This window comes from Spinacia oleracea, chromosome 5, assembly GCF_020520425.1.
Source record: "Spinacia oleracea cultivar Varoflay chromosome 5, BTI_SOV_V1, whole genome shotgun sequence".
Taxonomy (NCBI): domain Eukaryota; kingdom Viridiplantae; phylum Streptophyta; class Magnoliopsida; order Caryophyllales; family Amaranthaceae; genus Spinacia; species Spinacia oleracea.
The window spans coordinates 59,250,578-59,322,666 of record NC_079491.1 but is presented as its reverse complement, the minus strand read 5'-3'; the positions used below and the strand labels follow the sequence as shown (position 1 = coordinate 59,322,666).

Sequence of the window (72,089 nt, the reverse complement as noted above, 5' to 3'; positions counted from 1 at the left end):
TTTCTTATGACTAGTTTTGTGGCTAAAGCCTAACCCTTCTGTTCTTTTGGATTGAGCATTCTCGATCCACTTCGGAGGAACCTTAGGTGGTTGTTTCTGGGCCCTGGCCATGGCTAGTTTCCTTTCTAGTTTCTCTTTCTGTTCCTTTGTGGTAATCAGGTCTTTGTTTAATCTTTCTAGGTCGACATTAAAATTTCCCATGTTGATCTCTAAGGATTTTGTGGGGTCTAGACTTAGATTGAACATTTTATATTGACTGAGTTCCACTTGTAGAAGGATGTTTTCATTCCTAATTTTCTCGAATGACTCGGTGATGGAAGTATTCCTATCTAGCAATTCAAAGAACCTATTTTGGACATCTGATCTAACACTGTTAAGGTAGTTCAAGTGATCTTTGCTAAATTCCAAAGCTCTATCACTCTGTCCTTTTAGTACACTTAATTAGCTTTTTATAATCTTCTAGAGTTTCTAGCAACAGTTCAATTAATTTTGACTTTGAAAAACAGTGAAGAGTTGAGGAACTTGCTTCGTCTGATGGAACTCGTCCAGTTCCATCCGTTCTTGCCATGAGACAAAGATTGGCAGTTTCTTCACTAGGTTGTTCCTCTTCATCTTCTGAGTCTGTTGCTTCACCCCACGCAGCTATCATGGCCTTTTTGAAGTTTGGTTTGTTAAAGGTGGATTTATTGAAGCGTTCCTTAGACTGATTCTTTCCTTTCCCTTTGACCTTGTCATTTTCCCACTGAGGGTATTCACGAATTTGATGGGCTGCTTCTCCACATTTGAAGCAGCCTTGTTCATCTTTGGAATTTGTATTCTTCTTTACAAAGTTCCTTCCTTTCTGATTTCCTGGTTTGTAGTTCCTGTAGAGTCTTATCATCCTCCTGACCAACATGGAAGCTTCTTCTTCATCTGGTTCAGACTCTTCGAGTTCCTCAGCCTTAAGTGCCAGTCCTTGGTTTCTGGAACTCTCAGGAACAGCAGCCCCAAGATGGAGTTCATGGGTCATTAAGGAACCAGCAAGTTGTTCAATGTTGAACTTTGTAAAGTCCTTGGTCTCGAACAGTGCAGTGACCTTTGTTCTCCAACGATCATCTTGTGGCATGCTCCTTAGTATCTTCCTCACCTGTTCATCGGTGGGGATAATTCTACCAAGAGAAACTAATTCATTTGTTATGTTAGTAAATTGAGTGAACATCTCTTGAATAGTTTCTTTTGGAAGCATTTCAAATCTTTCGTATTTAGACATTAAAAGATCAATTTTGGAACGCTTAACTTCATTAGTTCCTTCGTGGGTTACTTGAAGTAATTCCCAAATCTGTTTTGCGTTCTTGCACCCCATGACCCTATTGTGTTCATGGGGTCCAAGCCCACAATGTAAGATTTTAACTGCCATAACATTTATCTCATATTTTTCAAAGTCTTCTTTGGCAAATTCAGACATTGGTTTAGGAACTACCTCATTTTCTGCATTGGTTTTTGTTACCTCAAAATCTCCAACTTCTATTACACGCCACACTTGGTAGTTTTCAGCTTTGATGAATATCTCCATCCTGTTCTTCCAGCATGAGTAAAACTTGCCATTGAACATAGGTGGCCTTTGCGTGGAGTAGACTTCTTCCAGTTTCTCTTGTGAGTTCATACTATCAGGAACTTGACTCAAACAGGGTTTCCTGTGGTTTTAGTGAGTACTGGCTCTGATACCAATTGATAGTCTTATAGGAACACGCACAAGAGGGGGGTGAATTGTATTCCGAACTTGAGTGAGTTTCTTTGCGAACTTAAAGCAATTTAAGGAACAGAAAAATACGGAAGCAAAAGTTAATCAATTTGAGGAAACTTCTTGACACTAATCAAGAAGAGAAAACCTCAAAACTCTTTTATATTAAAATAATTCCTCGATTACAATAATATAACAACACGAGTTCCTCTATAACTCGAGTTCCTCACAGTAATCAACTCTGATTACATTCTCTTCTGTTTCTCTTTTTCTCGACTTAACTCAAAGTCTCTACAAGATTACTCAATCCTCTCTCACTTAGATTACAATTTGTTTTTGAAGACTCTAGATAATAATAAAACTTTTTGATATTTATGGAACTTAGGAACTTGAATTTTGCTAGGATACAAATCGTTTTATAAACTCTTTTAAAGATGTTTTGAAAGTAAGAAAGCTTGTGGAATATTTGTGTGTTTTAATCAGAAAACAAACAACCCTTTTATAGAGATAATCCTTAGGGTTAGTTCCCTTCAAATCTCAACTACCCACGATCCTGCATTACTTGGTCTCCACGATCCACAACTTGTGGAGAAAGGGAAAACCGCTTCCCCTGTAACTCCTTATAGCAAATCGTGGGCTTGGACTCTTTCAACGTACAAAAGATTAGATAACAGTTTGTTTAATTAAATCAAATATGTAGGAGAAATTTTAGGAAGTTTAAAATTGATTTGATTTTAAAAGATAAAATCAGATTTTATTTAGTAAAATAAAAACGATAAACATTTATGTAGTTTTATTTCCTTAAAACTTGCTGCCAAATAATTTGATAAAATCTTATTTATATTCTAGTTAATATCCTATAGTTCCATAATATATCTTTTAGCTAATATTATTATTTTACACAAAATCTAAGAGTACTTAACTACCTAGCTTCGTGTTATCCTTTTACGGGAGCTACGACTCAGCAGCTGCAGTGGTTCCTACTCTAGAACAGGTGAGTTCCTTTAAAGGAACAGAGGAACTCAGCATATGGGAACTTCTCCAATATGGGTGATCTTGTGTGCACCATAGTTCCTCTGATATGTGTCAGCTTTGTTGCTCCAGCTCTGCGTATTCCACCTCGGGAACTTCAGCAGCCATCTCTAGTTCCTCTCTGGAACTTGAACACTTTACTGTAGACATAAAGGAACTTTAGTCAGGAAGTTTGCTATTTGTCATCAACCAAAATTAGGGTCAACAGGCGGGATAATTTGCTTTTGAATTTGCCACGTGTCATCATCTGGGTGAGTGCTTCATCTTGACCGTCCACGTGTTTGACCATATGCCTTTTCAACTGACATTTAATGACGTCTCTTCTGCTTCCGTTCCTTGACTTGTATATATTATCATTTCCTTACGGATTTTGCCGGTTTTTATTTCCCTTTTCGAAAGAGTTCTCTCTAAATTTTCTCGCTTCTCTCTCTTTTGCCTACCAAACTCGTCGTTGTTGCTCGTTCGGGTGGTATTTTATTCATTTCGTGTGGGATTCTTTGTGGTTGTTCTGCAATCCTTTCCACCTCTCTTCTGTGTAATAACGAGGTACAAATTCTTCCCCTATCTTTCAAATTTTTCCTTTTGCTTGCTTATTTTCCCTTAAATATGCCTGATAGTGATGATAATACGAATAGATTTAATGGGGCTGGGTATGATGATTGTGGGTTGTCTTCTGGTGAGTCGTCTCCTTTAGTCGATTCTGGTGGTGTTTCTGAGGGGGATTATATTGGGTTAGCTACGAGTTCCGAGCCCACCGTTCAGCCCCAATGCCCTAGTGGACCCTCTGTCGGCTGGGGTTTGATTAGGACTCCTTCTCTTCCCTTTTCCCAATTTATGAATGCGCGTAGACGTTCTGGTTCGGTTGCGCCTCTGACTGCTGCCGAACGTCAGTCGAAGCAGCTTCATGACCTGCGGGCTAGGATGGAAAGAGAATTGCGGCATGATTCGCACAATGTCCCTGTAATCCCCCGTAATTTTATTTATATATTTTAACGTATATTTAATATATTTAATATATATTTAAATATAATTTACGGGTTTTAGAAATGAATATGTAATTAAAATATAATTATTTTATTTCATTTGGAATACTTTTAATGATTTACGAAATCAAAATGCATTTCCGGATTTTACGTCAAAACGAATTCGAATTACGAAATCACGTTCGATTGAAATTAGAAATTTGGATTCTAACAACTTAAATCCTACTCCTAGCCCAACTGGGAAAAGCCCAAACCAAAAAAAAAACCCAAACCAATACTCCCTTTCTCTTTTCTAACGCACGTGAAAACCAACTACACCCAAAAACCCTTCCATCCTCCTTCAACTTCACGTATACCTGTGAGGGGGTCGAAAAAGCACGAGGCTAATGCATGACCTCGTACCTCGTGGGCGTGACGTTGTCAGTTCAAGTGTAGTTAGATTTCCTGTGAGTTTACACCCAATTGACTAGTAACATAGGAGTCGCCATTCAGTTTTTAACGACAATGAGAAAAACTGACCAAAACCCGGTTATCGTGAAATAAAGGGAGTGCAATTATGTTCGACCACGACGGCCATAGGTTCCCTTGTGATCCCTGGTGTGGGGATCGCTCAACGTACACCCGCAGGGCAGAGATTGAGAGTTCGGGGGACTGTAACTACCGAGAGGAGTGCTCATCGATAACTCCAGAGTCAGGTTATCCTTACTAGCTCAGCATAAATAATTGAAGGGACATGCGTTAAACTATTCTGAATTGATTTTAGCAATATGCAACACATAATACTAAATCGATCGTGATTATCTTATTTAGATTGATTTAAGGTACCTAGCATGATAGTTCAATTGTCCAAGGTATTATCGTTATTAGGCGTGGTAGATCAATCAAATTAATAGTTTAACAATTTTATAAAAGGGTGGTGAAAGCGATTAAATCATGCGAAGGGACACATTACAACGCACCCTTGAGAGGTGCGTCACGGTTCTCAGAAAACTAACCACTTGGCTTTGCTATTTCTCCTTTTATTTAACGAATATCGGGTTTCTGAGCAGTGTTCCATTATTTAGGCTTAATTCATCAGCTACAAGGGACAGGATACGTTCTGTTCGACTTTTGGGTCGATTGCGGCAGAACACGGGATCAATTTCGCAGCGTGAGGCTTAGGCTTAGGGTTGGAGTCAATACACAGATTATGAATTGTGTGTTCTGTTGTGTTTTTCACGTCGGCTTTAGGGGTCTATTTATAGGAAAAAGTGGCGTAGAAAGATAGATTTTCAGGAATATGAATACGAAACGGATTAGGAAAAGAATCCGTCCCAGTTATTTTCGGCGCCCAGCACTGGGCGTCAAAGATTTCGGCGCCCAGGGCTGGGTGTTAAAAATAGGATCTGGGCAGAATTCTTTGTCAGATTGGATCTAGAGTACGGAGTCCATTAAGAGACTTAATCCGAGTTATTTGGTGCGTATCAATTTACGACGGAATGCGTCTCGGCCCTTTACGAACTCTAGGTTCGTTATGAGTTTAATTAATACGTTAACTCTTTTATCGAATTGCGATAGGAATAGAATTCCTTTTACAATTTCTATCTCTTTTAGGATTTATGTTGGAGTGCAACACCTAATTCTGAGAGGTTTCTATCTTTTTATTCTTACTACTTTTAGCAATTACCTTTTACGGAAGCTACTATTTTTAGCAGGTTTCTATAAATGGAAGCTTTGGCTGAAATGAATGGGTGATTTGAGATTCGTTATTTTATAGGAGATGCGTTGCCAAGTGGAGATTTATGTTCTCATCATCGAACCTTCCCTTTTGGGAATGGGGACAAAAGTAGGTGTCTACAGTTAGCCCCCACTTTGACTGAGTCTTGGAGTAAGACCATGGTCAAAGTATTAGACGGAGTGCGTCATACAAGCCATGGTGTATGTGACCTGTTTTGCGAGGGTCTCACGAGCCCCCGAGTGATAACATTTGACTTAAGGGTCATCACTTGAAATGTTAACACATTCCTCACGTGTCATTGGAATTGGTTAAGTATAGAAACTCCCTCACTTTATGATTGGAAGTATCTACATATGTATAGAAACTCCCTCACTTTGTCATTGGAAGTATCTACAAACGTTTTCGAAATCAAAGCTATAAAGTGTAATCAGGCCTGGCCAAGCCCGATCACGAGGTAAAAATGTTTTTAAAGATTCTCTTTTTTAGGGTTAGCTAAACGAGAAAACCCCCTTGTTTTTGTAGGACGTAAAACGAAGGAAAATCCAGCACATCGCTCTTTTTTGGAAAAACGGAAAACCAATCCTTTGATTTTGGGAAAAGGGAAACCATCTTTTGATTTTTGGAAAAAGATAAACCACCTTTGATTTTTGGAAAAAGATAAACCACCTTTTGATTTTTGGAAAAAGATAAACTACCTTTTGATTTTTGGAAAAAGATAAACCACCTTTTGATTTTTGGAAAAAGATAAACCATCCTTTGATTTTTGGAAAAGGATAAACCGGGAAAAGTTATTGCTGCAACAAGTAAGGACCTGTGCGGTTACTGGCGTAGACCCCGCCCGCTGAAGGTGGGCGAGCCTGTCCTGCTGAGGGTGGACGCCCCGTCCGATAGAAGTGGACGAATCTGTTTTGATATTTTGAAAATAAGGACCTACGCGGTTTGTGACGTAGACCCCGCCGGCTGAAGATGGCGAGCCTGTTTTTTGAAGATTTTATTTTATTATTATCTTTTTTGTTTTCGAAAACTGAGGACCTGCACGTTTTAGTGACACAGACCCCGCCCGCTGAAGGTGGGCGAACCTGGATTTGTTTCTTTTTTTTTGATTTGGGACTCGCATGGTTCTGACGCGATCCTGCCTGATCGAGGTAGGCCAGAATCTATTTCATTTATCCTTGGGATTTCTTTTGAGAAATTTATATTCATTCTTGTAAGAGCGAGTTCTCTCGAGAAATGCTCGGGTTTAGGTGCAACCTGAATGTGGGTTGACAACGTGTCTAAATGGACCATCGTTTAATGGCCGTTTGCCTTTCATGGTTTCGAACAAGTCTTTGCGGCCCATAGGATGTATGTCACCGTTTAGAACTGGCTTAGTTGTGCCATTACTTGGGTCCTTGCGAAATGACTGGTGGGACCATATGCGAATGTTAACGGAGACCTTTGCCTTGAGGTCGAGTCCGTTTTTGAATTTGTCCAAGCACGGGACGCAGCCTGGAAGCGTTGTTTCAAACTTGCATCGTGTATTTTCTTTCTTTCGAGCCCCCAAGAATTCGTACTTGATGATTGCTCTTTGCCAAGAAAAGTGTGTATTTTATAACGTCCTTGATCGTGTTTGGGATCGTGCTCGTAAGTGCGAGCGACCTTGGTAGTGGTATGCTACTTTGATGAAATCGTGGAGTGCGACTTCATTTTCCGGGCGACAAAGTTTGCTTCATTTTTCAATGATTAGTACATCGAGCTTACTTCGGCCCGGATTGATCTTTTTGACAAATAAACGCTTTTAATTTGAGAAACCAACGATGTAATGATTTTTTGTTTCGGAGAATGACCTTGATTATTATATGTTTTTTTTATTGCTTTGAAAAATGTACACATATTTTTTGAGACGAGTCTAAGTTTCGACATTTGCTTTCACTATTTGGGCTCTAAAAGTGCTTTGGGCTTGATCTTGATTACAACAGGGCCCCGTGTTTACTAACACGGTTTTAGGTATTTTCCTGGTTCGCGTTTTGGAAGAGTTGGGCCTTGGGCTGCATTTTCATCGCCCAGGGCCAGGCGTTAGATATTTCGGCGCCCAGCCTCGGGCGCTGAAAATGCTACCTTAGCCGCCCTTTTTGTATTACGAGATTTCTCAACGCGTTTCCGAATGGGATCAGGATGATTTTGTGTATATATAGGGGGTTAAGTACGCTTTTCTTTTTCACCACTACCAACTTCTTCTCTCCTAGAATTATCTAGCTTTATTTTTCTACTCTTTCCATGTAGATTCCTCCTTTCTCCCTCCAACGAGTTGTTAGGCGCTGGCTTAGGGCCCTTAATTCCACAGAAAAGGTTTTGTTGAAAGGATACCACTTAGAGGCACTTTTAGGCTTACAACAAATTAACATTGATTATAACTTTCTGTATGCCGCCCTAACCTTTTGGGATTCTGATCACCATGTTTTTGTTTTTCGGGGCAATGAGGTATGCCCTTTGCCAGATGAATTTGCCGCAATCCTGGGTTATCCTACCAATGCTACTCCTGCTACCCCTGGCACTGTTGAAGAGGGTAAAACAACTATAGGGGCTTTCCTAGGACTAGATGATGACACGCTTGCTAAGATCATTGTGGGTGATAAGGTTAATTTGGCGAAGCTTACAAAACATCACTTTAGGCCTAGTAAAAATATGACTGAACAGAAATTGAATATTCGGGCACTTGTATTCTGCTTGTTGAACCACTATTTACTGTCGAATAACAATGGTGAGTTTGGCGACATAAGGTTGATTCCCCTGATCAGTCAGATGGAGAGTTGCTATTCTATTATGCCGTTGATTGTCGCTGAGACCTTGTTGGGTGCGGATGAGTTAAAGAAGGATGCCAAGTCTGAACATTTTAAGGGGAGCCCCCTATTGCTGTAGGTAATTGATCGTTTATTTGCGCGCATATAATTATTTTTTTCTTTTCGTTTGCCTCTGCCTGGAGCTGATTTTCAGCGCCTAGGGCTGGGCGTCGGAATTTCTGGCGCCTGGTCCTGGGCGTTGAAAATGCGTCCCAGGCCTTATTATTTTTCTGATCGTACCCGTTTTTTTTTTTGCAGACTGGGCTCATGGAACGACTTAGGCTTCTAGAAGCTCCTGCCGATCCTAAACATTATCGCCCTATAGCTTTAGGCAACCGAAAGTATTTGCACCAAGGCCAGGACGAGGCCGAATGGGCCTCCTATTTTACTCATGGAATATGCTCTATTAAGTGGGTGGTACCGTGGTGGGGTTTGACTAATATGACGGGGGGTTCCGAGACGGTAGTTCATGTTTCTTTGTTGGGATTATCTCGGCCTGTTTACATCTTTCCTTACCGAGTCATGCGACAATACGGCTTAAGGCAAACTATCCCATTTGCTGATACGGTACCACCTAAAGTAGCGGTTTTTTCACTAGCACGGGTTCAAGCGTGGGCTAAGTATTATGGTGGCCTCTCGCGTTGGACCGTGACTACAGATGGTTTTGTGGGTCTTTCCGAGAATTATAAGCTGTGGATGAGTTCCGATGATAAGGCTGTGAGAACTAAGGCTCAAAATGAAGAGTCGGCTGAACTTTTGATACCTCGAGGTAGGGCTAAGTATGAAAACCGTAATCTTGCTAACCCTCGCAAAAATGGCATTAAGACTGTGAAAGCTCGTCCTGATCGAAAGCGAAAGGAAATTCCTCCCCGTTCCAGTTCTAGGCCTAAAAAGGTACCTAACATGAAGGGGCCTGCTGTTCCCAAAAGAAATGGAAGCTCTCACGGAGATCGTCGCCGGAATAATATATGGGTTAGGAAAGTTCAGCCCCCGGTAAAACCAGTGGCTAATCCAACTGATGTTGATAATCCTTCTCCTCCCATTATTTGTGCCCTTGAGGCTGAGCGGGCTATAGCTGTTCAAACTGAAAATGTTTCTGAGGCCTTGGCATCCTTGGAAGTTAGTGTCAAGGAGCCTGTTCTTATGGAGATCGACATAGGGGTAGCGCAGAAGCCTGTGGGGGTGGATCCTGCGAACATTGCCCTCTACAACACTCTATTTGATGATCCGGAAGAACTTGAGTAGTGTAGTTCTTACTAGGGTGTAGATGCCCTTTATTTATTTCAGTTGTGTTTGTATTTTTTCATTCCTTAGCACTTTTGTTTTCCTTCTTATTATTTTTAAATATTAATAAAGGCGTGATTTTATTTTTCTGGTTTCTTTGCTTTCTTGTTCTCGCTTTGCTTCTCTTTTTTATTCACTCATTTCCAACACTTATGCACATTATATATTTTTTGATTGGACCAAATCCATAAATGGGATTGCCTACGTATCCTTGTTAAATAACTTTAACTTAGAATCAGGTCGCGCGTAGTTCTAGCTAGAATGAATTTTAGGATGCCGGATTCGATAAGTATGTTCTGAGATGGAAACATATTATTTGAAACGGTAGAATAGGCGATGTTTATTTTGATCTGCTGCTTTGCCGTAAGTCGAAATTTGCTTTATGATTTTTTTTTGAGTACATGGATTTTGCGCATCGTTTTTTCATGTTTTTGTGGTATGTATATGTTGTACCCCCCAAGTGTTTGTTATTTTCCGTGTATGTGCGGATAAAATGACGAGCACTTCTGGGTAAACTTCGGCAAGCAGAGCGTTTCAACGCCCAGAATGGGGCGTTAATGATTTCGGCGCCCAGCTCTGGGCGCTGAAAATATATTTCTTGGGTGATTTTTGGGCGCGTTGCTTCTTTTCTTTCACATGTTTCTTGCTTTTATTTCTTTTTTGTTCTTACTTTTCATTCGTCTTTTGACACTATTTCGGAAGCTTTTTAGACTGTTAGCGTGAGATGCATTTTCGTTCGGATTAATTTTATCTATTCGTGACTCAAAACGGCTTTGAAAACGAAGTTAGGGTGCGAAAGATGTGAAGATATTTGTGTAGGGTTTTTGGGTGGGTTGAGGTGCGTGTTGTTAATGGTGGGAATGATGGGTTCATGTTTTATGAACTTTTTTTGTTGAGCAACATTTGCATTGTTTGATTTTTTTTGATTTTTTTGGGTTGCATGGGTTGAATGTTATGATTGCACAGATTGACTTTTATGTCTTGGAGGTACGGTTTATTTTGTGGATTTCGAGAATTGGTTTTGATGTCCCGATTCAAGACCGAGTGGGCCTTGCTATTGGGCCTAAAGTGGGCCGCTTCCTTATATTTTTTTGATTTTGTTTTTGCAAATATGATTAGTGCTTGTTTAGTGTTAGAGCTATTTTTTAGGAGAAATCTTACGCCTTTATTAATTTGGAAAGTAAGGAAAACACACTGAAAATAAATTAACCTATATTCTAAAGGGTCTTAGGACCATCTCTAGAGTTTTATTATTTCTATCATCTAAAGAACTGCTAGGCGTTTTGCTAAAGTGCTCTCTATGGCTCAAGCCTTGGGTTTAGTCTCGTAGAACTTTGGTCCTTCGCATGTACTCATCTTGAATTCTATTCCCTTTGCATTGACCCACTGATATGTCTTCACCCATCCGTTTTCGGTCTCTTCTGGTGGTGATGTAGGAGTGATTAACTGGGTTGGATTGAAACCTTCATCTTTTAGGGCTAGGGTGGTTATTACAGTCTCGTCCTCCATAGGCCTCGATTCGTTAAACAATGTCCATAGAGCTTGGTTGTCTAATATTTCAGCTGTTTCAGTCTTGGTGAGGTGGGGTGCCTCATCCATAGTATGACAGTCATGGAAAATCTCAAATCCGGGTTTTAGCAGGCCATTCTGAACAAAGGGTTCAGGGAAGTCGCAGCATGGGTGTTCTTCTCCTTCTCGGACAAACATACCGTTAAGGGTTCTTTGGTATGGGGAAAGAAGGGTGGTTTGTTTTGTCTTGGCTGGCTTAAGGCGTAGCCTAGACAAGTGGTCAGCAATATCTTCCTCCGTTGGTGTATAGCCTAGACCAAAGGGAGTAGTTTTGTTGGGTGGGGGATGGAGCATATTGTTCTTCTTCCTTATGCCCAATGGAGTTCCCGGGAAATAGCCTTATGCTAGCAACATCTTAGGGATGACCCGGGACGCTCGCGGATCTAGAAATGCTAAATTGTAGTCCTCAATGACTTGGATGACTTCATCCACTTGAAAACCGTAAAGGTCTTCTGCAGCATTGGTCGTTCCGACCATAGTACAACTGACGTCGAGAGGAGGGGCGTGTATTTCTAGAATTACCCCGTTATGGTTAAGTTTAACCATCTGGTGCAAGGTAGAAGCCACACCTCCTAAGTCATAGAGCCAAGGGCGCCCTAAGAGGAGGTTGAAAGTGGGCTTGATGTCAATTATCTGAAACTCCGTGGTGCGTGTCACAGGCCCGGTTTGTATTGTGAGGTTGATTTTTCCCAACACAGGCCTTCGAGAGTTATCATAGGCTCGAACCCCTTGCGTGGAGGTTTGGAAGTCATCATTTCCTAGCCACAAGCAATGGGCGGTTCGCAATGGGCAAACATTTACCGCCGAACCGTTATCTACGAGTGCTAGGGGGATGTTTTGTCCTTTGCATCCAACCACTAGATAGAGAGCCTTATTGTGGGCGCCTCCTTCTTTAGGTAAGTCTTTGTCAGTAAAAACTATTGCTTTTTCCTCAACATCTCTCGTGACGTGGCTAACCAACGAGTCAGGTGTGATGTCCTTAGGGACTGAGATGAGGTCAAGTGAGCGAATAAGTTTTTCACGATGTTCCTTTGAAGTGCACATGAGATCCCAGATGGTAATCTCGGCTTTGGTTCTTTTTAGTTGCTTCAAGAGAGGATTTTCGATGACTTCTGCGACGGTGGTGTGCCGCACGTTTTCAGGAGTCTATCTGACTGGGATGTCGTCCACGGGAGGTGGGCGAATATCCTGTTGGTATACCCTTCCGGACCGAGTGAGATTGTCAACTTCGGGCTCTTGAGGGTTGGTGTCAATGGGAGCATGCCCGGGCCAAGTTTCAATAAAGAGGTCCTGGCCCGATACTTGGGACAGGTAGATATCTTCAGCAGCATCATCCCACACACCGCACACTTCTCTCTCGATTTGATCCGTAGGAACCATGGCGAGTGGTGCACCTTCGGGAGTAATATACACCGTAGGGTCAAAGTTCATATTTTCTGGTTGATCGAGAGAGATCTGACAAGAGCCGAGTGGGCTCTTGTTGTTGTTGAATTTGCCAACGTTAGGGAGAGGTATTATTTCATCCTCTATCATATCCTGGATCGTGTTTTTTAGATTCCAGCAGTTTTCAGTATCATTCCCATTTCCTTGATGGAACTCGCAGCGGGCGCCCTCGACCCAATATTTATTTTTGAATGGAGGGTCGGGGGTAGGGCCTATAGGCCTTAGTTCTCCTTGTTTGGTTAGTCTTTGGAAGGCTTGTACTAGAGTCGACCCGAGTGGGGCAAACTTTCGGTCTCGGGTCCACCTTCCGGGGCTCCTTCGGGTTGGGGTTTCTTCTACGGTGTGGACCTCTTGGGCTTGAGGCGTGTGGCCCCTGTCGTAGGTATTACTTTTGTATGCAGGCTTGCTTTGTACTGTTTTTGTGAGGTCATCCTCAATCTTTATTCCCACATCGTAAACCCTCTTGAAGGTATCAAGGCCCAAGTATCTAAGATGTTGTTTATAAGCTGGGTCTAGGTTGTCAATGAATTTTTGGACCAATTCAGTTTCAGGAGGCCTATTGATTAGTTGGGCCGCTTGGTCCCTCCATCTAGCAAAGTAGGTCGTGAAACCTTCATTTTTCTTTTGGAAGAGGACTTCCAGCTCGCGCATGGTGACTTGAAAATCCATGTTCGGCGAGTATTGCTTGATGAAGACATTGACAAAGTCCTCCCAAGTGGGGAAGAGCTTAGGGTCCTGGTGGTAGTACCATTTGAGGGGCACAGGTTCCAAGGACAAAGGAAAGGCAGGCAGATACATGGACTTGTCCACACCTTTCAAGTTCATGGCATTTACAAAGCTCAAGAGATGATCACGGGGATTGTCCATGGCTTTGAACTTTGGTAAGTCGGATGAACTAAACTTTTCCGGTAGTTTGCCGGGAAAAGGTTCAGGATCGAGGGAGAAATACTTGCTCCCCATAGTTTGCTGCAGAACCATTTTTTCGATCTTCTTCTCGTTATCGAGGTCATGTTTGGCTTGCGCAGCAGCTAAGGATTCGTTTTCCATTTTCAATTGATTCATAAGTAGGGTCATTTGGGCCATTTGGTCCCGCAGCTCTTCCATGGACATGTTTGAGAGTGCGAATCGAGGTTGGGGAATCGGAGATCCTTGAAAGGGGGAGTGACGAATGGAGCTTGGAGTTGCTAAACCTTGTGTTGGTGATGTATCTTCGAGACGTACTAACCTTTGATTTTCAGATCGACGCCAAGTGGCAGAACTAGCCCTATGCATAAGACAAGCTAAAGTTTAGGCCCAAAGTTAAGCATTACTTAGTCTAGACTTTTGACTCTTCCTATCGGTTTTCTATTCTCACTCTTGTTGGTATATTTTGGCTTTTCTTTTGGTCATTCTTTAGATTCTCGAAACACTTGCCCGCGTGACATTCAAAGTTACATTAATTGGCATGCTTGGTTTTGGTGCCGAACATTGTCGTCATAGGAGGCCTAATGACGGCGCGAGGAGTTATTTATTTTATAAGCCATTTTTAGAATTGAGTGCCTTTTCCATACGCCCTCGTAGCAAATTTGTTATGAATTTTTTTTTATTGCCACGTATATTTTGTGCGCGGGCACCGAGGGTGCGGTGCCTGGCCAAAAGGCCAAGCAGCAACTTCAACGCCCACCAGGGGCAATGAAATAATTGGCGCCCAGCCAGGGGCGCTGAAAATGCGTCCCTGACTGGTACTCGTATTCTGTTCGTCTATTTTTTCGTACATGCGACTTAATTTTGCGTGCTTGCCTAATAACGTCCTTTACGCGTTGTGCAGCGTTTGTGGGATCCGTTACAGGCCATCCTAGGCGTCGCTTATTTTTGTGGCGATCGCCCGGGTTTGCGGAACACGTATTTAGGTATAACTCTTTGGCCAATTGGTGTTTATGAATGTTTAGGCAACTTTTAGGGTCGTTGGTTTTCTAGCGTTATTTGTCACACACAATCACAATATAATCACATAATTCGCTACACATAACTAACATTACAACATGAAGCAAAAAATAATGTCACGTAGTTTATGATAGGCTTCTATGGGTAATATTTGCGCCTGGCTTGGTACCGCTTCTATCGAAGATCCAACACATGCCCTGGTCGAGGTAGTGCATTCAACAGACGAATTTCGTCCCAAGAGGCCAATCACGATGTAAGCCAAGGGGGCATGCACCAATGAGAGGGACCTTATTGGGCGAGCGATTGGGTTTGGGACGGGTGTACTACTAGCGACAAGTGCCGAGTGGACAACATTCGAAGCGTATGCACCCCCCGGTTGGCGATGGGTATCCTTTGTCCCAACTCCCGAGATGAAACATGCCAAGGGAGCTGAGATTCGTTATGCGGTTCTGTCCGTTCACATTAATATGTTGATTTTCAGGTCGTCCCAACTTGAAAAGGAAATAAACGCGGAGTAGGATCGTTTAACCCTTCGGCTATTTTGATTACCTACGAGCACGAGTATTTCATTAACGTTCCCCAGTGGAGTCGCCACTGTGAGGGGGTCGAAAAAGCACGAGGCTAATGCATGACCTCGTCCCTCGTGGGCGTGACGTTGTCAGATCAAGTGTAGTTAGATTTCCTGTGAGTTTACACCCAATCGACTAGTAACATAGGAGTCGTCATTCAGTTTTTAACGACAATGAGAAAAACTGACAAAACCCGGTTATCGTGACATAAAGGGAGTGCAATTATGTTCGACCACGACGGTCATAGGTTCCCTTGTGATCCCTGGTGTGGGGATTGAAGGAAATAATGCCCTTGGTCCAAGTATGAATATAATATTAAGTCTAATAAATGCGGTTCAGTATTAATTAACCAGTTAATAATTCAGTGAGATCAAGTGAGCTGAATGCCTAGCTAGAGGCCGCTTCAGTTCAAGTGGAATTAATGATATTAATCCACAGCTTACTCTTGACTGAACCCGTAGGGTCACACAAATAGTACGTAAACGGATCAAGTATTTAATGGCATTAAATACTCCATCTATGGATATTCAGAATCGACGGATCTTGGTTTCAGTGGGAGCTGAGATCGTCACAAGCAAGAAATGAATACTCCGGAAACAATGATATTGCCGGAAACGGAAATATGGATCGTATCGGAAATATAAATATTATCCAAGTAGTAGATGTTGCCGGAAACGGAAACATGGTACGTACCGGAAAATATTATTGGAAATGGAAATATTACCGGAATCGGAAATATTGCCGGAAACGGAAATATTGTCAGAATCGGAAATATTATCGGAATCGGAAAATAATTCCGGAAACGGAAATATTAATTATTTGTTCGAAACGGAAATTAATTCCGGAATCGGAAAAATTAAATATTGTTCGTAACGGAAATAAATTCCGGAACCGGGAATTTAATCGGAAGCGCATCGTACGAATTAGCATCGGACGAGGCTTGCTAGACGAAGGCCCAGCACGAAGCTAGGCCCGCGCCCAGCAAGCCGAGCGCCCAACATGGAGCTGCCACAGCCTCGCTAGGCCCAGCGCAAGGCCAGGCCCAGCAAGGCCTTGGCGCGCGCACGCTAGGCGTGCTGTTGGGCTGCGAGCAGCTGCTGCTCGTGTGGGCCGCAAGGCCTGCGCGGGTGGTGCGATGCTCGTGGCCTTACGATGCTCATGTTTGTAACGAATCCTAATCCTATCGGAATTCGTGTATTGATTAAATCCTAATCCTAATAGATTAAATTTATTATTTAGAGTTCAAGTTGGATTCTAATTAATAAATCCAAATCCTAGTAGGATTATAATTCCTTTTCCATACCTCTATAAATAGGAGCCTACGGTCATAATTTATAAAAACAATTGAAGTATTCTAAAGGTAAGATTTTGACGAAAAATCAGCCATACACTTGCACCTAAATAACCGAAATTCCTAAGCAACCTTAAGGGCGATTCTAGTTGGTCAAGCTTAAGGCGGATCCGGACGTGCTGTGGACTATCTACGGAGGGACGACACTTGGAGTCCTAAAGACTTGTTCTTGTTCGGTTCGGGCGCAGCTAGGGAGGGCACGCAACAAAGTGTATGCATCTAAACTATGCTAAATGATTATGTGTAAATAATATGCTTTCCTGGCTTTATGGTTTTTCCGCATGATTTATGTTTTGTCATATGAATCATAACCTAACAGTGGTATCACGAGCCTCTTATTATTTTCATAATCTAAATTGCATAAACATGGTTAAATTTCACAAATTTGCAAGGAATTAAAAGGGGTGATTAATTTTCGTAATTGTTAATTAATTGCAAATTGCGTTTATTTAATTATATATACGCAGTTTTTCGGCAGAATGTTCGTTACTCAACCAAATCGAGTGATTTTTGTGTCAAATCCGCATGTAAAAGACATTCCAAATTTTTGACAAAAACAAGATTTATTTCGTCCGAATCCAGAATTCTCAAATTCGAAGCCTAACTATGACTTTTCAGAGGTTTTAGTTTTTCGAACGCAAAAGTTTGTAAATTTAAGATGTTAAATTTAACATTTGCGATTCTTGTTGATAAATCTTGAATTTTTTATTGACCTACAGTATATGTTTAACAAGTTTGAATGCCTAGCCTTGTTAATTATACAACCTAATATGTAATTATGATTAATTTGTTGAAATTCGAATAATTTAGAATTAATTTGATTTTCATAATTAATTAATAATTTAATTAGGTACCAATGATTAAAAACCACCATAAAAATTGTTAATTTTTGTTAAATTTTAAATTTTTATGACCTAGATTTGAATCCATATTAATCGGAAATTAATTGATTAATAAATTTTTGATTTTTCGCCCTAAAATTATGAAATTAATATGATTTATTAATTTGTCATTAATTTTGGAAATAAAAGTTTTAATTTTTAGGCAATTCGCTCATAAAACTTGCACGCACAAAGCAATGGTCGCTACGTGTTACCCTTAAGGGGTGTTGTATACTGCGGGCATGCGACGACGAGCAAGGGAGCTCGTCGCCCATGCGGTGCGAATGCAGTGAGCAAGGCAAGTAGCACGCGAGCACAAGGCAGCAGCCCTGCCTTGCGTCGAGTGCTGCGATGATGCATGGGCGGATGGGCGAAGAAGCAAGGCGAGCGAGTAAGCGCGCAAGTGTGGCTCGGCTTGCTGCGTTTGCGCGTGGCAGCTGCTCGTGCCTTGCTGTGCGATCACTCGTGAGGGGTGATGCTGCCTCGAGGACTCGACGGGGCATGGGCGCAAGCCCATGGCCTCGTCTTGACCCGATTGATGCGTTTTGAATTTAATTTTTAATTTTCAGTTCGGAAACGATTTTAATTAATTTAAAAAAAAAATCGTAATTTAAATTGTTTTCTTGGATTTTAATTTTGAATATTATAATTATTATAAATTTTATTTATACTAATTATTTTACTAAAATTAAATCTTGAATTAATTTAAATTCGTTTAATTCAACTGAAATAAATTAAATTAATGGATTCGATTATAAATTTATAGGAGCTTTAATTTTAATTAAATTTGTATGTTTCCGGTTAGACTAGAAATACATTTTTATGTTTAAAATTAGTAAAGCATATTAATTTATTGGTTTAAGTGGGAGCATTTTTAGTCATAAACTCTTGATTAGGTCTACAAATCCTTTAAGGTTAAACAACTTGATTAGAATTAATAAGGACTGAATAATTGGTAGATTATTGGTGCCCTTAATTAATTGCTGCAAATATTTATGTGATGCATAACGTGTTTTACTAACCAGCTATGTGCGCCATTCATGATAATGAATGGGTGAATGGTATGTATTCTATATGTACTGTTTTGCAGGTTATGGAGTGACTAGTATGGCCCAAATAGGATAGAAAATATGGTCTGCGCACCATTAATTTGAATGTAATTGGTCTAATGCACCAAATTTGTTTTTCAATTTAAATATGGTTTGCGTACCATCAAATAGTTGTAATTAGTTTAATTATAGCTTATCCTATTTGAAGAAAATGGCGCCTCCCACGGTGAAATTCAAGACGAAGTTACCATTTTCGAGACGGACTTTGAAGTTGAAGCTTCAAGATGAAGTCGGTCCATACTAGATCACATTTATCTTATGCATGCTTTAAGTTATTTATTGCTTTAAATATGTCTTAATTATGCATGAGATTTTGGCTTGATTATGTTGCATGATTAAGGATTTTAGTTCACTTAAAATCTAACCAACATAGTAAGAGCCTTAAGTTCCAAACTTAAAAATTGAGTTAAAAGGTGCCATGCCAAAATAAACACTTGCTTGGATATCCTTTACATCAATCTAGTAATAGTTTTCGCTCAGCGAGGTGTTACTTATTGGTCCTAAAGGGGCAAGGTACACAAATAATTGTGAGTACATGTTAGTTTTGGTGAAACTCAACGATATAAGTAAGGAGTCATTTTATGTCGTGGCAAAATCGATAGGTTTACCTAATAAGCTCTTAGACGTACCTATCAACCAAGAGTAGTTTCTAGACTATTAGCAAAAGGCTTTTGCTTACCTAAAAGATTTTAGAATTGAGTCTAAATACATAATGTGCTTAATTCTTCAATGGATTTTAGGGTCTTGGAATCATTTTATTCACACCTGCCGGAACACATAACTTGAATAAAATGCTTAATGAAAATTGAATTATGCATGTATGCTAGAATTTAAGTTTATTAAGAAACTGTGAATGGTTATTTATTTGTTTATTCTTTTCAATTGTAGTTTTTAATTATGGCAAACAATTCATTCAACATTCGATCAATTCTCGAAAAGGAGAAGTTGAGCGGGAAAAACTTCCTTGACTGGCAAAAGAACTTCCAAATAGTTCTTATGCAGGAAGAAAAGGAGTATGTCCTGGAAGAGGCGATGCCCGAAGCCGCAGGCGAATGGGTCACTCAGACAGCCCTCAATCGTTGGATTGATGCCAACAAGGATGTGAAATGTCTAATGCTCGCCACCATGAGTGCAGATCTGCAGAAAACGTTCATCAACTCAGATGCTTTCACGATCATCAGTGAGTTAAAGAACATGTTCCAAGATCTGGCTCGAGTCGAAAGATTCGATACTCATAGGCAAATTCTTGAGACCAAACTTAAGAAAGGCGAGCCCGTAAGTCCACATGTTCTCAAAATGATTGGACTCATTGAGAATATGAGTCGGCTGGATCAACAATTCTCTCAGGAAATGGTTGTAGACACCATCCTCCATTCTCTTCATAGCGGGTATGATCAGTTCAAACTGAACTACACTATGAATAGTCTGGACAAAACGCTCACTGAGCTTCACAGTATGCTGAAGACCGCTGAAAAGACGCTCAAAAGTGATAAGCAAGATGTGCTTATGGTGCGTGGGGGCAGGTTCAATAAATCTGGAAAGAAGAGGAATGCTAAGAAAGGTGGCAACAAGGCCAACCAAACTAAGCAACCAGCTGGCGCCAAATCTGAAAAGAGGAAGGTCAGTCAACCCACTTCTGAATCTGAATGCTTCTACTGCAAGAAGAAGGGGCATTGGAAGAGAGATTTCTTGAAGCTAAAGGAAGATCAGAAGAACGGAACAGTCGTTCCATCTTCAGGTATTTTCGTTATAGACTGTATACTTGCTAATTCAACTTCTTGGGTATTAGATACAGGTTGTGGCTCACACTTATGTTCCAATCCACAGGGACTAAGAAGAAGTAGAAAGTTAAGCAAGGGTGAAGTCGACCTACGAGTGGGAAATGGAGCACGGATTGCTGCATTAGCTGTAGGAACTTATTATTTGTCGTTGCCCTCTGGGCTAGTTTTGGAACTGGAAAAGTGTTTCCATGTTCCAAGTCTTACTAAAAACATCATTTCTGTTTCTTGCTTAGATGCTAAGGGATTTTCCTTTTTAATAAAAGACAATAGTTGTTCGTTTTATTTTAAAGAGATGTTTTATGGATCTGCTAGATTAGTCAATGGACTTTATTTATTAGATCACGACAAACAAGTTTATAACATAAATACCAAAAAGGCCAAAAAGGATGATTCAGATCTCACCTATCTGTGGTATTGTCGATTAGGCCATATTAACTTGAAACGCATGAAAAGACTTCAAAAGGAAGGAATTCTAGAACCATTTGACTTAGAGGATTATGGTAAGTGCGAATCATGTTTACTTGGCAAAATGACAAAGCAACCTTTATCTAAAGTTGGAGAAAGAGCAACTGAACTATTGGGTTTAATCCATACAGATGTATGTGGACCAATGAGTACAAATGCTAGGGGTGGTTTCAGCTACTTTATCACTTTCACTAATGACTTCAGTAGATATGGTTATGTTTACCTAATGAAGAATAAGTCTGAATCCTTTGACAAATTCAAGGAATTTTAGAGTGAAGTAGAGAATCAATTAGGCAAGAAGATCAAAGCACTGCGGTCTGATAGAGGCGGTGAATATCTGAGCTATGAATTTGATGACCATCCGAAAGAATGTGGAATTCTATCAGAATTGACTCCTCCTGGAACACCACAATGGAAGGGTGTGTCGGAACGGAGGAACAGAACCTTGCTAGACATGGTTAGATCAATGATGGGTCAGGCCGAACTTCCAATAGAATTTTGGGGACATGCACTAAATACAGCTGCACTCACTATAAATAGAGCTCCGTCTAAAGCTGTGGAAAAGACTCCATATGAGTTATGGTTTGGAAAGCTTCCAAAAGTGTCTTTTCTTAAGATTTGGGGATGTGAAGTATACGTCAAACGATTAATTTCAGACAAACTTCATCCAAAATCTGACAAATGTATCCTTGTGGGCTATCCAAAGGAAACAAAGGGGTATTACTTCTACAATACATCTGAGAACAAGGTGTTTGTTGCTCGAGATGGTATCTTTTTGGAAAAGAATCACATTTCTAAAATGACAAGTGGGAGAAAAGTAGACCTCGGAGAAATTCGAGTCGAACAACAAACTCTAGAGAATGCTCAAGATGACATTCAAGATGAAACTCAGAGATCTTTAGAAGTATCTGGTGAGAATCATGGTCAATCTAGAGATGTAACCCCGCGTAGATCGCAGAGATATAGATCTCAACCGGAAAGGTACTTAGGTATTTTGACGAACGAGAGCTATGATGTTATATTACTTGAAAGTGATGAACCTGCGACTTACAAGCAAGCTATGACGAGCCCTAGCTCCAAGCAATGGCAAGAAGCCATGCAATCTGAATTAGACTCCATGTCTGAAAACCAAGTATGGGATTTGGTCGATTTGCCAGATGGCTACCAAGCCATTGGAAGCAAATGGGTTTTCAAACTGAAAAAGGACAAGGATGGGAAACTTGAAGTTTTCAAAGCTAGATTGGTTGCAAAAGGTTACAGGCAAGTCCACGGTGTGGATTACGATGAAACCTTTTCACCAGTTGCAATGCTAAAGTCTATTCGGATAATGTTAGCAATCGCTGCATATTACGATTACGAAATATGGCAGATGGATGTCAAAACCACTTTCTTAAACGGCGTTTTAACAGAAACTGTGTTTATGACACATCATGAAGGTTTTGAGGATCCAAAGAATGCTAAAAAGGTATGCAAGCTAAAGAAATAAATCTACGGATTGAAGCAGGCATCCAGGAGCTGGAATATACGTTTTGATGAAGCAGTCAGTGACTTTGGTTTCATCAAGAATGCAGACGAATCTTGTGTATACAAGAAGGTCAGTGGGAGCAAAATTGCTTTCCTAGTATTATATGTCGATGACATATTACTTATCGGAAATGACATTCCTATGTTAAACTCTGTCAAGATTTGGCTTGGGAAATGTTTTTCGATGAAGGATCTAGGAGAAGCACAGTACATATTGGGCATCAAGATTTACAGAGATAGATCTAAAAAGATGATTGGACTTAGTCAAAGCACTTATATCTATAAGGTGCTTGATAGGTTCAAGATGGCAGACTCCAAGCGAGGCTACCTACCCATGTCTCATGGAATGACTCTAAGCAAGACTCACTGCCCAAAAACACTTGATGAGCGTAGACGAATGAATGGGATTCCATATGCATCATTGATTGGTTCAATTATGTATGCTATGATATGTACACGCCCGGATGTTGCGTACGCACTCACTGCTACGAGCAGATACCAGTCAGACCCAGGAGAGGCACATTGGACTGCTGCCAAGAACATTCTGAAGTACCTGAAAAGCCACAAAGATGACTTCCTGGTCTATGTTGGAGATGATGAATTAATTGTTAAAGGCTATACGGACGCAAATTTCCAAACCGACAAAGATGATTTCAGATCACAGTCAGGGTTTGTCTTCTGCCTCAACGGAGGTGCAGTAAGCTGGAAAAGTGCTAAGCAAAGCACCATTGCGGATTCTACAACTGAAGCGGAGTAGATTGCTGCACATGAAGCAGCAAAGGAAGCTATATGGCTAAGGAAGTTCATAGGTGAACTTGGTGTAGTCCCCTCCATTAAAGGACCAATAGCCCTGTATTGTGATAATAACGGAGCTATTGCACAGGCAAAGGAGCCTAGACACCACCAAAGAGTCAAGCATGTACTTCGTAGATTTCACCTTCTACGAGAGTTCGTTGAAAGAAAAGAAGTCGAGATAAGCAAGATTGGAACTGATGACAACATATTAGATCCATTGACTAAACCTCTGCCGCAGGCGAAGCACAACTCGCACACTGCAGCTATGGGAATCAAGCATATTGGAGAATGGCTTTGATGTCCTTATTTAATGTTTTAAAGTTTTAGAGTTTAATTCTTTGTAAAACATTATTGGTTAATCATTCACAATAAATTAATAGAATTCATTTTTCCATTTAATTTGTGGTTTATTAAATGATAAGTCCCTTCAATTTGACGATATATTCAAGATAGACTGTCAGGACCACTCCTGTGACTAAGAAATGTCTATCAAGTGAACTTGAATGTCAAAGGTTGAAAATGGTCCCTAGTCGGAGTTTTCTGTAAAATTGGACGCATAGAAAACGTTAGACGACTGGAATGCAAGATGACTAGTAGTTCTTTTTCTTGAACTATGTGGACATGGCAACGTCATAATCATTTGCATAGATACTTACTTTGGGAAGACTAGTATCGGACAGACCTACGAAACTTTACTGTAAGAGATGAAGATCTGTCATAAGTAATTTCATTAAAATTATTAGCCTCTAAAACCTCAATACCTGAGTGATTTGAGATTACTTGTTTGAGAACTGGTTGCTTTGACGTTGACCAACCGTTGCACCGTAAAAGGAGGCTATAGGTAATCACCTATCAAACGAAGTCTAATCTCAAGATCACGAGATTGGGATTGTCCTCCCATAAATTGGGATGAGATGCTTAAAAGTTGTACAAGGCCACTCGGAGAGCTAGAAACTGTGAAATGCATGGTCGTGCTCGGATGAATCATAGGCTATGATTATCTGTTTATTTGATCAGTTGAACTCTGAAACCGAGAAACATCTCTGGACATAATAAGGATGACAACTCTTACCTTATGTTCAAGAGCAAGCATCGAGCGACAAAGGAATTAGGAAATGCACACTTGTCCCTAAGGACAAGTGGGAGACTGAAGGAAATAATTCCCTTGGTCCAAGTATGCATATAATATTAAGTCTAATAAATGCGGTTCAGTATTAATTAACAAGTTAATAATTCAGTGAGATCAAGTGAGCTGAATGCCTAGCTAGAGGCCGCTTCAGTTCAAATGGAATTAATGATATTAATCCACAGCTTACTCTTGACTGAACCTGTAGGGTCACACAAATAGTACGTAAACGGATCAAGTATTTAATGGCATTAAATACTCCTTCTATGGATATTCAGAATCGACGGATCTTGGTTTCAGTGGGAGCTGAGATCGTCACAAGCAAGAAATGAATACTCCGGAAACGATGATATTGCCGGAAACGGAAATATGGATCGTATCAGAAATATAAATATTATCCAAGTCGTAGATGTTGCCGGAAACGGAAACATGGTACGTATCGGAAAATATTATTGGAAATGGAAATATTACCGGAATCGGAAATATTGCCGGAAACGGAAATATTGTCAGAATCGGAAATATTATCGGAATCGGAAAATAATTCCGGAAACGGAAATATTAAATATTTGTTCGAAACAGAAATTAATTCCGGAATCGGAAAAATTAAATATTGTTCGTATCGGAAATGAATTCCGGAACCGGGAATTTAATCGGAAGCGCATCGTACGAATTAGCATCGGACGAGGCTTGCTAGACGAAGGCCCAGCACGAAGCCAGGCCCGCGCCCAGCAAGCCGAGCGCCCAACATGGAGCTGCCACTGCCTCGCCAGGCCCAGCGCAAGGCCAGGCCCAGCAAGGCCTTGGCGCGCGCACGCTAGGCGTGCTATTGGGCTGCGAGCAGCGGCTGCTCGTGTGGGCCGCAAGGCCTGCGCGGGTGGTGCGATGCTCGTGGCCTTACGATGCTCATGTTCGTAACGAATCCTAATCCTATCGGAATTCGTGTATTGATTAAATCCTAATCCTAATAGATTAAATTTATTATTTAGAGTTCAAGTTGGATTCTAATTAATAAATCCAAATCCTAGTAGGTTTATAATTCCTTTTCCATACCTCTATAAATAGGAGCCTAGGGTCATAATTTATAAAAACAATTGAAGTATTCTAAAGGTAAGATTTTGAAGAAAAATCAGCCATACACTTGCACCTAAATAACCAAAATTCCTAAGCAACCTTAAGGGCGATTCTAGTTGGTCAAGCTTAAGGCGGATCCGGACGTGTTGTGGACTATCTACGGAGGGACGACACTTGGAGTCCTAAAGACTTGTTCTTATTCGGTTCGGGCGCAGCTAGGGAGGGCACGCAACAAAGTGTATGCATCTAAACTATGCTAAATTATTATGTGTAAATAATATGCTTTCCTGGATTTATGGTTTTTTCGCATGATTTATGTTTTGTCATATGAATCATAACCTAACGGGGATCGCTCAACGTAGACCCGCAGGGCAGAGATTGAGAGTTCGGGGGACTGTAACTACCGAGAGGAGTGCTCATCGATAACTCTAGAGGCAAGTTATCCTTACTAGCTCAGCATAAATAATTGAAGGGACATGCGTTAAACTATTAAACTATTCTGAATTGATTTTAGCAATATGCAACACATAATACTAAATCGATCGTGATTATCTTATTTAGATTGATTTAAGGTACCTAGCATGATAGTTCAATTGTCCAAGGTATTATCGTTATTAGGCGTGGTAGATCAATCAAATTAATAGTTTAACAATTTTATAAAAGGGTGGTGAAAGCGATTAAATCATGCGAAGGGACACATTACAACGCACCCTTGAGAGGTGCGTCACGGTTCTCAGAAAACTAACCACTTGGCTTTGCTATTTCTCCTTTTATTTAACGAATATCGGGTTTCTGAGCAGTGTTCCATTATTTAGGCTTAATTCATCAGCTACAAGGGACAGGATACGTTCTGTTCGACTTTTGGGTCGATTGCGGCAGAACACGGGATCAATTTCGCAGCGTGAGGCTTAGGCTTAGGGTTGGAGTCAATACACAGATTATGAATTGTGTGTTCTGTTGTGTTTTTCACGTCGGCTTTAGGGGTCTATTTATAGGAAAAAGTGGCGTAGAAAGATAGATTTTCAGGAATATGAATACGAAACGGATTAGGAAAAGAATCCGTCCCAGTTATTTTCGGCGCCCAGCACTGGGCGTCAAAGATTTCGGCGCCCAGGGCTGGGTGTTAAAAATAGGATCTGGGCAGAATTCTTTGTCAGATTGGATCTAGAGTACGGAGTCCATTAAGAGACTTAATCCGAGTTATTTGGTGCGTATCAATTTACGACGGAATGCGTCTCGGCCCTTTACGAACTCTAGGTTCGTTATGAGTTTAATTAATACGTTAACTCTTTTATCGAATTGCGATAGGAATAGAATTCCTTTTACAATTTCTATCTCTTTTAGGATTTATGTTGGAGTGCAACACCTAATTCTGACAGGTTTCAATCTTTTTATTGTTACTACTTTTAGCAATTACCTTTTACGGCAGCTACTATTTTTAGCAGGTTTTTATAAATGGAAGCTTTGGCTGAAATGAAAGGGTGATTTGAGATTCGTTATTTTATAGGAGATGCGTTGCCAAGTGGAGATTTATGTTCTCATCATCGAACCTTCCCTTTCGGGAATGGGGACAAAAGTAGGTGTCTACAACACCCTCCTCAGCCGTTTCTCTCTCCCGCCTTCACTGCTCTCTGCCCAGCCGCCGACCACCACGAGCACGTTAATCTTTTGCTCCTCCCCTTCAATTCTCTTTCTCTTCTTTTTTCGTTCTTCCTTGCGTTTTCTCTCCTCCTTAATACTTTGTCTTCTTGCACAGCCACCAAGGCCGCCGGACCACGTCGATGTCCTCGCCGATAAGCCACCGCTTCATCTCCCCGTCGTTCCCTTCTTTTCTTTCGATTCACTGTTTTTCGTCCTCCCTCACTCCCCTTCTCTTGTTCGACTTGCGCACAGCACCACCGCGACAGCAACCACCGCTGCTGCCACGTCAACAACCCCAGCCGGCCGCCGCTGACCGCGTCGTGCACCGCCCAGCCTTTCCTCTCCTCATTCTTGGTTATTTCCTAAACCCTAAGTAACTAATTATTTTAATTGATTATAGTTTTTAATTTAAATTATGTTCTTAGTATTAAAGTTATAATTTTTATGGCTTGAATTTGATTTTCAGTTTTGGTGTTGCTAATTATAAACGAATTGTTTTCAGTTTTGGTTAATTAAAAATTAAGTTAGGGCTTAATCATGTTTTGTTAATCCAAACTATGTTTCCTTGAATTAAAGCTATGGTTTTTGTGATTTAAATTATAAATTTAAGATTATACGAATTATATAATAAAGTTATTAATTTTCAGATTATCTAATTACATTGAAATATTGGTTTTTGATTGTTTAAAGTATGAAATTCAAAGTTTACATGATTGTAAATCATGGTAGGTTGAGTATAGATTATTAAATTTATTGTTTTGACGTACTAGGAACGTAGATTGACCTTGGTAAAGTTTTTAAATGAATTTATATTGCTGAGAATTTAAAGTACGATGTTTGCAAAAAGTTTTCAACGAATTTCAGCCACTAGTTCAATAATTATGATGCTAGGAAATCAAATTTTTAAGTTTTGATATTGGGGAAGGTTCTAAATATGCTTAGGATGCATTTATAATGCTTTACTAGGGTTTCCAATGATTAGAAATTGATTGGGACTATTTGTTGGTTATTTTAGGCGGAGAATTCTCTTTAGGCGACTTTTGAAAGTGCTACAGTGGCCTATCAGTTTGTTTACACAAGGTACGTACATACCTGTGTGCTTGGAATGCGTGCTATTTGTTGAAACCATGTTGAAATTGTTGATAAACTTGGTTATGTTGAGTTTGTTGATGAACTTGGTTATGTTGATATTGTTGATTAACTTGGTCAGGTTGAAATTGCATGTTTAATAATGTTGGATGGACATATTGAACCTATATTGCATTATGAGAATTATAACATGTTAGTATGGATGATTGATGCAAACATGTTGGTTGGGAACACTAGATTATTCTATATATGTTGGTTTTGATCGATCGATCGTTGTTCCCTTTTTAGCTTTTCACTACTTTATGAGGGCTGTGGACCTTGTTTAGTAAGTTGAAACCTTATACCCATATACAGGGGTTGATCATGGTTAAAGGAAAGGGTGGATTAATTTGAATGAGTCTTGATTGATGCCTTTATGATCACTTACTTAATTCCAAGATAAAAACAGTTGTGAACAAATGTGGATTGTATGCCTTATGTGATTGTTGAGTCATAACAGAGTCTCAATTTGTAAATCATGTAAAGTGAAACTGAGTAGCAATAGCTTTAGACTGTGCACGTCTAAAGTGGCGGACAAATAGGAGTTGGGGTTCATGGTGGTAGCCCATGGCCTTTTCTGGGACCGGATTGATCACCGTGTTCCATTTTTATTCAAACGTTCCTCGATATCGTAGGTCACTGAGGTTACGGAGTCGCGCCCGTACCTCATCTTCCTTATTGAAGACTTCTGGATGGACAACTCGGTCCATTGTCTATTTCAACCAAAATAATATTATTGTCATAAGTTTAGCCTAGTCTAGCCAAGTATGGTCGTCAAATTATCATGTTTTGTCTGCCCTTATTTATGTTCATTAGTATCATGTTAGGTTTGTTCGTTTAATAGTATCATGTTAGGATTATTATTGTTTTAGTATGTAGTACTCAGCTTTGCTGATTACGTGCTTTGTTTGTGTGTGTTGATCATGGCTATGCCTTATTGATCCTGTGATGACCCATCTTTGGTGAGCAGTCTCTAAGGATCAATAAGCGTTGCCCATCTACAGGTTTGAAGATGATGCATCATTGGGATCGGGATTAGAGAGCTTGTAGTTATATTTGTTTTGTTAAGTGATTTGGTTTGTTAATTTGGATTTGAAATTTGTCGTACTATTCGTATTTCCTTATTTCCGTTAATTGGTTTTTGACTTAATATGTAATCGATTATTTATGAACCTAAATGTTAGTTTTATGTTTTCCGCTGCAAAATTCTGAATAAGCCGTTACGTTTTCACACGGGCGATAATACTTTGATAATTCTCTATAGTTATATTTATAAAAGGGTTATTATAGAAAAAGGGAATTGTTGGGGTGTTACAGTCCCTGACTTAGAGCCGATGCTGGATGTAGAACCCTTAGCCTTTCTGATAGGCTAAAGTCGTATCACCTAATCAAAATAAACCTAATTCCACTACTTTGTCTAGGATTCAAGAAACGTTTTACCTTCGGCGACAAAGGGAATAGTTGAGTCGAGCTCCATTAGTCCTTGCTTCCACCCTCAATCGAAATCTACATCAACTTCAAAAGAAACAATGGCAACAATTGATCAATTCAATCAACTCACTACGGGGATAACTAACTTCACCGCCATTATGAAAGACATTGATACTCGCTTAAGAGCAGTCGAAAATGAGCAATCTCCAGCGATCATTGCGAAGAATATCAAGGGCATGGTGAACCATATTACTAAGAATAGCATTACCTTGATGCCTCGACTAACGCTGCACTCAAGGAGAAGGTGAGCTTTCCTAACGAGTTCTCTGCCAATGACATCCCCCAAGCTCAAGTCAAATGATAACCCTAAGTACCACTTTTGAAAATTTCAAGTTGTAATAACTATTAAGGTAGTCTAGCAGGAGCTATTCTCGTCGTCTTTCCCATGTCACTAGATATAATATGCTAAAAGTGGTTCTACTCCCTAAAGGAAAAAGACGTCAATACTTGGGAAGCGTCACTCAAGCATTCATGAGCCAGTACAAGCCTAACATCAAACTTCAAACCACTCTACGTGAGTTAGAAGTTTTTCGAAAAGACAATCAAGAGGGGTTCACCGCTTACCTCAACAAGTAAAGAAATTTTGCTTCCCAAATGGTATCGAGGCCTTCATAGAAGAAGCGCGTTAAAAACTTCAAAGAAAGTCTCCTTCTAAAGTACAAGGATCACATGGTCTACTTGGGCCTCGAGAATTTCCGAAGTGCCTACAACATTTGGGTAGATATCGAAGATGTCCAAGACAGTGAGGTTGGGGCAGACACGGAAGAGGACCCAGTTAATGAGACAACTCAGTGATGACCAATCAAGCGAGCTAGAAGAAATTGGGACGGATGGTTCTTACAATGAAGATTATTGAAGAAGCCACGAGCGCATAAACTCAAACCTAGCTTAGTAATCCATATCACTTTTTCTATGTTTTTCTAAGCTTTCCCTGGTAGTCTAGCAATAGGACCTCCATGTATGAATTTTTAATTTTCAACCAATAACATGAGAATTTATTACCAAACTTGACCGTCTTTATAAAAAAAACATGTGTTCAAGATCTTTCCAAGGGCTCAAAATTTTGCAATTGATTCAAGGCAGCGGAACACCAGTGATATATGAAAACCTCAAAACCTCCAATACCCTTCTAATTCAACTGGAAATTCACTCCCTATATTAAAAATTAACCATACTAAGCCTTACAAAATAGCCTTCTTATTTAACCTATATTACCCTTACCTTGGGATGGGAAGAAGACTTACGTTAACAAGTTCAAGAATCAAAATATTCAAATATTGAAGCATTTATCAAGGATCGAAGTGACAAAAATAAAACTTTCGAAAACTAAAGAGGACAAGCATTCAAAATTTAAAGTACCAAAAAGTGAGGAGGCAAGCATTCTTAATTCAAAGTGCTGAAAACTGAAGATGCAAACATTCAAAATTCAATGTGTCGAACACAAAAGAGGAAAATATCAAAGATCCAATTTTCAAAAATCAACTTTAAAATTTCAAAGTTCAAAGATCGAAGTGTCAAAATATGAAGTTACAATATCCAAGAGCGAAGCATCTGAATCAAAATCTAGGGTGGGAACCTGAACCTCTATCCCTTTATTTTCTAAATATGGTCTGGTTACAACCATCAAATACTGTAATGAGTTCAATCACTTGTGCTAAAATCAATTACAAAATTTCCAAGAACAAGAGCTACATACGGCCTGATTCCACCTTGGATACGTAGGAAACTCTCACGGGGCTCGACCACTTTTTTCAAAGCCCCTTCCCAATTTCAAAAAATTCAAAGATCAGAAATTCAAGAGATATATGTCGCACATGAGGAAAGTGTGCGTCGAATATGAAGAAAGAACATGATGATCATGCAAAAGACTATCATTCTAAGTTTTTCCAGTGCTCATCCCTTAACCATTAGAGCTAGACTTGGGGGCTTGAACCCTCATCATGCCCTACTCTGGCTTGTGAGCTAATCCATCATGGCTCACCTCTTCATAATACAATTTTCCTAACTTAATTTGAAAAGTTTTTGCATCTAAACTTAGTATCATCTATCACATGTCACACACTTCACAACTACCCCTCCATCTAGGACCCTTGCTTGGAATCCTAAGTTGAAAATGGAATAAGCACACATCAATTCAAAGGTTCATTGGTCTCATTCAATCATGTCTTGTTGGGCTTCTGTCACACTAACAACGTGAGAGCATCCATGAGACATAAGCACAATCATTTCACCCCAAGTTCATGAGAAAAAAAAAATCCAAGGGCCAAGTTCAAGCAAGTATGAATCAAATCTCACTAATAAATTCCTCATAGTCACAAATAAAACTATATTGATATCACGCAAAGCTCACAAACTATGCACATAAGATCGATGTCTAGAATAGCTCACCGTATATGCCAGTCCTCTCAATTTTGTGGCAGACTTGTTTTGGTGATATTTGAAGATGTGAAGTCGCCCGATCAGGCGGAGTTCGCCCGCTTCGACCGATTAGGAGGACTTTAGTCCGGATTTATGTTTTACCATTATTTTCATTCTTTTTATTTGGCAAGCCTTTAAATACTCTTTTAATTAGGCTTTGACGAATCTTATTTTCCATCTATTGTTCCTTAGTTTATTTTCCAGAACTTTTAAGCTTTCAAACACTTTGTTCTCCATTCAACTTTCATTCGATCAAGTATTAATCTTTCCGTTCATTTTCAAAAACACTTTCTTCGCAATACAACTGTTATTCGATCAAGTATTAGAGCAAGATTAGCGCTAGTCTGAGCTAAGACTGCCACATCGTCTTTTTTATTAATTTTTATTTATTTTCAATTTCTCATATTCTTGTCGAGACCCTTTCAGACTTACTTAATTTTTTCACTTTACCCCTCGTACTCATTCAGGACTTATCAAACTTGTGAAAATAATAAATTATAAATATAAAAAACTAATAATTAAGATAGAATTTACTGTTTAAACGTCTGAAGGAGAGTCTTGATATTCCAAGACTCTTGCTCATAATTTTTCCATACTCTCCCACTTAAATTGGAGGTCTTTGGATAATAATCAATAAGACTATTTTCTCAGACTAGAGCTAATCTTTCTCTTAATCTTTCCATTCATTCAGTTCATCTTTAGCTGGTATAATTTTATTCCTTTAATTTCTTTTATTTATTTAATTATGTTTTCAATTATTAGTATTTCGTTTATTTCAACTATACGTGAGTAGTTTGATTCTAGGGTTCTAGTGATCCATAAATGCATGACTGAGATTGGATTGGTTTTATTTTCTGATTGTTAATTATAATTCCTATGGTCTGTTTTCTTTGCAATCTTGTTTGGTCATATTTTATTGATTAACTATTGTTAGTATTTAATTACGCGGCGAGAGGTACAAATGTGATGTTTAATTTAGACTTGAGACCATTAGGTAAAACTATTTTTTATTAAATTGTGAAAGCCTACTAGTTTTGTGTTCTAAGGAAGTTATAAGATTAGAGCGAGCATGTTCTTCCTAGCTATCTTTATTGATTAACTAGTATTGTACGTTTATCCAATCCTAGTCTGTATTTGTGGTGACCTGTTGCCCTTGATGTTTTATCGTTGATTTAATCCTTTTCATTTACATTCTCTTTTGATCCTCACAGAAACCCACATACACATTTACCTGGTTACTTGGTCTAGTTTTGTTAATTGTTAGTAATAAGAAAGTTGTTTCCTTGTGGATACGATTTCTACTTAGATATATTTTAGTTGATGAACTAGGTTTATCTTTGATAGAAGTACGATTTAGCTTGTCAAGGAGGAGTGTTATAAAAAGATATATCTATACTATTATTAAATCTCCAATGCAAAGCATGTCACGCCGTCATGTGTCACATTCTCTAAACATGACAAGGTGACACATCAACAATGACATGGAGGTGTGTTTTTAAATATAGATACGCAAAATGTTTTTGTTAGGGTTTAAACACGGGACCAACAAGAACTATAGTAGAAAGTTTACCAACTTAGCTAAGTATTAGTTATGCCTTTTCACTATACTTAAATATATTTGAGTTGGGTAGGATTAGTGTGTATTTATACTATATTTTCAGATGTTTTATATTATTTGTTATTTTTCACAACATAGTAATTGCAAGAAAAAATATATTTTGTTACTATTACAAAAAAATGGGTTCGAACAATTATTACATCTTTACTTGGTCCATTTTTCATATATAATAGAACAAGTTTTTATCATTCATTAATCAACAATTGTGTTAACATATATATATGGATCATAAGTTCATAACATACAAGACATTAATTAGATATTCACTAGTAGAAAAAACCCTTATTGCAGCGGGCTTTTAGACCCCTGTTGCAGCGTACATCGTATGCTGCAACTGAGGGGCCTGCGACAAGTCTAAACTTGTTGCAACGTACATTGTTAGCTGCGAAAAGTGCTTTTTTACAGCGTACATATATTTGTACGCTGCAACAAGTGTGAAAAATTTGCCAAAATCATGACTTGTTGCAGCGTACAAATTGGTGTACGCTGCAAAAAACCCATCCTGTTGCAGCGAACATCTATTTGTACGCTGCAACAGGTCATGATTTTTGCCAAATTTTACAGCCTTGTTGCAGCGTACATATATATATGTACGCTGCAAAAAATCACTTTTGGCGGAAAAAATTTAATTTTATTTAGGGATAGCTAGAGTGCCTTGCACCAAATATAGAAACCTGTAACAACAATAATAATATCTCAAATTGTATAACAAATATAAAAACAATAACTGGTGTTTTGTATATATCATAAAACCAAAATGCACGTACTACATTTAAATATATGTACGTCCTAAATTCAACGTACGCATACATTTTAATATAAAAGATTGTACTATAACATCTAAACCAACTCGATCAAGCGCGCTCAGGCCAATAATAAGGCGCATTCCTCGGAGTATAGACCATTGCTCACGAACCACATCAATTTCCTCACTAGCATAAGGCGCATTCCTCGGAGTATAGACCTTTACAAAAATAAAAATTTGTAGGGAGAATTAGATTAAATGCAAATGAAATGTCACATTTTAACATTCAAGCAACTAAGAAAGAAATATCCCTAAAACTCTTGTAAATAGGATAAAACACGATGTAAAATATAGAGTTCCTAGTATCTTGTCTTGTAAAGTTTCTGGTTTTGACAGAAAGAAACTGGTTGTTAACTGTCTCCTTGTGTTGTTTACTTTTAAGAAGGATATAATACTCACTTACAACCAAGAAAAAAAGAAAGAAAAATATGTTAGGTTATGATACATATGACAATTCATAAATCATGCGGAAAAACCACAAAGCCAGGAAAACATATTATTTACACATAATCATTCAGCATAGTTTAGATGCATACTCTTTGTTGCGTGCCTTCCCTAGCTGCGCCCGAACCGAACAAGAACAAGTCTTTAGGACTCCAAGTGTCGTCCCTCCGTAGATAGTCCACAGCACGTCCGGATCCGCCTTAAGATTGACCAACTAGAATCGCCCTTAAGGTACTATTATTTTCGGCTAAAATGGGCAAGAGTTATGGCTGATTTTTCTGCTTAAAAATCCTAGCTTTGAATACTTGAAAACTTATATATAAATAATGACCCTAGGCCCTTATTTATAGAGGTATGGAAAAGGAATTGTAATCCTACTAGGATGTGGATTTGTTAATTAGAACTTTATTATGACTCTAAATAACAAAGCAAATCTAATAAGATTAGGATTTTAATCTTCGCATGAATCCTAATAGAATTAGGATTTCCCGCACACGCATCGTACAAGCCGTGCACCTGCGCAGGCCTTGCGGCCCACGACAAGCGCACAGCCCATGTGCGGTGCTGCGTGCGCGCGCGCGCCCTTGGCTGGGCCTGGCCTTGCGCTGGGCCTGGTCGAGGCGTGCGTTGCTGCGTGCGGCTCGCTGGGCGATGGCCTGGCTTCGTGTTGGGCCTTCGTCTAGCGGGCCTCGTCCGATGCTAATTCGTACGATACGCTTCCGATTAAATTCCCGATTCCGGAATTCATTTCCGATACGAACAACATTTAATATTTCCGATTCCGGAATTAATTTCCGTTTCGAACAAATATTTAATATTTCCGTTTCCGGAATTATTTTCCGATTCCGACAATATTTCCGATTCTGACAATATTTCCGTTTCCGGCAATATTTCCGATTCCGGCAATATTTCCATTTCCGATAATACTTTTCGATACGTACCATGTTTCCGTTTCAGGCAACATCTACGACTTGGATAATATTTATATTTCCGATACGATCCATATTTCCGTTTCCGGCAATATCATCGTTTCCGGAGTATTCATTTCTTGCCTGTGACGATCTCGGCTCCCACTAAAACCAAGATCCGTCGATTCCGAATATCCATAGATGGAGTATTTAATGCCATTAAATACTTGATCCGTTTACGTACTATTTGTGTGACCCTACGGGTTCAGTCAAGAGTAAGTTGTGGATTAATATCATTAATTCCACTTGAACTGAAGCGGCCTCTAGCTAGGCATTCAGCTCACTTGATCTCACTGAATTATTAACTTGTTAATTAATACTGAACCGCACTTATTAGACTTAACATAGAATGCATACTTGGACTAAGGGCATTATTTCCTTCAGTCTCCCACTTGTCCTTAGGGACAAGTGTGCATTTCCTAATTCCTTTGTCGCTCGATGCTTGCTCTTGAACATAAGGTAAGAGTTGTTATCCTTATTATGTCCAGAGGTGTTCCTCGGTTTCAGAGTTCAACTGATCAAATAAACAGATAATCATAGCCTATGATTCATCCGAGCACGGCCATGCATTTCACAGTTTCTAGCTCTCCGAGTGGCCTTGTACAACTTTTAAGCATCTCATCCCGATTTATGGGAGGACAATCCTAATCTTGCGATCTTGAGATTAGACTTCGTTTGATAGGTGATTACCTGAGCGTTGCCTTTATAGCCTCCTTTTACGGTGCGACGGTTGGTCAACGTCAAAGCAACCAGTTCTCAAACAAGTAATCTCAAATCACTCAGGTATTGAGGATTTAGTGTCTAATAATTTTAATGAAATTTACTTATGACAGATTTTCATCTCTTACAGTAAAGTTTCATAGGTCTTGTCCGATACTAGTCTTCCCAAAGTAAGTATCTATGCAAATGATTATGACATTGCCATGTCCACATAGTTCAAGAAAAAGAACTACTAGTCATCTTGCATTCTAATCGTCTAATGTTTTCTATGCGTTCAATTTTATAGAAAACTCCGACTAGGGACCATTTTCAACCTTTGACATTCAAGTTCACTTGATAGACATTTCTTAGTCACAGGACTGGTCCTGACAGTCTATCTTGAATATATCGTCAAATTGAAGGGACTCATCATTTAATAAACCACAAATTAAACGGAAAAATGAATTCTTTTCATTTATTGTGAATGATTAACCAATAATGTTTTTCAAAGATTTAAACTCTAAAAATTTAAAACATTAAACAGGGATATCAAAGCCATTCTCCAATATGCTTGATTCCCATAGCTGCAGTGTGCGAGTTGTGCTTCGCCTGCGGCAGAGGTTTTGTCAATGGATCTGATATGTTGTCATCAGTTCCAATCTTGTTTATCTCGACTTCTTTTCTTTCAACGAACTCTCGTAGAAGGTGAAATCTACGAAGTACATGCTTGACTCTCTGGTGGTATCTAGGCTCCTTTGCCTGTGCAATAGCTCCGTTATTATCACAATACAGGGCTTTTGGTCCTTTAATGGAGGGGACTACACCAAGTTCACCTATGAACTTCCTTAGCCATATAGCTTCCTTTGCTGCTTCATGTGCAGCAATGTACTCCGCTTCAGTTGTAGAATCCGCAATGGTGCTTTGCTTAGCACTTTTCCAGCTTACTGCACCCCCGTTGAGGCAGAAGACAAACCCAGACTGTGATCTGAAATCATCTTTGTCGGTTTGGAAACTTGCGTCCGTATAGCCTTTAACAATTAATTCATCATCTCCACCATAGACCAGGAAGTCATCTTTGTGCCTTTTCAGGTACTTCAGAATATTCTTGGCAGCAGTCCAATGCGCCTCTCCTGGGTCTGACTGGTATCTGCTCGTAGCACTGAGTGCGTACGCAACATCCGGGCGTGTACATATCATAGCATACATTATTGAACCAATCAATGATGCATATGGAATCTCATTCGTTCGTCTACGCTCATCAAGTGTTTTTGGGCACTGAGTTTTGCTTAGAGTTATTCCATGAGACATGGGTAGGTAGCCTCGCTTGGAGTCTGCCATCTTGAACCTATCAAGCACCTTATTGATATAAGTGCTTTGACTAAGTCCAATCATCCTTTTAGATCTATCTCTGTAAATCTTGATGCCTAATATGTATTGTGCTTCTCCTAGATCTTTCATCGAAAAACATTTCCCAAGCCAAATCTTGACAGAGTTCAACATAGGAATGTCATTTCCGATAAGTAATATGTCGTCGACATATAATACTAGGAAAGCAATTTTGCTCCCACTGACCTTCTTGTATACACAAGATTCGTCCGCGTTCTTGATGAAACCAAAGTCACTTACTGCTTCATCAAAACGTATATTCCAGCTCCTGGATGCCTGCTTCAATCCGTAGATTGACTTCTTTAGCTTGCATACCTTTTTAGCATTCTTTGGATCCTCAAAACCTTCAGGTTGTGTCATAAACACAGTTTCTGTTAAAACGCCGTTTAAGAAAGCAGTTTTGACATCCATCTGCCATATTTCGTAATCGTAATATGCAGCGATTGCTAACATTATCCGAATAGACTTTAGCATTGCAACTGGTGAAAAGGTTTCATCGTAATCCACACCGTGGACTTGCCTGTAACCTTTTGCAACCAATCTAGCTTTGAAAACTTCAAGTTTCCCATCCTTGTCCTTTTTCAGTTTGAAAACCCATTTGCTTCCATTGGCTTGGTAGCCATCTGGCAAATCGACCAAATCCCATACTTGGTTTTCAGACATGGAGTCTAATTCAGATTGCATGGCTTCTTTCCATTGCTTGGAGCTAGGGCTCGTCATAGCTTGTTTGTAAGTCGCAGGTTCATCACTTTCAAGTAATAGAACGTCATAGCTCTCGTTCGTCAAAATACCTAAGTACCTTTCCGGTTGAGATCTATATCTTTGCGATCTACGCGGGGTAACATGTCTAGATTGACCATGATTCTCACAAGATTCTTCTAAAGATCTCTGAGTTTCATCCTGAATGTCATCTTGAGCATTCTCTAGAGTTTGTTGTTCGACTCGAATTTCTTCGAGGTCTACTTTTCTCCCACTTGTCATTTTGGAAATGTGATCTTTCTCCAAAAAGACACCATCTCGAGCAACAAACACCTTGTTCTCAGATGTATTGTAGAAGTAATACCCCTTTGTTTCCTTTGGGTAGCCCACAATGATACATTTGTCAGATTTTGGATGAAGTTTGTCTGAAATTAATCGTTTGACGTATACTTCACATCCCCAAATCTTAAGAAAAGACACATTTGGAGGCTTTCCAAACCATAACTCATATGGAGTCTTTTCGACAGCTTTAGACGGAGCTCTATTTATAGTGAGTGCAACTGTATTTAGTGCATGTCCCCAAAATTCTAATGGAAGTTTGGCCTGACCCATCATTGACCTGACCATGTCTAGCAAGGTTCTGTTCCTCCGTTCCGACACACCATTCCATTGTGGTGTTCCAGGAGGAGTCAATTCTGATAGAATTCCACATTCTTTCAGATGGTCATCAAATTCATAGCTCAGATATTCACCGCCTCTATCAGACCGCAGTGCCTTAATCTTCTTGCCTAATTGATTCTCTACTTCACTCTGAAATTCCTTGAATTTGTCAAAGGATTCAGACTTATGCTTCATTAGGTATACATAACCATATCTACTGAAGTCATCAGTGAAAGTGATAAAGTAGCTGAAACCACCTCTAGCATTTGTACTCATTGGTCCACATACATCTGTATGGATTAAACCCAATAGTTCATTTGCTCTTTCTCCAACTTTAGAGAAAGGTTGCTTTGTCATTTTGCCAAGTAAACATAATTCGCATTTACCATAATCCTCTAAGTCAAATGGTTCTAGAATTCCTTCCTTTTGAAGTCTTTTCTAGGCGTTTCAAGTTTATATGGCCTAATCGACAATGCCACAGATAGGTGAGATCTGAATCATCCTTTTTGGCCTTTTTGGTATTTATGTTATAAACTTGTTTGTCGTGATCTAATAAATAAAGTCCATTGACTAATCTAACAGATCCATAAAACATCTCTTTAAAATAAAAAGAACAACTATTGTCTTTTATTAAAAAGGAAAATCCCTTAGCATCTAAGCAAGAAACTGAAATGATGTTTTTAGTAAGACTTGGAACATGGAAACACTCTTCCAGTTCCAAAACTAGCCCGGAGGGCAACGACAAATAATAAGTTCCTACAGCTAATGCAGCAATCCGTGCTCCATTTCCCACTCGTAGGTCGACTTCACCCTTGCTTAACTTTCTACTTCTTCTTAGTCCCTGTGGATTGGAACATAAGTGTGAGCCACAACCTGTATCTAATACCCAAGAAGTTGAATTAGCAAGTATACAGTCTATAACGAAAATACCTGAAGATGGAACGACCGTTCCGTTCTTCTGATCTTCCTTTAGCTTCAAGCAATCTCTCTTCCAATGCCCCTTCTTCTTGCAGTAGAAGCATTCGGATTCAGAAGTGGGTTGACTGACCTTCCTCTTTACAGATTTGGCGCCAGTTTGCTTAGTTGGGCTGGCCTTGTTGCCACCTTTCTTAGCATTCCTCTTCTTTCCAGATTTCTTGAACTTGCCCCCACGCACCATAAGCACATTCTGCTTATCACTTTTGAGCGTCTTTTCAGCGGTCTTCAGCATACCGTGAAGCTCAGTGAGCGTTTTGTCCAGACTATTCATACTGTAGTTCAGTTTGAACTGATCATACCTACTATGAAGAGAATGGAGGATGGTGTCTATAGCCATTTCCTGAGAAAATTGCTGATCCAGCCGACTCATATTCTCAATGAGTCCAATCATTTTGAGAACATGTGGACTTACGGGCTCGCCTTTCTTAAGCTTGGTCTCAAGAATTTGCCTATGAGTCTCGAATCTTTCGACTCGAGCCAGATCTTGGAACATGTTCTTCAACTCACTGATGATTGTGAAAGCATCTGAGTTGATGAACGTTTTCTGCAGATCTGCACTCATGGTGGCGAGCATTAGACATTTCACATCCTTGTTGGCATCAATCCAACGATTGAGGGTTGCCTGAGTGACCCCGTCGCCTGTGGCTTCGGGCATCGCCTCTTCTAGGACATACTCCTTTCCTTCCTGCATAAGAACTATTTGCAAGTTCCTTTGCCAGTCAAGGAAGTTTTTCCCGTTCAACTTCTCCTTTTCGAGAATTGATCGAATGTTGAATGAATTGTTGTTTGCCATATTTAAAACTACAATTGAAAAGAATAAACAAATAAATAACCATTCACATTTTCTCTTAATAAACTTAAATTCTAGCATACATGCATAATTCAATGTTCATTAAGCATTTTATTCAAGTTATGTGTTCCGGCAGGTGTGAATAAAATGATTCCAAGATCCTAAAATCATTGAAGAACTAAGCACAGTTTGTCGACTTAATCCTAAAACATCTTAGGTAAGCAAAAGCCTTTTGCTAATAGTCTAGAAACTATTCTTGGTTGATAGGTACATCTAAGAACTTATTAGGTAAACCTATCGATTTTGCCACGACATAAAAGGACTCCTTACTTATATCGTTGAGTTTCACCAAAACTAACATGTACTCACAATTATTTGTGTACCTTGCCCCTTTAGGACCAATAAGTAACACCTCGCTGAGCGAAAACTATTACTAGATTGATGTAAAGGATATCCAAGCAAGTGTATATTTTGGCATGGCACCTTTTAACTCAATTTTTAAGTTTGGAACTTAAGGCTCTTACTATGTTGGTTAGATTTTAAGTGAACTAAAATCCTTAATCATGCAACATAATCAACCTTTTGATCTCATGCATTTTAAGACATATTTAAAAACAATAAATAACTTAAAACATGCATAAGATAAATGTGATCTAGTTTGGCCCGACTTCATCTTGAAGCTTTAACTTCAAAGTCCGTCTTGAAAATGTCTGTGGGAGGCACCATTTTCTTCAAATAGAATAAGCTATAATTAAAACTAATTACAACTATTTGATGGTACGCAGACCATTTTTGAATTGAAAAACAATTTGGTATTTTAGACCAATTACATTCAAATTAATGGTACGCAGACCATATTTTCTATCCTATTTGGGCCATACTAGTCACTTCATAACCTGCAAAGCAGTACATATACAATATATACCATTCACCCATTCATTATCATGAATGGCCCACATAGCTGGTTAGTAAAACACATTATGCATCACGTAAACATTTGCAGCAATTAATCAAGGGCACCAATAATCTACCAATTATTCAGTCCTTATTAATTCTAATCAAGTTGTTTTAACCTTAAGGATTTGTAGACCTAATCAAGAGTTTATGACTAAAAAGGGTTCCCACTTAAACCAATAAATTCATATGCTTTACTAATTTTAAACATAAAAATGTATTTCTAGTCTAACCGGAAACATACAAATTTAATTAAAATTTAAAGCTCATATAAATTTATAATTGAATCCACAAAGTTTAATTTAATTTCAGTCGTATTTAAATTAATTCATGATTTTAATTTTAGTAAAATAATTAGAATAAATAAAATTTATTATAATTACAATATTCAAAATTAAAATCCAAGAAAATAATTTAAATTATTAATTTTAAAATTAATTAAAATTACGTAAACTGAAAATTTCAAATTAAAATTTCAAAACGATCTAATCGTAACGCAACAACCCCACGCAACGCACGCCCATGGGCCATACGCACACAGCCATCGCTGGCCATGTGCGCGCAACCCATGCGCTGCCTCGCATCGCTGCTGCTCACCATCGCAAGGCATCACGCGAGCTGGTGCTCGCTGCGCGCGCCAGCGCTCGATGCACGCGAGCCATCGCTCGCTGTGCTCGCTCGCCAGCACTCGATCCATGCGAGCCATCGCTCGCTGCGCGCGCTCGCCAGCGCTCGATCCATGCGAGCCATCGCTCGCTGCGCGCCTGCCTTTCCCGCACGCGAGCTTGCGCTCATCGCACGAGGCAGCAGTATGCGAGCTTGTGCTCGCTGCGCACGAGGCATCGACGCTGGGCGTAGCACTCGTGGCACGCGAGCTTGCGCTCGCTGTGCGCGAGGCTCCGCACGCTTGCGCGAGGCAGTGCGCGCTGTGGCGCAGCTCGCTTGCTGCCCACACGCGACTGCTCGGCCTTGCTCTCGCCTCGCCCATTCGCCCATCGCACACAGCCCACGATACAAGGCAGGGCTGCTGCCTTGTGCTCGTGCACCATGGCCTTGCTCATTGCATTCGTACCGCATGGGCGACGAGCTCCCTTGCTCGTCGTCACATGCCCGCACTATACAACACCCCTTAAGGGTAACACGTAGCGTCCATTGCTTTGTGCGTGCAAGTTATATGAGCGAATCGCATAAAAATTTAAAATTTATATTAAAATTTAATGACAAATTAATAAATAATATTAATTTCATAATTTTAGGGCGAAAAATCGAAAATTTATTATTCAATTGATTTCCGATTAACATGGATTCAAGTCTAGGTCATAAAAATTTAAAATTTAACATAAATTTACAATTTTTATGGTGGTTTTTAATCATAGGTATCTAATTAAATTATAATTAATTATGAAAATCAAATTAATTCTAAATTATTCTAATTTTCAACAAATTAATCATAATTACAAATTAGATTGCATAATTAACAAGGCTAGGCATTCAAACTTGTTAAACATATACAGTAGGTCAATCAAAAATTCAAGATTTATCAACAAGAATCGCAAATATTTAATTTAACATCTTATATTTACGAAATTTTGCATTCGAAAAACTAAAACCTCCGAAAAGTCATAGTTAGGCTTCGTTTTTGAGAATTCTGGGGTCGGCCGAAAAATATTGTTTTTGTTAAAATTTTAGAATGTCTTTTACATGCGGAATTGACACAAAAATCACTCGATTTGGATGAGTAACGAAGAAACTGCCGAAAAACTGCGTACGTATAATTAAATAAACGCAATTTGCAATTAATTAACAATTACGAAAATTAATCACCCCTTTTAATTCTTGCAAATTTGTAATATTTAACCATGTTCATGCAATTTAGATTATGAAAATAATAAGAGGCTCGTGATACCACTGTTAGGTTATGATACATATGACAATTCATAAATCATGCGGAAAAACCATAAAGCCAGGAAAACATATTATTTACACATAATCATTTAGCATAGTTTAGATGCATACTCTTTGTTGCGTGCCTTCCCTAGCTGCGCCCGAACCGAATAAGAACAAGTCTTTAGGACTCCAAGTGTCGTCCCTCCGTAGATAGTCCACAGCACGTCCGGATCCGCCTTAAGATTGACCAACTAGAATCGCCCTTAAGGTACTATTATTTTCGGCTAAAATGGGCAAGAGTTATGGCTGATTTTTCTGCTTAAAAATCCTAGCTTTGAATACTTGAAAACTTATATATAAATAATGACCCTAGGCCCTTATTTATAGAGGTATGGAAAAGGAATTGTAATCCTACTAGGATGTGGATTTGTTAATTAGAACTTTATTATGACTCTAAATAACAAAGCAAATCTAATAAGATTAGGATTTTAATCTTCGCATGAATCCTAATAGAATTAGGATTTCCCGCACACGCATCGTACAAGCCGTGCACCTGCGCAGGCCTTGCGGCCCACGACAAGCGCACAGCCCATGTGCGGTGCTGCGTGCGCGCGCGCGCCCTTGGCTGGGCCTGGCCTTGCGCTGGGCCTGGTCGAGGCGTGCGTTGCTGCGTGCGGCTCGCTGGGCGATGGCCTGGCTTCGTGTTGGGCCTTCGTCTAGCGGGCCTCGTCCGATGCTAATTCGTACGATACGCTTCCGATTAAATTCCCGATTCCGGAATTCATTTCCGATACGAACAACATTTAATATTTCCGATTCCGGAATTAATTTCCGTTTCGAACAAATATTTAATATTTCCGTTTCCGGAATTATTTTCCGATTCCGACAATATTTCCGATTCTGACAATATTTCCGTTTCCGGCAATATTTCCGATTCCGGCAATATTTCCATTTCCGATAATATTTTCCGATACGTACCATGTTTCCGTTTCCGGCAACATCTACGACTTGGATGATATTTATATTTCCGATACGATCCATATTTCCGTTTCCGGCAATATCATCGTTTCCGGAGTATTCATTTCTTGCCTGTGACGATCTCAGCTCCCACTGAAACCAAGATCCGTCGATTCCGAATATCCATAGATGGAGTATTTAATGCCATTAAATACTTGATCCGTTTACGTACTATTTGTGTGACCCTACGGGTTCAGTCAAGAGTAAGCTGTGGATTAATATCATTAATTCCACTTGAACTGAAGCGGCCTCTAGCTAGGCATTCAGCTCACTTGATCTCACTGAATTATTAACTTGTTAATTAATACTGAACCGCACTTATTAGACTTAACATAGAATGCATACTTGGACCAAGGGCATTATTTCCTTCAAAATAATGCTACATCTATCTTTGAAACGAATGAACCGATTATGGGGTTAGCTATGCAAGTCACTAAACTGGTTTCTCAGGAAAAGAAAGCTCCAATTCACAATTAGTGACGGACTTCCAAAAGTCCCTACTATACAAAATTTTCAATGAAAATTTGAAATTTTTTAGTACCAAGTTCAAGTAAATGTGAACATGTTCCTGCTGGTGTAAAAGTAAATATAGATTCCTGATCATGTTTTTGTTCCCTCATTATAACACTCACAATAATTCAGCTGAATTCAATTACTGCCATCTCAACAATTTTAATTCAATCATCAAAACTATTAGATTCAACCATATAAATTTAATTGGTTATTGTTTAGTTTGAGCAGAAATGTAGAATTGTGTAAGAGAGAAAGATGAAAAGAACTTTAGAGTGGTGGTACAATTTGCCTTTTGGTGAAGTACTTGCCTCCTCTTTTACTGTCAGATTCTCTCTATACTGATTCCATGATGGTAACTTTACAAATTCAGTGCTCGAGTTGCGGGGTATAATATCAGGTATTAGTTATACATATATTTTTGCGTACGCAATAAAATAAAATGTGAAATTACAGGCATGATATAAACTGCTCTCATCTCATATGATATTTATAAGAATACAAGTGACTCCACAATTACAGATTCCTCAACAGATGAATTATTAGGCCAAACTAAAATTTTAAAGACCTATCTTCAAATATTGAGAAGTTATCAGATCTTATCTGATGAATTTGTGAGCAGTAGCCAGGTCACACAGGAAATCTATTACAAGCAGGGTTGAGGGGAAGAAAGAGAGAGAAGAGGGGTATTAGCTCGTCGACTGAGTCCAGACTCTATTCTGAAATAACAGTGTTGTTTTCTCCCGTGCTCTTATTTGTTTCTATAGGTCATATTTAGGTTGTTCATGGGTGTTGTATATAACGGTAGTACACTTTGACTCCTGCTTAAAGGGTTTTACTATCTTTAAACTGGTTTATCTCAGGATAATGGCCTGATAAATGAGACCAGCTTTGAGGAGAGCTAACATGACCCTAGGTTTTATTGGCTTTAAACTCATTTAGGCGTTGTCTATTAACTGGTTTTTTCCAGGAGAAGGCTGCTTTGTTAGCAGGTTAAATTAGAACTTAGAAATTACGCGGGAAACTGGATTAAAAATGTTTCAGGAAAGAAGACAAACCTCGTATAACTTCTTACTTCTTCCTTTAGATTCAATTGGGAACTGTCTCAGCATTACAAACAATCTGGAGTCGTTCATAGAAAACATGACAAGTAAATACAGATACGAAGTATACTGGTATACCAAATTTGCATTATTGTTCGGTTATAGACGATCAAACTACTCAAACATTCAAAAACTGACCTTCGTCCGTAAAACAAGAAACTGATCGCAGCAACAAATGAGACAGCTGACAGAATATAAAGAAGTTTAGACAGTCTGAAAATAGTGGTCCCATAACAAAAAAAATCATCATCAATAATAAAAACGAACCTACAATAAAGATCCTTCCTACGGTTTCCAATGCTTCATTGTTATACAAACAGAGAAAAATCCAGATACAAACCTAAAGCATAAAATATAACTATCATGGGTTCAAATCCTTCGAAAATAAACTGGTAACAAATCACTAACATGAAAGATAAAGTAAACATGAGATGTAATAAACCTGTATGAAGTAAATTACAGCGTTTGAGCAATATGTAAACAAGCCTCAGCTTATCAGTTGGTACATATCTAGCCTGAAAAAGTATTGTTAGGCGGAAAAGGAGCTAAGATGAAATGAATGTTGCCATTTTCAAATGTAAGCAAGGCAACATCAGATTACACTCTGCCTGATGATCGATCTCTGCCCAAAAGAGGACAAGGAGAGTATATGTGGAGAAAAACAGAAGTTCAGGAAGATCCAGTAACACCAATGTTAGAACCTGTCAGAAGCAGAATATCAATGCTATTTTAATTTTCAGAACTTGCTGCGGTTTGCATCTAAAGCATAAACCTTCAAATGAAACAATAACATAAACAACTAGTTACAATTTCCACCCTATATCCCTAAATAATCATGGGAAACTAAGAGCCATCAATGGCAGTAAGTGTACAACAGTACAAGGATACGAGTAACAGTCTTTTTCTGACATTACTAGGCATACCTGCAATCCAGCATGATGGTGACAGTGATATATCAGACCACAGAGCGAAATACCGATAATAAAAAGTGATTGTTAGCTGGTTTTTTCCAGGAGAAGGCTGCTTTGTTAGCAGGTTAGAACATTTTTGTCTCCAATGACTTATTTGGCACTTACTAGAACTACAATGAGGCCAGTAGAAAACTAAAATAAGAAAGACTAAAATGACTGATGCAAAGCACAAGAACAGTTAAATACAAGTTGTGCCAAATACTACACTAAAACAATCAATAGCAATTACAGGTAACTTAAAGACAATGAAGTACCACATTGTATTACCTAAACACTAGTACTGATAAAAGTAAATTCTTGAAGGAATCAATGGACGTTAACACACTATGTAAACCAAACAATATCCACAGGCCTTGGTTCCCTGGCTGAGACACTATTTTTATCTTTAGCCAGCAAAAAGAGCTAAAACGCACAGAAAATCCACCAAAATCTATAAAAATGTGGCTTATAGCACCCTGACAATCTGACATTATTGTAATAATATCAATCTCACCGAAACTCTGCTAAACAAAAAACTACCTTAATTCATCTTTCCTTCCTAATTTTTGTTGGAAGTTCTTATTAGTGACACACAAAGAAAAGAGCAAATCTCCGAAACAATCTCCGAAATAATCCACAAACAGACTTGGCCCAATAGGAAAATACAATTCATAACAAAAGCATTTACATCCAAATCATACATAAAAAAACCAAAAAACAGACTTGATAAGTACACAACTCAAACAATATAAAATATTTGAGAAAAGGGAAGAAATCATAAGCAGCAGGAGGGGTGAGGCAGAAGAAAGGGAATGAGAGAGATTAAGAGACGGGAATACCTCGCCGGAGAAGTCGACGCCGATCGCCAATGAGTTTGCGGTTCTCTAGAAAGACGATGCTAAAATGCAGGTTTCTTGGAAGCCCTAACATCAAGAAAATTACCATAAGGTAAACCCAATAATTCCGACCCCGCAACAAGCCCAAATACAGTGAAAATTTTCACAAAGATCAATTTACACTAAAAGAATAACATCACCAAGATATTATGAAATAAACCAAATTGCGACCAAGATATTATGAAATAAACCAATGAATTCATTAAATTAAAATATGAATCAAACAATTTGAAAAATTAATTCACCAAATTAACAAACAAGAAGTGGTTTCAGGAATAAATACAGTCATAAAACAAACAAATAGTGAGCTACTTACTTACCCCCGAACAAGTGGTTTTCTAGTCTTCCTTTGGCCAAAAACTCGTACACCAGAAACCAATCTTGGCCATCAAGGCAGTATCCAAACAGTTTCACCAGATTAGGATGATGCAGTTGGCCAATATAGTTTAACTCTGACTGCATCAAATAAGCGTACGTGCTATAAGGAATCGAAATAGACTAGCTAGGAAGAGTCATTGACAAATGAACGAATATAGAAAGGTAGCAAAACATTACCAACCAATACTCCTTGTCACCCTGGAAACCTTCAGGTTTAAGGTTCTTGAAAGAAACAGTCGTTCCAGTTTCAGGTGTTAAAGGAGAGAGAGTCTGCTCATCAATCCACCCCTTGAAAACTAAATCAGAACCATCATCGCCGTTCTTTCACCAGTTGAAAAGGACGAGCTTCCATCGTACATGTCTACCAAAATTTCAAGTTAGATTCATTTATATGATCCATATATCACAATTACCATAAAAGGTCGATCGGATATGCTTCTATTAAGCTTAATAAATAACTTGATGAAAGAAAGCAACAAGTATTTTTCAACATATGCCAACATGAATAAGACCTTCTATTATTTTATATATGTTGTGACTAATCGTTAACAATAACTCGACTGAAACTAAAAACAATGATCCATTTCGAAATAAAAGGGCAAAAGTCTAGCAGCAACGATCGATTCGTTTACCCTGTTGATTTATACGATGAATATTAGATGATCAAGACCCACGAAATACCAGCAACATAACCCAGAAAAGCATTTTCCTAACAAATTAAACCCAAAACCATCATCATTCTTCAATCTATCATGTTATCAAATTCTCAAATCCAGAACAATCTAACTTATACTTCTTAATTAAAAAAAACAGCAAGATTTAATAAAAACAAACTGCAAACAACTGATTGAAACAAATCTTTGAGTACAGGGAAATTACCAGCAAGCTAAGTGAATCCGGATGATGCGAATTTCCAAAACTGCTAAGTATTAAAGACAAATCAATCCACAAGAAAAACAATTAAACCTACTAAGTTGCTTATATTACTTGCCTCTCCGTTTCGTCTCAACTCTCAAGTAATCTCGGCTTGCTCCGTCGACCACCACTGTGGGCTGTCGTCAGTCACTCACGCCGCTGCTGTGGAGTGGTTCTGAGTGGTGCTCTGCCACCGATACGAAAAGCCCTAACTCCCAAATCCCCAAATTCTAATTCACAAACCCTAATTTTTTGAGAAGTAGAGGAGAGAGAAAAACGCAGAGGGAAGAAGAAGAAGGCCAGCGAGGAAGATCAAAGAAGAAGAAGGGGGAAGGTCTGCGGTGTTTCCGGTAGAGCTGAGGGAAGATCGAAGAAGAAGGTCCAGGTGTACGGTGCGAAGGAGAGGAAGATCGAGAGAAGAAGAAGGGACTACTGAGAGTGGGATATGAATTTCGAAATTGGTCACGAGGTTTGAGATAGAAATGTTTGGTCTGAGTTAAAGTTGCAGCGAAAAAAATTTACAAACATGTTATTGCATGGGGCTTTTACCATGTACGCTGCAAAATAAAAGGCCTATTGCAGGGGGGGCTTTTACTACGTACGCTGCAAAAATCTCTTTTGCAGGGGGCAATTAATTTGTACGCTGCAATAACCCTTTAAAGGATTTGACCCGCGTTGACCGACTAGTTGTTGAAGCGTATTAATACTTGTACGCTGCAACAAAGGGGCTGCAACAGGGGTTTTTTCTACTAGTGATTAGATATAGTTTAGGACAACTAACAACCCCAAAAGGATTAAGAATACCGTTACTTAAAAAATTATACTACGTACAATACACCACTCCGAATAAAATAAACGATTTCCAAATAGTTGTAGAAAAAAAGTCAAACTCACATACCAACATGTGTAATTGTGTAAACAATGCAAAGAAAAATACGAAGGACTTCATATAGTACTATTCAATGTCGTAACCCAGGGCATCGCCCGAGACAAACACTAGTTAGTGTGGATATCTATTATACCCTTACCTTTTATGATATACTCCCTCCGTCCCTTAATACTCGACCTGTTTTGACTTTTGCACTATTCACATAATTCACTTTGATCCTATTTTATTTCTGGTATATAAAAAGAAATGTTAATATATAATATATTGTTGGCTTCATCTTAATATATATTTTCAAAATATTAATATTTTTATAAGTTTTTATAATACATAGTTAAAGAAATTAGTAGTCAAAGTTGTGCATTGGCAACCATATCCGATCAAAACAGGTCAAGTATTAAGGGACGGAGGGAGTATTATGCTTATTGAACAAAAGGTAACTGGCATATTCTTCCTCTTTTTCTTCTCTCTCTATTTTCATAGTAATACGGAGTATCTTATTACCCTATTAATTATTTTGCAATTATTATCCATTCCAAGAAAATGGAATCCTTGAATGATTTTACTTAGCATTAAACTTCCAATACTTAGATGGTTGTGTGAGAGCTTAAACGACATCTTACTATTGTTTTTAAGACTTCCAAAGGCATTTATATTTTAATTTCAAAACTTAAATATATCAATTGTTTTGACGATAAATTACTCAATGCGTATATACGTACTTTATTCTATATGGAAAGGTAACATGTTACCTTCATAATCTTGTAATAGTTCTCTCTATGTTTCTATATATTTGTTCTTCCTGTTTTGACTTTTTTTGCCTCATCAAAATATTTCAAATAGGAAGAACAAAAAAACACGGAGGGAGTACAAGATTAGGGGCATGACCATACTCTCTACGTTTTCGTTATATATTTCTTGTCAATTTTTATGAGATAATGTGTTTGGCGATTCATTTGTGTTTCGTTATTACCTCGCTCACCATTTTATTTATTTTTACATAAATGCATACTTTGATAATCTAATGCAACATAAGTTAAGGATTAATACACTACAAAATTATGCATTAATTATTAGAGACTATTTTTTGAGACGGATACTATAATAAACATCTCAAACTGAAGATACTTTTTATTTCGCCCGTTTCATAATGTTCTATTGCAGGACATGTAAAATGTATCATCTTATCCCTTACCCCCGCAAATTGGCATATTTCCACTTATTTTCTCTTATTTTATTATTTTTTTCTTACATTTACCCACCATTTTACCTCTTCCTTACTTTATCCATATTTTATTATATTTAACCACTTTTTTACACTTTATCTCATATCTTAATATTTGTACAAATATTAACTGTAAAAGTTATTGTGAAACGGAGGTACTATAACTTAACCAATTATCCAAATGACAATTTTTCAATGGTACAACTTTAAGTATGTCGTATTTTCTAACACTTTTAGGATAGAAGCTACTACGTAATTTCCAAAAAAGGAAACTAATGGTGCTCAAGTAGTCTACCGATTATGAAAAATCCTATCCAAGGAACATCCATAATTTTAAGCCAATAAGAACAAAGATGTGATCCCTCTAGATAGGTTAATAACTCATATAAATACTAGCATTAATTCAATACTCAAAACATCAACCAAAACATATCCTGCTCTTTACAATCACATATTTTTGTTGATTTCTTTATTCACTTCTCTTAGCTATGGCTTCCTCAACAATGGCTCTTTCTTCCCCGGCCTTTGGCGGTAAGGCGGTTAAGCTTAACCCAAGCACCTCCGACATGATTGGTGAGGGAAGGATCAGCATGAGGAAGTCAGCTGGGAAGCCCAAGAATGTATCATCAGGAAGCCCATGGTACGGTCCCGACCGTGTTAAGTACTTGGGCCCATTCTCCGGTGAGGCTCCATCCTACCTTACTGGTGAGTTCCCAGGTGACTACGGTTGGGACACTGCTGGGCTTTCTGCTGACCCAGAAACCTTCTCTAAGAACCGTGAGCTTGAGGTGATCCACTGCAGATGGGCTATGTTGGGAGCTTTGGGCTGTGTTTTCCCAGAGCTTTTGGCCCGTAATGGTGTTAAGTTTGGTGAAGCTGTTTGGTTTAAGGCTGGATCACAAATCTTTAGCGAAGGTGGACTTGACTACTTGGGTAACCCAAGTTTGGTTCATGCACAAAGTATTCTTGCTATTTGGGCTTGCCAAGTTATCTTGATGGGTGCTGTTGAAGGTTACCGTGTTGCTGGTGGGCCACTTGGTGAGGTTGTTGACCCACTTTACCCTGGTGGTAGCTTTGACCCATTGGGTTTGGCTGAAGACCCAGAGGCTTTTGCCGAATTGAAGGTAAAGGAGATCAAGAATGGTAGATTAGCAATGTTTTCAATGTTCGGTTTCTTTGTTCAAGCTATTGTTACCGGAAAGGGCCCATTGGAGAACCTTGCTGACCATCTTGCCGACCCGGTTAACAACAACGCTTGGAACTTTGCCACCAACTTCGTTCCCGGCAACTGAAAAATTTGTGAAGCTGGTTCAATTGTGTCACAGTTTCAGCTTTTAATGCCTCGGTGTAGTAAATGCTTTCAATTGTTCCCGGCAAGTCAAGTAATCAAGTGTTGACATGAATTATATGAATTTGGGTTTACATGCATGGCAACAACACGCATGTAATGTACGTGGCTAATTAATTGGTGGATGTAGTTGTAGGTTATACATTTGTTTGGACAGACCAAATTACATTTTCAGCTACATTGTTTTTATTTGTAAATTATCCAAGTGAAAGCCTTGTATTTTCTACAAAATTTTTAATCACAAACTCATGAACTATATACGGAGTATTAATCAAATATGAAAAATAAAAATATTGATATGCACCTAAAGATGGTTGTGGGCCGGCCCGGCCCGAAGCCCGACCCGACCTAGCACGAAAAAAGTCCGGCCCGGCACGGGCACAAAATCGTGGGCCGTGGGCCGGGCCTATGCCTTATTTTTTTGGAAAAAGCACGATAAATTTAGTAAAATTAGCCTTAGGCACGACGGGCCGGCACGGCACGAAAGCCCGTGGACTTGGGCCGGGCCTGGGCCCTTTTTTAACTTTTAGGCCCGGCACAGCACGAAACAACGGGGCCCGGCGTGGGCCCGGCCCGTGGGCTCGACCCTAAGCACGATCCGGCCCGGCCCACGACCATCTTTATATGCACCTAGTCATAAATCTTTATTAAACCGAAAGCATTCATTGCCTATCGTTAAATTATGTCCCATATGTTAGACACAATAATATGTATATATTATTGTTCCATATATAGCATTGTAAATATAGAAACATGTAAACTCTAGTTGACTTTGTTAACTATATATATGCTGATAATCAATGCATAGCCTCCTAAGGGAGAATTCCACAATTCTACATGGTATACACCATACTAAACGTTCGACGAAGATCGTAGTTTTCTTTAAAGGAAACCTTATTTGATTTTATTTTTATTTATCGTTTACACTCAAATGTAGATGTCGTATAATTTTTTATCAATAAATTAATTTGTTATCCATTAAAAAGAAATGATGTTCCAAGCTTGGCGTGTGACCTGTCTACTACTAGTTTGCCGTTGGTAAGGTGCTAAAACTTACCATAAATTAATTAAAATTGAAAAGAGATAGTGTGGAATAGCAGAAATTGGTATTGTGCAGAAGCTGACAATATAGTTGATTGATTGAGTTATTTGGTAGGGTTTAGTCGTGTAAGAAAACAAAATTATTTGCTGGAAATTTTCTGTTAAAAATTTTCCGATTGTATGTTTTACCCAGTGGCAGTGCTAGCCAGTAAGGGTTCAATACTTCAATGGTTTCAACTGAATCCTTACTAGCTAAAATAAAATATGGCAGGTTTTTAGAAAACAAAAGGTCTTGCGCGCATAAGGTGTACAATAAATTTATTGTACACCAAGATAACTTTTATGCAGTTTTTTGTAACTTTAACTTATTTTCCGGTAACTTTTATATTATAAAAATAAAAAGTTGATAGATAAACATGTTAAAGGGTTAAATAATTAATTCATACATTATTAGTGACACTAGTGGAAAAAGGGTCATTTGCATCGCACTTTTAAGCACATTTGCGTCGCACATCGTGCGTGGCAAAAGCTCTCGACGCAAATGACTAAAAGTCATTTACACAAATGAACCTTATTTGCGTCGCACATTTAGCAAATGTGCGTTGCAAATGACTTTTCAGCACCATGCCTGAAAAGTCATTTGCAACGCACATTAGCTAAATGTGCGACGCAAATGACTTTTCAGCACCATGCCTAAAAGTCATTTGCAACGCACATTAGCTAAATGTGCGACGCAAATGACTTTTAGGCGAAAAAAAAAAGTCATTTGCCACGCACATTAGCTAAATGTGCGTTGCAAATGACTTTTTTTTTAAAAAAAAAATTCGTTTTTTAATATTTTAGTTACAACCCAATAAAAGGCAAATTCACCATAGATCAGCCAACATGTTGATAACCTAACTACACTTTTAACATAAAAGTTTAAGTGAACCATAAACGAATGAGGCCCAAGATATCATTCAAGCAGATGAAAAAAACTCCATTGTCAGACCAAAATCAAACAAATTACAATATGAAATAAAAATAAAAATTTGAACCGAGAAAAAAAAAGCCGAGAAATTAAAATTGAAGCACACTAAATTATGAATTTACAGCGTTCGTGCGACACTAAGACAAACAGGGAGGACTTCTCCTGGACGCTTCAAAATTTCAATTACCAAATCAATTTGAGAGTTGAGATCATGCTTGGATAAGCAACTTCCCATGACACACGTAGCACGCAGCGTCAGCGTCAGCGTATTCAAAGACAAATGAGGGAACCATTCAAGAGTCCCAAGAGCAAGATCAAAGGCGACAATTCTCACAAGTTTAGCGGATTGAAGAGCAATTGTTACCGAGTTTGTTTCCCTTTCTCAAGTTTTAACTTTTCAGTTCTCCTACAATAAAAATTTAGAAATTCATTAATTATCTGAACAGCTTGTTTTCAGTCTCAAGAAATGATTCAAACCTACCCAGATCAACAAAAAAACTAACATTAGGTTCATATTTCTCACTAACTGCGCCACCTTTTTGTTTCTGGAATTGGATGTACCGCAATGTGCTTGCAAAGAAAGCTTCAGCAGCAGAATCTGTTGCCGCATTATCACTTTGCATCTCTGTAGTAATTAATTCCATTAGATCCTGGATTGTATTGACGGTGATTTGGTTGTTTCCCTTCTCAAAAAAATAGAGATACCTAAATATGATGGCAAACTCCAAACTTAAATATGCTGTGAATTATCATGGAAATTCAAACATCCAACACGGTCAGAAAACAAACTTTTCTAGCAAGTAGAGAGCTTACTTATTGATGATTTCAATGAACAGCATAACTAAACCACCACTACCCCGAGTAGCATTAGCCATCTGTTGAGCGGCATTTGCGATTTTTAGAGCCCGCTTTAAGCAAAGTAGAACCCTGCATAAAGGAAAACCAATTAAATACACGATAAGGAATTCCAAACCTACCCAGATCAACAAAAAACTAACAACTTAAAAAAAAAATCAAAATCCTCAATTAAAAAGTTCAAAATACTCGAATTGACAAACTAACCAACACGATCAAACCCTATATTTATAATAAAACAACTTCAATCCTGCTGTGAGAAACCGGTTACAGTAATTGGCTAAGCTGAAACTGTCATTCGACAGACCGATAGTAATGCGTTGAATAGAAAAAACATTTCCTTATTTTACTAATTGAATAGAGGCCTCACCTTGGGAGAAAACCAATGGCACTGACCCTCACTCAGTGGAGTATCCGAACTACTATAACTGCAGTTGAAGAATACACATTGGTTGTATCCTCCTACATTCACTAAATCATATTAGAACAACACAACAAGCATCAAACTGATGTTTAAATTTGTGTGAGCACAATGTAAGCAACAAAAATATCAAAACAACTAAAAATATGAAAGAAAATAGTTTAACTTCCAAAGAACTATTGATTTTAAAAATTGAATACTCACCAAGACCAGGACTATCTCTGAGCTCATACTTGATATGAGGCTGCCTCCCAACAAACCCATCACCCTCTACAATATCAGGCACCATCTGAAATCAAAATCCTCAATCAAAAGTTCAAACAATTGCTAAAAATGTTCGAATTTACAAACTAACTAACACAATTCATCAAAACAATATAAAAAGTAAAAATTAATTGAAGTTGGATTCATGGTAAAGAGGGGGGAAATACCTAAGAAATAAGGTAATCAATGACGGCGGCGACGTTAACCGAAGATCCAGCTCCAACGGTTTGGCGTTTCACCCAACCTTAAAAACCCTAGAAATAGGCTGATAAACAAGAACCCTTGAAATCTTCTATACACCGTAGGCTGATAAACAAGAACCCTAATTAACATAAATTGCGCTGTACCTAAATCGCCGACGAACTAATTCGCAGAATTGGATCGGAGACTCGCTAGCAATCGAGCTGCACTGCTTTGAAATGTCTCCTTCTTCGCGGCGGAATCTAGGATTTTTCTCTTCGAGCCGTGTTTTCGCAAATCTTGATTTTTCCGGGTAAATTAAAGGCAAAATACGTATAGTGGTTAGAGGAGATTTCAAATGAATGAAAGATTGAGAGGTATTGACATCTCATGAATGGAGTTCTGGAAAGAAGAAGAGAGAGAAAAAGAGGGGAGAAGGAATAATTAAAAACTTCCGAATTTTTTTTACCTCCTCTGCGTCGCAGAATTACTAATCTGCGACGCAGGTGACTTAAAGAGTCATTTGCGTCGCAGATTAGTAATTCTGCGACGCAAAGGAGGTAATATTTTGCGTCGCATTATTACTAATCTGCGACGCAAATGACTCTGAGAACATTTTAGAGTCATTTGCGTCGCAGATTAATAATTCTGCGACGCAAATGACTAATTTTAAAGCTTAGAACTATCAATTGCGTCACATGTTTAAATGTGCGAGGCAAATGTGGTGATGCAAATGATTGTTTTTCCACTAGTGTGATTTTGAAGAAATAATTTTGATTCAAATAAAAAAAATTATCATTAAAAAATAGATAAATTTTACATATATAAATATATAACTTTTAAGCATTTTGAGTTAACTTTTACTCCGACACCCATTATAAATAAGAATTTGTGTTTAGAAAAAGGTCAAGTAATCTGGTAGGTTTTTATTTAACTTTAACTCTTACTCCGGATTTTTATTTTTGTCTTATTATCTTTTACTGAGTTTTATTTATCTTTATCTCTTGTTATCTTTTACCGGTCTGTTTATCTATTTTTATTTTTTTTATTAAATCTAAATTAATATTATTGTTTGATAACATGAAAATACTATGTGGCGTTCCAAATGCTCTTGAAAAAACTTTCCTTATATATATATTAGATTTGTTCTTGGAGGTTAACCAACATAATTTCTTCTTGGTGCACAAAATTTTGTGGCCCCGGTGCTGTAGATCCGGTTGGACCTCCCTTTAGCCGGCCCTGTGCTGGCTTGTGGAATGAACCCCCGGGTTTGTCAAATTTTGAGGGTTTTATCTCAAAATTACACCCGAAAACTTGTTCTCTAGGGATTTTAGGAAAGAGATGATTATGCTATTCAAAATAGCTTATTTGATTTTGTTATGTGTGTCTCGAATCTTCCTTGAAGGATGTTAGGGTATTATAGTGGAAGGTCTGACTTCAAATGGACATATCTCATGATCTACTCATTAGATTGAGTTGATTCAAGTCGGAGGTGAAAGCCTGGCTCAATAGCTTTCCAACGCCTGGTCATAAGCTCATTTTGGATGAGAAATGAGGGAGTTATGACTATTTTACCAGAAGCTGTCATACAGCTGGGGAAGTTCGGCCGAACCTGCTCGAGGTTCGGCCGTACCTGCTGGAAGTTCAGTCGTACTCTTAGATAGTTCGGCCGAACCTAAAGAGAGTCAGGAACTGTGATTTTGGAGGTTCGCCCGAACTTTGGGTAAGTTCGGCCGAACCTGACCTTGGTTCGGCCTAACCCTTTAAAGGTTCCACCGAACTCTGCGGGTAATCTGTTTTCTTCTCCGCAAGGTACAATCGACGTGGCCTTTTCTTGTTCCTTAAATTGGTTTGATGTCTAACACTATAAATATGGTTTGATGTCTAACACTATAAATATCTAATGTAATGAGATTTTCACAATTAAATGAGAGATGTTGGTCGTAATGCAAAAATTAAGATACTTGGTACTATTTTTGATGATGGTCAGTTAATGCCACAGCTAAAGTGTGGCTTGTATCATGAGCCGCGGGTAGGCAGTGATCTTCACTGTTTGTGAAGAAAGAATGCCAATTAATTCTTGTCCCCTTAAATCATACAAAGTCAACGAGTTTGTAAACCACAAAACTCTTTCACCCTTTTTATTAGGCCTTTCCTAACTAATTTAAGGATAAGAATCATGATTTTCTTCTTTGTATTTTGATATTATCATATTGACAAGAGTTACGTGGAACTTTGGAATTCTTAGGAGGTTTACAATATTGCCGGGGCCCACTAATATTCTCTCTCTTCTAATCAATTGATGTATTCCTCTTTGTATACGGTATATACATATCAAAGTTCCGGTCTTTTCTGATACACGCACGTATACCATAAACACAAACCCAAAACCCTATTAGAGATCTGAGCAGTTCTTGAACAGTTCCACCTTTCAAGTTCGGGTACACGGATTTGAAGGAGACTTGTGTTAACCTTGGGGGGCATTCGTCACTTGAGAGCCTGTATCGGTAGTGGCGAAATTTGCTTCTAAGTCAGTGACCTTCATACCACGACGCAACTATTTTTTCCTATATGATATATAATCGGGTAACATCTTATACGACTATTAATCGTAAATTCTTGATTTCAACAGCTCTTTTTTCCTACAATTTAGAAGCAAATTTATACTTTTGATTCCTTGAATTGGGTGAATACATGATTTATGCTTGTTCGAGAAATTGCGAAAGCGGAAAAACGTATATTTTGACTATGCCAGTTGACTGTCTATTCTAACCAATTGGACTAAGAGAAAACCTAGTTGTTATAAATTTCAAGTTGGCGGTTAATTGGATAAGTATGCTTTGGAATCTTCAAATTAATAATCTCCGAGAATAAATTAAGTATAGCATACACATGGAAAGATTAATTGTAAGGTGTTTGTTTTGGGAGTACGAAGCCTCGTACTTTTCAAACCTTTCAAAGATGTGCGACTATCAAATAAGAAATACAAGTACTATGTATCTCGTTGATGATAAATTGGTTTAGGTGCAAGACCCAAACATTGTGGTCAATATCGAAAAAAAAAATAATCTTTGTTAGGCGAATCGCAAGTGATCGATAATGTTATAGACTAGTTGTAACTTGTTCTGGTTGCTTGCTGCGGATAATGAACTAACAATGGGTCGTGCTCGAGACTTTATGATTGAACTTGGAAGTGCACTAGTTTGGTTTCAAGATCATAGCATAGTAAAATTCTAGCTTGATATAGTCTGACAAGTTGCACCTTAGTTGTTCAACACGGTTGGTCTCCAGCAATCATTGGAAGTTTGGTACGTGTCGTCATGTTGATTGCTCTGAGTAGTGTCTGGCAAAATGTACAAGTGTTGTGGTTGTTCTGTTCATAGTCAAATACGGAGTACAAGGTGTTCAATTTATTGTGGTTCTGTAAGTAATAGATGAGTTTGGCGGGGAACATTCAAAAGCTTACAGACAAGTAATTCTCAATGGATCTCTCCTGCTCATGTATCCACAACCTTTGATGTTTGGCAAATATAACATGTTTGCCTACTCATTTACAGGGAAGTTCTCTTATTTTATTTATTTTGAAAGTCTAGCTTTAATTTACATAATATTATTATTGTTATTATGTGACCCTTTCTATGCATCATCTTAATTGGTGTTTCTGTTAAGACTTAAGGGGGTGAAGCTAGTGTTTGAGACTAACAATTAAGTTAGTTTGACTCTCGTTAGTGAGGGTGCGGAGTTGAGTATCTTCCATGAGGGTTTGTTTGGTAAACTTTACAAAATAAATGGATTAGACCAAAGAATGAGGTTAATTAATCTGGAGAGACTTGTTTGTCTTTGTGGTGCATTTATTGAAGTTGAGTAATTTCACCATGTGTGGGGGTAGTAGTTGGTTTCGCTCTTCATACGGTTAATGATTTCTCTCACTTGAAGTGGTTTCTTCCAGGTGTGTCCTTTTAAGGGTATGTTTGTTATTACGAGTTCTTGGAACTGTGGGGGTGTGGGTAACCCTTGTGAGACTTCTAACTTTGACGTAAGCCAGAGTTAGTTTGTGCACTTATGGGGTACTCTCTTTTATTGTGAATGCCAAACAAGTTGCATGGTTTAAATGTTTCCTGGTTTTCATTTATTTGTATTGAACTATCTGTCTTATTGTGAATCCTATGAAGTTATCATTTGAATGTGCAATCTTGCAAAAGTATGATAAAGGTACGTCTATGTTCACTCACTGTTGTTAATTTTCGCTTTGCTTCCAGTCATTTCTAATGTGTTGGATGAGTCAGTTTTACTGAGGTGTAGCAAAGGTAAGAACACAACTAGAGGAGTCCATACTCTTTTATGTTTTGCTTTAAAGAAGTTATGAGGGACCAGTGAAGTTCATGGGGTTTCTTTGAGAAGTAATGGTTAACTTTTATGAATTCTCTTAATAGGTCATGTGCATTAGTTGGAACTAGTTGGATGAGTGCTGTAATATAAAAGTGATTACGAGTCTTTTAATTAAGACCTATTGTACCTTGCATATGTTAGCTCTGACTTGCCCAACCTTAGCGGGGTTGACTACTAAGTTTCTTTCAGGTGTGAGTTGAAAGGTAAGAGCTTGTAATAGGATAAGGGCATCACAAGTCATATATGTTTTTAGAGGATTCTCTCTGGCTTTATTATTGACCACATATTATGTATCTCTTGTGACTAAGTTTGTCTAACTTAGGGGGTCTATTTGCATCAACATGGTTTCATGTGTGATTGAAGTTCAAAGAGAATTTTAAATTGCATTGTTGTGTGGCACCTTAGATAAGGACGTGTACATAATGCAATTACATGATGGTTGTTTCCTAGTAAGGAATGTTTGGTAGTGGTCTTGAGAAGTCTAAGGTCAGTTGCAGATACCTAAGCGTGGTATGAGTAGTTTCATGTAACTTGTATTGCCTCATTAGCTTGATTATTATTGGTTGTGTATGTATTGTTGGACTTTGATGATTGACTAATCACATGGTGTTACATAAAGTATACACAGGAAGCTTTAGAGACTAAAGCTGAATCCTTTAAAGCCAAAGTGTTGGTTAATTGAGTTTAATGCATTATTGGTGGTAAGATCAATGAATTGGTAAAGTACATATAAACTCAATCTCTTTGTGTAGAGAAGATATGTGGTAAATTAACTATCGTGTATATTAGTTAATAAACATTTATTGTGACTCTAGCCAACTGATGTTAAAAGTAACTGAGAAGGTATGTCTCAAAAAGTTATGTATGCTATGAGTTTGAGATTCTAATACTTGACAAATTTTCTTGACTAGGTGTTGCTTTTACAATGAAGTAGACTTGCTAGCAGAGCCAACATTCATGTTTGAGTGGTCGTGTTTTATTACCTAGAAGTTCTCATATTCATGAACAGTCTGGCGGAGTGACTCGGGCACCTCGGGAAATCTTCATTTCATTGACAATGACAGTGATTGACGTTGAGTTTTGGGTTTTGGGTTTGCGCTCGGTTGGGGATAGATTCGTCCTTTCAGACTGGGCAGCATAGGTTCCCTCTTCGAAACGTCGACTTTCACTGATTTTTTATGTCACGTATTCGGACAGACCTGGCGATGACTCATTTGTATTTATCTTTGGAGTCGGAAAAGCAAATGAGTATTGAAGTTCCACTATGAAGACAATTTCTTATTGGTGGATCTTGCTAGTCAAGAAGTCAAGTGATTATTACTGCATGATAGTTCGATGTGGGGGTTGGTAATTCCTCTGATTCTCTATAATTTAACTCACTGGCTTGCATGTGCATCCAGAAATTCCGATCTTTCTGAAGGTCAAAAACACTATAGTGTGAGACGTGAGCAAGCAGTGAACGTGGTACTCCACGTGGAGTATATATGCTAGACAAGAGAAGAAATACTCAAATCTTTATGCGAAGAATGAATCACTATGTGATGGTATCTAACCTTTTGAGGGGAATGAGTTTTAAAAATTCATGCGTTGATCCATCCCTTATGGGGTGATGACGAGTTAGAGCTTAAGGCTTTGCATTTGTTTAGCCTCACAGACCCAGACCTCCTGTTTGGATGGTGTCATGAGAAGTTATGGTGGATACATGCTTAATGTGTTAGCTTCATAGACCTGATTGGCCTCCTTGATGGACAGAGTCACGAGATGTTTGATCTAAACACTAATATTTAAGATTAGCCTCATAGACCGAGGTCACTTGTCTAAGTGATGTCGTGAGATGTTCTTGTTGATTTTCTGGTATCTAGCCTCATAGACCCGAGGTCACTTGTCTAAGTGATGTCATGAGATGTTCTTGTAGATACAATGGTTTCTTTACTTAACCTCATAGACCGAAACCATTCGAGTTAATGGTGTCATGAGAAGATCTATACAACTAGCCTCATAGACGTAGGTCACTCGAGTAAGTGATGTCGTGAGATGACCGGTGAGTTGTATAGATGGAAGGTTGAACTTAAATGTTCTTAATGTTCGTGGAACACCTGCGGTGAATGTGAAGGGATGACCTCCTTCTATGAGTGATGGAATATCTCTCTAGAGCGTTCACTAAGAGTCCCAAGATGAGCGGCCGTGTTATTTATCGAGGAATTGCTCAAGCTCCAATGGCGAGGTATGTGTTGTCGGGTCCCTTCTATAGTCTAGGAGTTCAATCCTTTGGACACTCTCTAGATCGTTGAACACCCCACTCCACTATGTGTTAGTTCAAACCTTTAGGATACTAACATTTAAGTACTAAGCCTAATTTTTACTGCTCAGTTCTTTAAATCCGGTGCTATTTTGCATTAGTGGGGGAATGTTGGTCGTAATGCAAAAATTAAGATACTTGGTACTATTTTTGATGATGGTCAGTTAATGCCACAGCTAAAGTGTGGCTTGTATCATGAGCCGCGGGTAGGCAGTGATCTTCACTGTTTGTGAAGAAAGAATGCCAATTAATTCTTGTCCCCTTAAATCATACAAAGTCAACGAGTTTGTAAACCACAAAACTCTTTCACCCTTTTTATTAGGCCTTTCCTAACTAATTTAAGGATAAGAATCATGATTTTCTTCTTTGTATTTTGATATTATCATATTGACAAGAGTTACGTGGAACTTTGGAATTCTTAGGAGGTTTACAATATTGCCGGGGCCCACTAATATTCTCTCTCTTCTAATCAATTGATGTATTCCTCTTTGTATACGGTACTCCCTCCGTCCCGGAATACTCGACCCGGTTTGACCGGCACAGAGTTTAAGGGAATTGAATTGACTTATTTAATTTAATAGGTAGTAGTTGATAGTGGGGTATTATTTTAATGTAGTTAGTGGGAGGTGGGTTAAGAGGTGGGGTTGGGGGAGAGTAGAGGTTGAATTTTTAATTATTTTTTGTATGGAGTAGGGGGGTAGGTGGGTTAATAGGGGTGGAGTGAGAAATAATATAATATTGTTAGAATATTTCCATTTTTAGAAACAGGTCAAGTATTAAGGGACGGCCCGATAAGGAAAACAGGTCAAGTATTCCGGGACGGAGGGAGTATATACATATCAAAGTTCTGGTCTTTTCTGATACACGCACATATACCATAAACACAAACCCAAAACCCTATTAGAGATCTGAGCAGTTCTTGAACAGTTCCACCTTTCAAGTTCGGGTACACGGATTTGAAGGAGAGTTGTGTTAACCTTGGGGGGCATTCGTCACTTGAGAGCCTGTATCGGTAGTGGCGAAATTTGCTTATAAGTCAGTGGCCTTCATACCACGACGCAACTATTTTTTCCTATATGATATATAATCGGGTAACATCTTATACGACTATTAATCGTAAATTCTTGGTTTCAACAGCTCTTTTTTCCTACAAGAGAAACACAAGTGAGGTTGAAACCCTAGATCTAAGCATACATAGAAGTCTCTCTTCTTCACCTTTGAGAATTCCTCTTTGTAAACTTTTCTCCATTGAAAAGTAATACAAGCTCCAAACCGTCCGCGATGGTGGATGTAGCTCATTGAAGAGTGAACCACCTTAAATCTTTGTGTGTGTTTTAATTTCTTTAATTATTTTTTCTCATTATTCAAACATCAAATTGTCATACAAATCAACATTCAAGCCTAAAAGGTCCTTCATTGGTTTTGTGAAATAAGCTGTTTTTCATGATGTTAATTGGAATGTTTGTTCTAGTTTTCAGGAGTTGTTGCTGTATAATCCTCAGATGTCAGATTGCTCAAGCACAAACGTTCTTGGTTTTAGGTGATGAATATATTTGCTTTTGTTTTTGTTATAATTAGTTTATACAATATCTTCTCATGTTTCTATATTCTTGTTGTAAGGTCCTTCCACTCTCTATTAGTGTAATCCTTTTTTTATTTTGGTGCAAATGAGCCACAAGGCATTACAAATAACAAATCGGGAAGGGGGTATTCGAACTTGTGATCTATTTTATGCATGTCCCCAGTCTTTGCCAATATCCCAATTAGTCTACTCTCCTTAACTAATAAAAACTCAGCTATAACACTTTCTTCAATCCATATTGTAGTTTCATAGAATTATACGGAAAAGAACAAGATATAATAGTATGTCATCAGTATAGATATCTTCATGAAGTAGACTGTAAGGAAAAGTTATTTTAAGATTTATTTTTAATCTCTAAATAACCATCTTCAGAACCTTAGTTATTCACTGTTCCTTGTTGTGGTATGTTCTGAAATCCAAGAAAAGAAAGAAACAATTTACATCACTTCAATTCCCCAGTTCAGTTTGGAAATTTTGAAAATTTATCAATTTCGGCGAGCCTGCTGCACGTTTAGCTTTTTGAGAGACGTCAGCAGATATTTTATATCAGGCCTTTGTTCAGGAGCTGACGAGGTGCAAATCAGGGCTAGTTTGAAAAGCTCTTTTGCTGCCTTTTCTTGATCCCTAGTAATACTTGAGAGTAGTGCTGGGTCTATAACCTGAAGTAGTTTGTCCTGTAGAATTGCCCTTTCTACAATGTGGTTCAAGGTGACTGGTAATCCATCCTCTTCTGCTAGACTCGTTGGCCTTTTGGCAGTGAGGTACTCCATGATTATTACACCCAAGCTGAATATATCAACTTTGGTGGTGACAGTCCTCATATATGCAAATTCTGCAGAATAGTTTACATTTATGTTAGAATAAGGGAAGACTCATTCCATAAGAATTTACACTTCTTTAATAGGAAGTGAAGGACTATCCTTCACCACATTAGCTCCTTTTAATAACGCCAAAAGTCAGCATTGACAAAAACTTCATCGAAGTTTATGTTGCTTGGATGTCTTGAACTGGGTGACGGAAAATCAAGTATGTGTAGGTTAAATCAAGTGCTATGAATAGCTTTTGGGAATTTTAAGTTTTACGCGGCTAGTAGCATGTTCTCCAAAACCGAGATAAACTTGTAATGAAACCTAGACTAACCTTCTATGGCTAGTATGAGGTTTTCTTGTTAGGGGTGAGTGTACAAACAATCTCTGGTGCTGTATTTTATTTTTATTTGTTTCCCCTGAACATTTACCTAAGATTTCAGTCCATTGAAGCCTTTTTTTTTTGTTGATATATTTGTGAGAATGGAATTATTGCACAGCAAAGAATCGTACTTAGTCATTAGACTATAATTATAGGCCTTTTTGTTTTGTTCAGATTTCTATTAAATGGGTGGTGTCTCTAGACAGGAAAATGATTAAGAAGACTCTTACTGATTTGTATTAGAAAAAAGACAAAGCAACTGTATTTATTGCTAGCCTTTAATGATTAATTGGAATTGGCAGAGAATATGTAGTGTAAAGACACCTAGAAAGGCTGACATAACTGGGATAGAATTACCTGGTGCCATGTAACCTATTGTGCCTTCAAATGCCGATGCAGAAGAAACACTGCCACCATTGTCGAGATGAACACCTAGCATCCGGGCCATCCCGAAGTCACCAACATGGGCTTGCCAGTCTCCATCCAAGAGAATGTTTGAAGGCTTCAAGTCACAGTGAATAATGGGAAAGTCATAACCTGAATGCAAATAAGCTATTGCCTCGGCAATTGAGATACAAACATCAATTCTCGTTGATAGTGTCCATATTGAGCGATCTACTGAAGGATCATGGATGATCTGTTCTAAATTTCCTTGCTCCATGTATTCAAGAACCAGAGCCTTCAATTTCCTGCTTTCCCAAGCATAACCAATAACTTTGACCAAGTTTCTGTGCCTCAGCTGACTTAGAATCTTTGCTTCTCTGTAAAAGTACTTGTCAAATTCTTCTGCAAATTGCTGCAAGTTCAACTTCTTTATGGCTACAATCTGTCCATCTTCCAATCTGCCCTTGTACACGGTGCTTAAACTGCTGCTGCCGATGATGTTCTGTTGGCTAAAGAAATCAGTTGCTGTTTCTATATCTTTTGGATCAAACCTCTGAAGGATTAAAGGTGCAGTGTAATCCGCCCTACAAACCTCACGTTCTTTCAGTTCTTTCTTCTTTTGGCATTGTTTGTAAGACATGATTCCGAGTACAAAAAGAAGCAGTGCTGAAGTACAAACTAGAGGTATCATAATCAGCCGTGCTTTCCTTGACAAACTCTGCCTAGATTTCCCATGGCTCCTCTCAGTACACGAAGCAAAAAATTTGGTTCCACACAGACCTTTGTTTCCTGTTAAGCTAGATGCTGGCAGGTTCTTAAATATACCAGATTGTGGAACAGGGCCTTCAAGTTGATTGTAAGATAAATTCAGATGTTTCAAGCTGGAGAGAGCATTGAATTTCTCAGGGATTTCACCTTCTAGGTGGTTCCAAGAAAGATTGAGTGCACTCAGATGTTTTAGATTCGACAAACTAGTTGGAATCTTACCATTGATTTGGTTTTGTGACAGGTTCAAGTTTGTGAGGAACTCCATATCAGAGAATACTTCTCCAAGGGGGCCAGACAGCTTGTTTCTCGACATATCAAGTACAAGCAAGTTCCTGCAACTCTTAAGTGAGGCTGGGATTTTTCCTGATAAATCGTTGTTTGAGATGTCGATAACTTCTGCCATCTGCAGTGTCCCAATATCTTGAGGAATTGTTTCTGACAGGGAATTGTGTGATAGGTTCAGGTACATTAGAGAGCTTCTCATGCTTGCAATAATTGACCCTGTGAAATTGTTGCGGGAGAGATCTAGTGATGTCAGCTGGCTTTGTTCAAATACTTCTCTTGGGATGGACCCATTGAAATTGTTTCCGCTTAGGTCCAAAGCTGAAAGAAGCTTCATTTCAGAGTAAGACTCAGCAATCTGACCTCTGAACTGATTATTTTGCAACTTCAGAATGTTGAGTTGTTTCAGTCGAAAAAGCTCTTGCGGAATTTCATCCTCTAGTGCATTATCATTCAATGAAAGGGCTTGAAGGAGAGACAGCTTAGAGAGTTCGGCAGGAACTCGGCCTGCGAACCTGTTTGTGTGGAGTCTTAAGCTGATTACCATGGTTAAGTTACCTATCTCTGGTGGGATTTGCCCAGTAAATGAATTCTGAAAAAGTTGCAACTTTCTTAACTTGTTCATTTTACCAACTCTTGGTTTCAGAGTCCCGCTTAAATTGTTACTGGCTAAATCTAAGGTTTCAAGGTTGAAGCAATCGAAGAGGTCATCAGGAATATCTCCAGATATGAAATTGTTTCCAATGGAAAAAAATGTGATGTTCAACAACCTCCCTAAACCTTCTGGAATTTTCCCAGTTAACATGTTATAAGATAAGCTTGCAGAAAGTAGGTTTGAACAATTGGTAATGCTACTAGGGATCGGGCCACTCAATAGATTGTTGCTCAGGCTAATGTTCTTCAAGTTGGATAGTTTACCAATGTCAGATGGTATTATTCCTGTTAGAGAATTCACACTTGCTGAGAATAGTTGTAAGTTTGTCAGGTTGGTCAAAGAAGAAGGAACTGGACCTGTCAAATTGTTCACCTGCAAATACAATACTTCTAATAATGGCAGAGATCCAATCTCAGGAGGTATAATCCCGCTTAGTTGATTTGATGAAAGGTCTAAAATTGTCAAATATTTGCAATTGGCTAAGGATTTTGGGATTATAGAAGTTAACTTATTTTTATGTAGTGTTAGGGCTTGCAGGTTCAATAAATTACCCAACTCTGGAGGGATGCTGCCTTTTATGTTGTTGCTGTACAAACTGAGGGTAGTGAGATTTTTGCAGCGGGCAATTTCGGGTGGTATATTTCCGGTCAGTTGATTCTCCATGAGCTGAAATGTTTGTAGGCTTGTCAAGTTCCCTATGCTGGGAGGAATCATTCCAGATAACTGATTTCCACTAAGATCTAAAAGAGTCAATGCTGTCAACTTCCCTATGGATTCAGGTATTGGACCTTCTAAAGTATTGGAATATGCAATGAAGATTTGAAGGAAAGCTAAATTTCCAATATTAGATGGAATGTTCCCTGTAAGATTGTTATAACTGAGTGAAAGTTGTTCCAGGGATGTGCATTTGGTGATATCGGTAGGGATACTTCCAGTTAAGAAATTGTTTCCTAAGTTTAGGTATGTCAAATTGTGCAGGTTGCCTAATACTGCTGGTATTACTCCAGAAAGTTTGTTTTGGAAGAGATCTAATGCCCCTAATTCTGTCAACTTCCCTATGGATTCAGGTATAGAACCTTCTAAGTTATTTTTAGGGGCAACAAAGACTTGGAGAAGAGCTAAATTTCCGATTTGGGATGGAATTTTACCAGTAAGATTGTTTGAACTCAGGCCAATTTGCTCCAAGGATGTGCAGTTTGTAATACTGTCTGGGATGCTTCCAGAGAAGAAATTGTTACCCAAGTCAAGGTATGTCAAACTCAGGAGGTTACCCAATGCTGGCGGTATTGGCCCAGAGAGGACATTCTGATGAAGGCTCAACTTCATGAGCTGAGAACAGTTTCCCAGCTCAGGAGGAACTGAACCATAGAATAAATTATCGGATAGATCAAGTACCTGGAGGTGGGAAAGGTATCCCAAGGAACTGGAGAGTCTTCCTTTGAGCTTCTTCTCTCCAAGAGAAATCTCAACTACATTGGTTGAAGATGAGTTGCAGGAAATGCCGGTCCAGTTGCAATAGTGTATTGTGGCAGTCCAGTCAGAGAGTGAATCAAAAGGATCTTCAGTGACAGACTTCTTGAAGGAATTTAAGGCTTCTAGTTCTACCTCAAGGTTAGTTTTTACTGATAAAACAGTTGTTGCTACGGCGCAAAGTAGTAGTAGTATAAGAAAAGTGGGTAAGCAAGTAGATTTGTGGGATGCCATCTTTTTTTACACCGATCAATTGATGCTGTTAATCTTGTATTTGTATTAATTGCATGTGTTCATACTGATATCAGAAGCAAGGTTAACAAGAAGTTGTTTTGTAATTTACAAAAATACAAGACACCTATTTTGACCCAAGTGTTTGACTTCTATAGTCAGCAAAAACTGGAATTTCCACAATGTATGATTGTTAATGCATGACATCATTTTTATTTTTGTTTTTGTTTTTGTTTTTGTTTTTGTTTTTTTGGTGTATAAAGGGAAGTATGTAGACGGGATTTGATCCTTGATCTTAATTAAGTACCCTTTCCGGCTAAGACTTTAACCAACTAAAGATAGTTGACATCCAAATTCTAATGTCTATCGTTATTGAAAGCGAAATTGATATCATTCACAAGCAACGGCTTTTCAACAATTAGTAAGTGATACTAAAAAGCCCATGAGCTCAACTCAAGTATTTGACTAGTATTACGTACTAAATCTAAAAGCAAAGAGGGTGTGAAATTCAGGCAAGTTGCACTTGTTACGTTTGACTTACACATTGTAGAATCCAGGCTTTTGTTATTTCTTGCTGCATCACTAGACTAGACCATTCGTCATGAAATTAACTATTTGGAGCCAATTTTGGATTTTTGCCACCACCAGTATCATTGTATCAAGTTTAAATTTCTGGGAAAGTTCTTTGCTGGAATGTTTTTGTTAAGTATATGAACATGCGATATTCCTCGAGTCTAGGTAAGTAAATACTTCTTGCTGCGTATCCTGTATTGAATTTCTAATCAATATTCATCCTGAAACCTTACCAGGCAAGAATAAATTGACTGAATTAGATACATAAAAGGTTTAACAGAAAATTGGAGAATTTTTCTTCACGCTGTACGCTTCTCTCCTAGAGCTAATATTTGTCCGGAACTATTAGTTACTTGTACTGTATAATGTATTAGGACGTTAGATAATCTATTACATTATACTAAACATCACGAATGATAAATGTCACTTTATAGTGCAAATTTTTTCCGCCAAAAACATATCCACTTTATTTTTATTTTTATTTTCTCTTTTTTTGTATAAATGTTTATCTTTGGAAAAAAAATTATAAGATTATGGAATATGACATTATTAGACAGTTTTGGTAATATCTTATTCAATTCGTCATATCAATAATAAAAAATATTCGTACTCAATATTTTGGTTAAATTAGCATGCATATTAATCGTATCTAATATTTTAGTCAAATCATCATATTCAACTAATAACACATAGTAGGGCGAAAATTGTATATTATATGATAAAATGTTACGTTCGAGATTTATTAATTGCGCAATAGATTTAAGAGTTAAATATTTCAGTTAAATATTTTCTAAAAAGATGGTCTAATAATAAATTTCAAATATCCGTGCGTGCACGGGATGTAATCTAGTAGGAGTAGTTGCTGAAGGAATTATGTCCTAAGACATTTCCGTCAATTACTAAATATAAATAAATAGGAAATATTATGAAGATAAATATTATGTTAAATTAGTAAATCATAATTACTTGTTAGGGAATAATTATGATAGTAGGTTACAATTGGATTGGGCCTACAACTAATTTAGCTTAATACCTACGAGGTCACACATATAAGAACATTAATTGGAATAGCAAAAGGCCCGTATACAGAGCAAGCAAGAGGCTGCTATGCGAAGAGAAAGAGCATAAGTTTACGCATTCACTCATCAGGTATCATATTTGTATGTAACATATATACTACGTATATCACTGTCTTGATGTTAACTTTTCTCTTAATAATAAACTTTGTGTGGGAATAATTAATTTATAGGAACGGGTGCTTCTATTCAGGAACCAGAAAGCCCTCCACATTAAAAAAAAAGAATATTTAAGACAATTGATTAACATCGTAATATAAAACAATTCTACACTAACTCAACTCTAATATCACAACTCTACCTATATTAGGATAGTACTCCGTATTAATTATAGTATAGGTATTATACTACTCCGTATTATAGTAGTACTATAACTCTATCTTAACGTATATACTATGGCGTAGGGGAAGCAGTAGTACTACTATAACTCTATTAGTATTAGTAGTATCGGCATCTTTTGTGTAAGACCGTCTTACTGAAAAGACCATTATAATTGCTTAACTAA

The 72,089-nt window shown here is 38.4% G+C and overlaps 2 protein-coding genes and 1 long non-coding RNA gene across 6 annotated transcripts; 1 reads left to right on the top strand and 2 right to left on the bottom strand.

The window, feature by feature from the left end:
* The first annotated feature begins 51,929 nt into the window (after positions 1-51,929).
* LOC110789780 (chlorophyll a-b binding protein, chloroplastic-like) lies at positions 51,930-53,212 on the top strand. Its single transcript, XM_021994482.2, has one exon. It carries the CDS (start codon positions 52,097-52,099, stop codon positions 52,898-52,900), a length of 804 nt encoding a protein of 267 aa, XP_021850174.1. The 5' UTR covers positions 51,930-52,096; the 3' UTR covers positions 52,901-53,212.
* A 1,738-nt stretch (positions 53,213-54,950) lies between these two features.
* LOC130460896 (uncharacterized) lies at positions 54,951-57,207 on the bottom strand. 4 transcript variants are annotated; one of them, XR_008921120.1, is made up of 7 exons: positions 56,855-57,207; positions 56,675-56,772; positions 56,448-56,532; positions 56,193-56,284; positions 55,781-55,894; positions 55,471-55,672; positions 54,951-55,373 (listed from the first exon to the last, which is right to left on the bottom strand). It is a non-coding gene; the product is annotated as an uncharacterized lncRNA (long non-coding RNA). The 4 variants fall into 4 exon arrangements; XR_008921121.1 differs by having other exon boundaries at positions 56,193-56,293; positions 56,675-57,207; XR_008921122.1 differs by having other exon boundaries at positions 56,448-56,513; positions 56,675-57,206.
* An 8,155-nt stretch (positions 57,208-65,362) lies between these two features.
* LOC110789779 (LRR receptor-like serine/threonine-protein kinase FLS2) lies at positions 65,363-69,938 on the bottom strand. The gene is made up of 3 exons (XM_056829681.1): positions 69,383-69,938; positions 66,503-69,094; positions 65,363-65,789 (listed from the first exon to the last, which is right to left on the bottom strand). The coding sequence occupies exons 1-3, from the start codon at positions 69,936-69,938 to the stop codon at positions 65,443-65,445; spliced, it is 3,495 nt and encodes a 1,164-aa protein (XP_056685659.1). The 3' UTR covers positions 65,363-65,442.
* Between the last annotated feature and the right edge of the window lie 2,151 nt (positions 69,939-72,089).

What these genes read in the sequence shown, in the direction of transcription:
- LOC110789780 (XM_021994482.2), top strand. Translation starts at nt 52,097, where the DNA reads ATGGCTTCCTCAACAATGGCTCTTTCTTCCCCGGCCTTTGGCGGTAAG.
- LOC110789779 (XM_056829681.1), bottom strand. Translation starts at nt 69,938, where the DNA reads ATGGCATCCCACAAATCTACTTGCTTACCCACTTTTCTTATACTACTA. An exon ending in GAGTTCAAACAATCTTACTG is followed by an intron (nt 69,095 to 69,382) that starts GTAAAATTCCAT and finishes ACAATCTTACAG; the next exon opens with GGAACATTCCATCTAATATT. An exon ending in AATAGGTTACATGGCACCAG is followed by an intron (nt 65,790 to 66,502) that starts GTAATTCTATCC and finishes ACTATTCTGCAG; the next exon opens with AATTTGCATATATGAGGACT.